Source organism: Rhinoraja longicauda, chromosome 11 (assembly GCF_053455715.1).
Source record: "Rhinoraja longicauda isolate Sanriku21f chromosome 11, sRhiLon1.1, whole genome shotgun sequence".
NCBI classification, from domain to species: Eukaryota; Metazoa; Chordata; class Chondrichthyes; order Rajiformes; family Arhynchobatidae; genus Rhinoraja; species Rhinoraja longicauda.
Genome location: NC_135963.1, coordinates 14,373,447 through 14,439,353, shown reverse-complemented (window position 1 = coordinate 14,439,353; position 65,907 = coordinate 14,373,447). Strand labels below are relative to the sequence as shown.

Genomic DNA, 65,907 nt, shown 5'->3' with positions numbered 1-65,907 from the left:
AGAGGAGAGAGAGAGAGAGAGAGAGAGAGAGAGAGAGAGAGAGAGAGAGAGAGAGAGAGAGAGAGAGAGAGAGAGGAAAGGGAGTGAGGCAGGAGCTGGCAAGTGAGGAAAAGGAGTGAGGCAGGAGCTGGCAAGTGAGACAATAGACAATAGGTGCAGGAGAAGGCCATTCGGCCCTTCGAGCCAGCACCGCCATTCAATGTGATCATGGCTGATCATTCTCAATCAGTACCCCGTTCCTGCCTTCTCCCCATACCCCCTGACTCCGCTATTCTTAAGAGCTCTATCTAGCTCTCCCTTGAATGTATTCAGAGAATTGGCCTCCACTGCCTTCTGAGGCAGAGAATTCCACAGATTCACAACTCTCTGACTGAAAAAGTTTTTCCTCATCTCTGTACTAAATGGCCTACCCCTTATTCTTAAACTGTGCCCCCTGGTTCTGGACTCCCCCAACATTGGGAACATGTTTCCTGCCTCTAATGTGTCCAACCCCTTAATAATCTTATACGTTTCGATAAGATCCCCTCTCATCCTTCTAAATTCCAGTGTATACAAGCCTAGTCGCTCCAGTCTTTCAACATAGAGGTTGATCATGGTAAGGAAGGGTTCTGAGGCACACAATCTCGCTCAAGCAACTTTGTCTCGTTTTAAGGACGTCTATGCCTAAAATATAGCATGCTCTCACAAAAACCCTCACCTACTACAATGCTCCCTCAACATCCTCTGCCCCTCTAACTTGCTCTCTCTTTATCTCTAGAGCACAACAATTTCAATGCATTCTCTCTATCACACACACCCTGTCTGTGGCAGTCCTTTTTACACTTTCTCTGTCACTTTCTTGCTGTCTATTGTATCCTATCACACACCCCTGTCTCTATCTCAATCAATTATAATCTCTATCGTTGCTCTCAGTCCAATTCTGAATATCACTGTCTATCGCACTCCTCGCTCCCTTCTGTATCTCTCCATCTCTATCACACGCTATATTTCTCACATGTGGGGTTGGGGTAGGGGTTGGAGAAGGGTGAGGATAATGACCGTGATGGCAACTTCAGTCTTTTCCGATACAGTCCTTTCCGATATCGCCACCACATCACAGGGAGTGGGAATGAACTTGACGCAAACCAACGGAGAGATTTTCCAAACATATTTTTAAAATTAGTCATTTATTGAAGTAGTAGTACAAACAGGTCTGTATCTCCCCAAGCTTTCAGCTCTCGTCACAGGTCTGAACTGTATCTCTCCCTCCCTGTGTCTGCCCCCTCTGTCTCTGCATCTCCAGATATAGCACCTAGTTCTTATGGCTCCTCCCAGTACGTTATGCCCATATATGTATTCATCTCACGACAGCCCCCAAGTGTCCAAAATAATACAGCAAGATATCTGGACAAAATAATATAATATGCTAAAACAGCCAGCACAAATACAAATGGCTCCTACACACCGGCCCCTAATTGTTTTACGTATACAACAAAACAATTACTAATAAACATTAAAAGGAGCTATAAAAACTTTACACATAATCAAAACAGGTATGCATCACTATATGTTGGCATCTAATGTACTTTAGTGATTCTTCAATCATTAAGGCCATCAGTCTTTGCTGTACTCAACTACTTCTGGTCCTGATAGTTCCTCTCTGCTGTCGTGGTCTCTTCTCAGGGGACCATAAATGACCAATCCTGGTAGGGTTTTCACAGCGTATGGTCCACCCCCTTGGCTGTAGACCAACTCCCAAGGTTCTAATACCTTAGAAGCATTTGTCTTGATGAGGAGGTCAGAGTCTATTTCAGGAATCTTGATATCCTTCAAGTAAGGCCATTGTTTCAGGTATTCTTGTCTGGGAATGTTTAGCTGAAAAACAGGCATGGTCTTATGTCAGATCCGATAGTTGAATAAAATCGTCTTTGTTCAGACTAGATATTTCCAAACCTGTGATAAGACGACTGGTCACAGGCTTCACTTGATTCATGGTACGCAGGAGAATTTTGGTCCTTTGTCCTGTAATGTTCAGCCTTCTCATCAAGCTTTCTGTGCAGAAGGTGGATGAACTTCCATGATCCAAAAATGTGTATGTTTGCTACACTGTGCTCCCCATGTGGCTCTTTACATGTACTGGTACAATGGAGAAGATGCAGGTTTCATCACTGGCCCCAATATGCCCACACATTTGAGATGGGAGAACAGTATCACTCGCAATTGGCTTTTCATTCTGTTCTGCATGTTCTGGTTTCTTTTCTTTGTCCTTTTGTTCAATATGAAGTATTTCAGGATGATTTTCTTTCCACACACCACAAGCCAAACGACTCTTGCAGTCTTTGCTCATGTGACCTATTTTCAAACATCCAAAACAGATTCCCTTCTCCTTTAAGAAGTCTATCCTTTATTTGTGCTCCTTCTTCTTGGTCTGTGAACACCGCCCCAATGTGTGACCACTTTTATAGACAATAGACAGTAGACAATAGATGCAGGAGTAGGCCATTCGCCCCCTCGAGCCAGCACCGCCATTCAATGTGATCATGGCTGATCATTCACAATCAGTACCCCCCAGTTCTGCCTTCTTCCCATACCCCCTGACTTCGCTATCTTTAAGAGCTCTATCTAGTTCTCTCTTGAAAGCATCCAGAGAATTGGCCTCCACGGCCTTCTGAGACAGAGAATTCCACAGATTTACAACTTTTGTTACAGAACAAACAAGAACCTTGTGGCTTGGTGGTAGGCACGTCTCTTTTCATTTCCTTTGTTGTCAGATTTTCTTGCACCTGTGTTTCTACGGGTTTTGCGGTTGTTGCAAAATTGCTTCCTCTTAGTTGCGGCCTTTCTCTTGCCTTAGCAAAAGTAGAGATTTTGACAGTTGAAACTGGCTTACCATCCTGGATGTTTCCAAAGAGTGGATCTGATAGTATCTTCACTTTTTAAAATCTTTTCAAGGACCAATTCCAAGCCTTTCAATTGTTCTTCTAGTCTCGTCTGTTCTTTCTTTCTTCTCAGTTGTTCTTCTTTTATTTTCAACTGTCTTCTCTTCTGTTCTTCTTCTTCTTCCTTAATCTCATGCTAATCTTCCAGGGCGGCAACCTATTTCATGATAGCAGAGAACGTTGAAGATGCACATGATGAAGAAAAAAAAACGTTTTTCCTTCACAGAATCCTTGCGGCTGAACATCAAATCTAACCACAGACATACTTGTACGTTGCGATCCCTTTAGGATGCATTGACGTAAAGCCGTATCTTCACAAGAATTCAAAACAAACTGATATCTTGCGATTCTCAAGGTCACTTCTTTAGTCTCAGCATTCCAATTACATCAGCCGTTTTCCAATACAGCTTCTGATATACAGCTTTTCCAATAAAGCTTACTGCTGTACTCACTTTTCCTGCGTATTGGCTTTCGAAGTTTCCAATCTCCGTTAGTCAGATTAGCGCAGGTAACGACCCTGTCCAGTCTGTGGGTTTTGGCGTCAGGAGTGAAATAAAACAATCCTTGTTCCGTCCAGTTGATTTACAAGCTCCAGTCACACTCAGGGCTAATTCCTACTTATAATGGCTCTTTAGAGGCAGTTCTTACTTTAATGTAATGGCAACTTCAGTCTTTTCCAATACAGTCCTTTCCGATATTGCCACCACATCACAGGGAGTGGGAGTGAACGACGCAAACCAACACAGAGATTTTCCAAACATATTTTCAGTTTAATTAGTTGTTTATTGAAGTAGTAGTTCAAACAGGTCTATCTCCCCAAGCTTTCAGCTCTTGTCGCAGGTCTGAACTGTATTTCTCCCTCCCTGTGACTCCAGATATAGCACCTAGTTCTGGCTCCTCCCAGTACGTTATGCCCATATATGTATTCATCTCACGACAGCCCCGAGTGTCCAAAATAATACAGCAAGATATCTGGACAAAATAATATAATATGCTAAAACAGCCAGCACAAACACAAATGGCTCCTACAGGACCAAGGCTGGAGGTGGTCAATGGAGAATACAAAGCGTTGTTGATGCTGGAATCTGATAAGGAATTAAGGTACAGGCGCAATGTAGAACCAGTGGGAATTATTGCACGTAGATGGGAACGGGGGTGTAGGGAAAATAGGGGACTTGGAGAGGGTAGTCAGCAGGAGGAGGAGAGGGTTGAGAAATCAGAAATGAACTAGTGAGGGGAGAGTAGAAAGAATGGTGTGCATGTGCAGACCTGGGTAGATGAGGGGGGATGTTATCTGAATTTGGAGAATTCAACGTTCCGCTGTTGGGTTGTAGGCTATCCAAGTGGAATAAGAGGTGATGTTGTTCTACTTTGCATGTTGTATCAGAGATGGTCCAAGTGAATTTGAAGGGTGAAAGTTGGTAATGAAGTTGAAACCAACAAATTTTGTAAGGTTGGAAGGCACCACCCGAATGCAATCTCGATGGAGTGGAGAATGAGTTGGGGAGTGGTACCAGGGTACGCATGGGACAGAGTATTTGACCTAGCCAACAAAAAGACAGGTATTGGTGTGGCTCATGTCAGTGCCTAGGGATACTCCTATGATTTGAAGAATCGAGAGATTTTCCCCCACCACCTTTCAGTCTGAAGGGTATCAACTCCCAGACATCACCCATTCCTTCTCTCCAGAGATGCTGCCTGTCCCGGTGAGTTACTCCAGCATTTTGTGTCTACCTTTAATGACAATATCTAATTCTCCCAACATATCCACCACTCCTAGAATATTACACACACGCACACATTATATATATATATATATATATATATTCTCCCTTAATTTTAGCAATGTGTAGATACATTCACTTAATGTTGCCTGTACCTGGCTATTCACACCAATCACCCTGACCCCTTCCTAGACTACCTTGGAACCATAAAAGATGCACTATTCAGTCTTGTCCTCCATTCCCTTTCCACCACCAGACCCCAAATATTCTCACCAGGTGAAACAGTAAGTCACATATTTTCAGTTTATTGTTCTGTATTTGTTACCCATGGTGTCATCCAGTCACAATATGGAAACAGGCCCATCTACACAACTCACCTATGCTGACCAAATTGCCTAATCTAGCTCGTCTCACTTGCCTGTTTCTGGCCCCATGTCCTGACAACTCACATATTCCTATTTATTCACAAAATGCTGGAGTAACTCAGCAGGTCAGGCAGCATCTCGGGAGAGAAGGAATGGGTGACGTTTCGGGTCGAGACCCTTCTTCAGACTGATGTCGGGGGTGGGACAAAGGAAGGATATAGGTGGAGACAGGAAGATAGAGGGAGATCTGGGAAGGAGGAGGGGAAGGGAGGGACAGAGGAGCTATCTGAAGTTGGAGAAGTCGACGTTCATACCACCGGGCCGCAAACTGCCCAGGCGAAATATGAGGTGCTGCTCCTCCAATTTCCGGCGGGCCTCACTATGGCACTGGAGGAGGCCCATGACAGAGAGGTCAGACTGGGAATGGAAGGGGGAGTTAAAGTGCTGGGCCACCGGGAGATCAGTTGCGTTAATGCGGACCGAGCGCAGGTGTTCAGCGAAGCGATCGCCGAGCCTGCGCTTGGTTTCGCCGATATAAATAAGTTGACATCTAGAGCAGCGGATGCAATAGATAAGGTTGGAGGAGGTGCAGGTGAACCTCTGTCTCACCTGGAAAGACTGTTTGGGTCCTTTGATGGAGTTGAGGGGGAGGTAAAGGGGCAGGTGTTGCATCTCGTGCGGTTGCAAAGGAAAGTGCCCGGGGTTGGGGTGGTTTGGGTAGGGAGGGACGAGTGGACCAGGGGGTTACGGAGGGAACGGTCTCTGCGGAACGCAGGGAGGGGATGGGAAGATATGGCCAGTGGTGGGGTCCCGTTGTAGGTGACGGAAATGTTGGTGGATGATATGTTGGATCCGCTGGCTGGTGGGGTGGAAGGTGAGAACGAGGGGGATCCTGTCCTTGTTGCGAGTGGGGGGAGGGGGAGCAAGAGCGGAGCTGCGGGATGTAGAAGAGACCCTAGTGAGAACCTCATCTATAATGGAGGAGGGGAAGCCCCGTTTTCTGAAGAACGAGGACATCTCGGAAGCCCTAGTCTGAAACACCTCATCCCTGGCGCAGATGCAGCATAGACGGAGGAATTGGGAGTAGGGGATAGACTTTTTGCAGGGGACCGGGTGGGAAGAAGTGTAGTCCAGATAGCTGTGCGAGTCGGTGGGCTTGTAGTAAATGTCCGTCACTAGTCTGTCTCCTGTGATGGAGATGGTGAGGTCCAGAAACGGGAGGGAGATGTCAGAGATAGTCCAGGTATATTTAAGGGCAGGATGGAAATTGGAGGTGAAGTGTATGAAGTCAGTGAGTTCTGCATGGGTGCAAGAGGTAGCACCAATGCAGTCGTCGATGTAGCGGAGGTAGAGTTCGGGGATGGGGCCAGTGTACGTCTGGAACAGGGATTGTTCGACGTACCCGACAAAGAGGCAGGCGTAGCTAGGGCCCATGCGAGTGCCCATAGCTACGCCTCTGGTTTGGAGGAAGTGGGAGGAGTCAAAGGAGAAGTTGTTGAGGGTAAGAACCAGCTCTGCTAGGCGGAGGAGAGTGTTGGTCGATGGGGATTGGCTGGTTCTACGGTCGAGGAAGAAACGGAGGGCTTCGAGACCATCCTTGTGGGGGATGGAGGTGTAGAGTGACTGGACATCCATGGTGAAAATGAGGGAGTGGGGGCCTGGGAACCGGAAGTTATCCAGGAGATGGAGAGCGTGTGAGGTGTCTTGGACGTAGGTGGGGAGGGATTTAACCAGGGGGGATAGGATGGAGTCGAGGTAGGTAGAGATAAGTTCGGTCGGGCATGAGCAGGCAGAGACAATGGGTCTGCCGGGACAGTTGTGTTTGTGGATTTTGGGTAGGAGGTAGAATCGGGCCGTGCGGGGCTGGGGAACTATGAGATTGGAGGCACTGAGGGGTAGATCGCCGGAGGTGATGAGGTCGGTGATGGTGCTGCTGATAAAGGTCTGGTGTTTATCGGTGGGGTCATGGTCCAGGGATAGGTAGGAAGAGGTGTCTGATAGTTGTCGTCTGGCCTCGGTGCGGTAGAGGTCAGCACGCCATACTACCACAGCCCCTCCCTTGTCAGCGGGTTTAATTATTAAGTCCGGGTTGTTGCGGAGTGAGTGGAGGGCTGCACGTTCAGGAGGGGAGAGGTTGGAGTTAGTCAGGGGAGTGGAAAATTTGAAGCGGCTGATGTCAAGGTGGAGGGGGTCCATTGGAGACGGGAGAAGGGGTCATCAGTGGGGGGTCGGGACTCCTTACCATGGAAAAAGGCTCACGGTCGGAGGCGGCGGAAGAAGAGCTTCACGTCATGGCGGACGCGGAACTCGTTGATGTGGGGGCGGAGGGGAACAAAGGTAAGGTCTCTGCTGAGGACCGACCGTTCGGTGTCTGAAAGGGGGAGGTCAGGGGGGATGGTGAACACCCGGCAATGGTGGGGGTTGGGGTCGGATGGAGGCAGGGGGGCAGGTGGAGGGGATGTATGGTGGGGGGGTGGTGGTGGGTTAGCTGGGCAGAGGGTGGCATGAGGACCGATGTGGGGAGTACTGGGGGTCACCTGGCTGGAGGGGGAAGGGGGAGACCCAGTGGAACCCCTGCTGCAGTTACCTGTAGTAGGGGGTGGGCAGTAGGACCCAGCAGTGCTGAGGGGCTCTGCCTGGTGGGGGCTGTGGGCCCAGCGCGGTGTGTGTGGGCCGGGTGGAGCTGTTGTTGGTCCCGGGAGCCGGGTACAGCGACGGCTGTGACCTGCTGCTGGGCGGTGGTGCGGCGCGGGTCAGCACGGTCGCTGGGGGAGGCCCGCGGGCACCTGGAGCCCGGGTAAGTGGCGGTGGGCTCGGTCAGCGGATGGCCGGGGAGGGCGTGGGCGGCGGTGAAGGGGTCGGGAAGGACGTGGGCGGCAGCGGTGAAGGGGTCGGGAAGGACGTGGGCGGCAGCGGCGGTGCAGAGGCCTCGCTCGTCGTCGGCAACGGCCCCGGGGAGGCGGTGGAGGTCGGCGGCGGCGGCAGCCTCAGGTAAGCCTCGGCAATCGGCGGCCCCGGGGAGGCGGTGGAGGTCGGCGGCAACGGCCCCGGGGAGGCGGTGGAGGTCGGCGGCAACGGCCCCGGGGAGGCGGTGGAGGTCGGCGGCAGCGGCCCCGGGGAGGCGGTGGAGGTCGGCGGCAGCGGCCCCGGGGAGGCGGTGGAGGTCGGCGGCAGCGGCCCCGGGGAGGCGGTGGAGGTCGGCGGCAGCGGCCCCGGGGAGGCGGTGGAGGTCGGCGGCAGCGGCCCCGGGGAGGCGGTGGAGGTCGGCGGCAGCGGCGGTGGAGGTCGGCGGCAGCGGCCCCGGGGAGGCGGTGGAGGTCGGCGGCAGCGGCCCCGGGGAGGCGGTGGAGGTCGGCGGCAACGGCCCCGGGGCGGCGGTGGAGGTCGGCGGCAGCGGCCCCGGGGAGGCGGTGGAGGTCGGCGGCAACGGCCCCGGGGAGGCGGTGGAGGTCGGCGGCAGCGGCCCCGGGGAGGCGGTGGAGGTCGGCGGCAGCGGCGGTGGAGGCTTCAGGGGGCCTCGGACATCGGCGGCAACGACCCCGCGGAGGCGGTGGAGGTCGGCGGTGGTCGCAGCGGACCCAGGAAGGCGGCGGAGGTCGGTGGTGACGGCCTCAGGTAGGCCTCGGCAGTCAGCGGCCCTGGGGAGGTGGTGGAGGTCGGCGGCGGCGGCCCCGGGGAGGCGGTGGGTGGTGACGGCCTCAGGTAGGTCTCGGCAGTCGGCGGCCCCGGGGAGGCGGTGAGCAGCGGTACTGCACCTGGTGGCAGTAATGGCGTCGCGAGCCTCTGCCTCGTGGTGTGCCGGCCGGCGGTGCGGAGTAGCGGGCCTGCGGGCGGTCGAGTCGCTGCCGAGGAGTGTCGGTGGAGGCATCCGTCTGGAGGCGGGTGAGTTTGCGAGCCTTGGTGGAGTCCAGGTAGGTGAAGAATCGAGTGTTGAGGGCGTGGATCCGGCGTAGGATGAAGTATAGTTGGGGCCCGTTGCAGGTGTGGGTTAGTGAGGCCCGGAGCTGTGGGAGAGTCAGAGAGAGGGCCTGCTGGTGCCTGCGCATCCCAGCCAGGGTACAACGCAGGGCACGGAAAGAAAACTGTTCAGAGAAGTGGCAGATGGTCTGTTGGAGACGGTAGTCCGGGTTGGGTCCGAATTGGGAGGTCTGGAAACGGAGCTGGAAACCACGAGGCAGAAGATGGAGGCGCAGGCAAGTCCCAAGGAAGCAGATGTGGCTGTGGTAGCGAGTCTGGGTCAAGATGTGGTCGTAGAGTAGGAGGGCAGGAGAAATCACAGAGGGGGAGCAGCGAGAGAGCATGTTGCTAAACTCTCGTCGAAGAGAGGAGGAGAACTTCTTCAAAGTGGACATACCTCGAAGAGAAATCGCAGTGGAGCAACCAGTAGTATAAGAAAATAACTGCAGATGCTGGTACAAATCGATTTATTCACAAAATGCTGGAGTAACTCAGCAGGTCGGGCAGCATCCTATGCCTTTTTGTGTACATGTCTGAGTGTCTTGAATGTCATGATTGTCCTTGACCCTACCACGTCATTTGGCAACTGGTTCCATTTACTCACCACCCTCTGAGTGAGAAAGTTGCCTCTCGTGTCCCTTTGAAATCTTTCTCCCTCTCACCTTAAACCTATGTCCTGGGGTTTTAGACTCTGGTGGCATCGATTGCGGACTAGGCAATTCGTACACAAAATACCTCCACTCATTCAGTATGCATAACCCTGACATTTCACTCACTTATAATTTTAATTCCCTTTTCCCCTCCTGATCCTTCTTGAGACTTGATAAAGGTATATAAAATTAGGAGAGGCATAGATAGGGTACTGTCAGAACCTCTCTCTCTCTCAGGGTGGAAATGCCCAACACTAGAGGGCATAACAAAAAGGCAAGATGGGGAAAGTTTAATGGGGAGTCAAGGTTTTTGCTACACAGAGTGGTGGGAGCCAGGAGCACATTGACTGGGGTGGTGGTGGAGGCTGATACAATAGTGGTGTTAAAGAGCTTTTTAGATAGGCAAATTGAAGTGCAAGGAATAGAGAGATATGGATCATGTACAGGCAGATGAGGTCAGTTCTTGACATCATGTTCGGTACAAACATTGTGGGCCGCAGGGCTCGTTCCTGTGCTGCATTCTCTGTTCTATATCCACACTAACCAGCAGGCACGCATCTATACTAATCCCATCATAATTCAGGGCCAACCATATTGCAGTGGGCCTGAGGCAATATACGATACGATACAATTTTATTTATCCCAGGAGGGAAATTGATCTGCCAACAGTCATAAAACACAAAATACATGAAATTAAAGTGATGAGGGGAAAGGATTGGGGACCAGGGGGAGGGGGGCAGGGGAGGAAGGGGGTTAGTCTACCCCATGACAGAAGAGGGAGGTGTTATAGTTTGATAGCCACAGGGAAGAAGGACCTCCTGTGGCCTTCTGTACTGCATCTTGGAGGAACCAGTCCGTGTTGAAGGCAGTCCTCAGGTTGACCAGTGTGTCATGGAGGTATGTCATATATTAGGTAGACTAGGTAAAGACAGATTTCCTTTACAAGTCAACATTAGTGAATCAAGGCAGTTTTTACCAACATGCCAGTGGATACAATTCCTGAAAGATTTATTAAATTAACTGAATTTAAATTCTCCCATTTCCCATGGTGTGATTGGATCACCCGTCCCAATCTTTAGAATAATAATCTAAAAACCTGACCAGTACCTAGTCATAGTTAAAGCTCATGGAAGCCTAAATTACTAACTGTTTTATTTTACTTGTCAGGTGCATCCTAAGGCTGCTGAATATATTCAACGTTTGCTGGCATTTCTGGCAATGTTTTGATTTTGTACTGTTGACAGGAATATAAAAACAAAAGGTTTTATTCAGCTTTATTTGTCAAATACACAATATTTCCAACGGAATATATCCAAAATTAAAACACAACCACCCTTGTCCAGGATACACTCAAACCCCTGTGGCATCCACTCAGCCCTAAAGTCCCCCAGTAAGCCAGCAGGGACTGTCCATGTTCACTCTTTCTCCAGGAACACATCCAGGCAAGGACATATCCTCAGAAGAAGGGCAGGGAGTGTGTAACCCAAAACGTCGCAGAGTTGTGTAATGCTTTGAGGCAAGTGTGTTTACTGTAAACATACCAAGTACCATTGCAACCCTGTGGCTGTTTTATAAACTGTATAATCGGGGTGAGTGTACAGGAAATTAATTGAGGAAAAACAATGCAGAATTTAATATTGAACCAAATAAATAACTAAAATAAAAGAACAGAAAATTTTGCAACTGGTATAAGTAAAACATAAGAGTAATGGGAAGGGAGCAATGAAGAATCAGCTAGCATTGCACTCAAATTCAGAGACTAACAAATTAAGCTCTTGTGCATCGATTGTTTAAAACATTACAAATGTTAATGAATAGGCTAGAGGAACTAAAGTTCTACATTTCCATAATCGTGGAGTGAATGCATGTTTTGTGCACCACTCTCAATGGGAACTCCTTGGAAGAGAAAATTAAGAGTTCCCTAATAATCATCAATAGATTCTGCACTTCAATATAGGTTTGGTAGAAGAGGGTGAAGAAAGAGAATGGCCCAAAATCTAAGTAAGGAAGCCATTGGTGACTGGCTTGATGCAGCAGGAATGGTGACATGTTTTGTGAGAAGAAAAGAAACATATTACCTTTTGTCAAAAATTAAAAGAATTTGCTAAGAGTTGCAACTAAGAAAAACAGAAGTAGGGGAGAAACAGGTTTGCCAATCTTATAAAGGAAGTAGATGATCTTTTCGAGATGGAGAAGTGGTTTCACTCAGGATGCTGCCGAGTTTTCATTTTTCAGACTTGCAGGTTGTATTTCTATTTCTCCAATTTCTGTTCCTGTATGTTGTTCCCTTAAATTGGGTCATTTAATTGCATTTTCTTTCTTTTAATTTTCATTTACTCCACTCTTTTATTATATTCTCATATTGTATATTTATAACCCGGGATGGCCGTGCATAACTTCCATCTCAATGGGCTCTATACTTGGCAGGCTGTCTCAATTGTTTCCACTCTTTCCTTTGCCCTTTTATTTCAAATGCAGATCAGTACCCAAAATCTGGTCTCTTATCTCCACACAAATCCTCAGCCACCAGCCAAGATGTATTGTGATCATCTCTACACCTCAGCACCAGAAGTAAAAGAAACAGTATCCCATCTTGCCATTCGAGCCGGTTGTGTCAATTTTGGGACAACCTTTTACTTTCACTGTTCACTCATAATAGGAGTGCACCAGGCAAAGAGTGGACACGAGATGTCAATTAAATCGCTTCACTATGTTAGCAATGTCTTGTACAAAGTATCTGCTAACGACATGTTCCAAATTATCAGCAATAGTCTGCCTATATAGTCTATATAATAAATCAGACCTACCTACACTGATCACAGCCTTGGTGCACATCAGTTTTAAGATGCATATTGCAATCACTGCAGTTTGATCAGTCTGCATTGTTTGGGGGATAAACACAATAAGCTGGAGTAACTCAGCGGGACAGGCAGCATCGCTGGAGAGAAGGAATGGGTGATGTTTCGGGTCGAGACCCTTCTTCAGTTTGAGGGATTGTTCCTTATAGCACAGGAACCAAGTTCCCTTCCTTCTGCTTCAGTGTTCTAGCTGCTGAGAGACGAGCCAACCACAGCAATAACATGGCAACTGCAAGCTGGGGCTACAACTGCCATTTTTATCGTTGGAAAATGGTTCTGACTGTCTACCTCATCAATGCCTCTCATAAATTTTAGTCAGAGAGTGAGGTCTACCTCATCAATACTTCTCATAACTCTTTAGTCAGAGGGTGGCAAATATGTGGAATTCTTTGCCACAGAAGGCTGTGGAGGTTAAGTCAGTGGATATTTTTAAGGAAGAGATAGATTTTTGATCATATATAAGAAAATAACTGCAGATGCTGGTACAAATCGATTTATTCACAAAATGCTGGAGTAACTCAGCAGGTCAGGCAGCATCTCGGGAGAGAAGGAATGGGTGACGTTTCGGGTTTTTAAAACCTTTAAAATGTGAATAACTTAAAAAATATAACACCAATTTAAATAAAACTACCATTTTTACCATTAAAGTGACGACAGTGAATAAGGTGGGCCTTAAAATGTCATGCTATCTGGTACAGTTTTGGCTGAAGTTCAGTCACAAACAAACAAACAAACAAACGAGAGTTTTATAAGAAGATACCTGCAGATGCTGGTACAAATCGAAGGTTTTTATTCACAAAATGTTGAAGTAACTCAGCAGGTCAGGCAGCATCTCGGGAGAGAAGGAATGGGTGACGTTTCGGGTCGAGACCCTTCTTCAGACTGATGTCAGGGGGGCGGGACAAAGGAAGGATATAGGTGGAGACAGGAAGATAGAGGGAGATCTGGGAAGGAGGAGGGGAAGGGAGGGACAGAGGAGCTATCTGAAGTTGGAGAAGTCGACGTTCATACCACCGGGCTGCAAACTGCCCAGGCGAAATATGAGGTGCTGCTCCTCCAATTTCCGGCGGGCCTCACTATGGCACTGGAGGAGGCCCATGACAGAGAGGTCAGACTGGGAATGGGAGGGGGAGTTAAAGTGCTAGGCCACCGGGAGATCAGTTTTGTTAATGCGGACCGAGTGCAGGTGTTCAGCGAAGCGATCACCGAGCCTGCGCTTGGTTTTGCCGATATAAATAAGTTGACATCTAGAGCAGCGGATGCAATAGATGAGGTTGGAGGAGGTGCAGGTGAACCTCTGTCTCACCTGGAAAGACTGTTTGGGTCCTTTGATGGAGTTGAGGGGGGAGGTAAAGGGACAGGTGTTGCATCTCGTGCGGTTGCAGGGGAAAGTGCCCGGGGTTGGGGTGGTTTGGGTAGGAAGGGACGAGTGGACCAGGGAGTTACGGAGGGAACGGTCTCTGCGGAACGCAGAGAGGGGAGGGGATGGGAAGATATGGCCAGTGGTGGGGTCCCGTTGTAGGTGACGGAAATGTTGGTGGATGATATGTTGGATCCGCTGGCTGGTGGGGTGGAAGGTGAGGACGAGGGGGATCCTGTCCTTGTTGCGAGTGGGGAGGGGGAGCAAGAGCGGAGCTGCGGGATGTGGAAGAGACCCTAGTGAGAGCCTCATCTATAATGGAGGAGGGGAAGCCCCGTTTTCTGAAGAACGAGGACATCTCGGAAGCCCTAGTGTGAAACAGCTCATCCCGGGCGCAGATACGGCGTAGAAGGAGGAATTGGGAGTAGGGGATAGACTTTTTGCAGGGGACCGGGTGGGAAGAAGTGTAGTCCAGATAGCTGTGCGAGTCGGTGGGTTTGTAGTAAATGTCCGTCACTAGTCTGTCTCCTGTGATGGAGATGGTGAGGTCCAGAAACGGGAGGGAGATGTCAGAGATAGTCCAGGTATATTTAAGGGCAGGATGGAAATTGGAGGTGAAGTGTATGAAGTCAGTGAGTTCTGCATGGGTGCAAGAGGTAGCACCAATGCAGTCGTCGATGTAGCGGAGGTAGAGTTCGGGGATGGGGCCAGTGTACGTCTGGAACAGGGATTGTTCGACGTACCCGACAAAGAGGCAGGCGTAGCTAGGGCCCATGCGAGTGCCCATAGATTCTTGATCAGTTCAGGTGTCAGAGGTTATGGGGGAAAGGCAGGAGAATGGGGTTAGGAGAGAGAGATAGATCAGCCATGATTGAATGGCGGAGTAGACTTGATGGGCCAAAGGGCCTAATTTTACTCCTATTCCAGTTGTCGTGATGCACATTGGCACCAATGATATAGGTACAAAATGGGATGAGGTCCTACAAGGTGAATTTAGGGAGCTAGGAGATAAACTTAAAAGTAGGACCTCAAAGGTAATAATCTCTGGATTACTACCAGTGCCACGTGCTAGTCAGAGTAGAAATAGGAGGATATTACAGATGAATACGTGGCTAGAAAAACGGTGCAAGGGGGAAGGATTCAAATTTCTAGGACATTGGAACCAGTTCTGGGGGAGGTGGGACCAGTTCAAACAGGACGGTCTGCACCTGGGCTGGAATGGAACCAATGTCCTTGGGGGAGTGTTTGCTAGTGCTGTCGGGGAGGATTTAAACTAATATGGCAGGGGGATGGGAACAAGAGCAGAGAGACAGAGGGGTATAAAGTGAGGGTAGGAACAATAGGTAGCAAGGTGAAAAGTAAAAGTGGCAGGCAGACAAATCCCGGGCAAAAATCAAAAAGGACCACTTTGCAACATAATTATATAAGGGGCAAGACTGTTATAAAAACAAGCCTGAAGGCTTTGTGTCTCAATGCAAGGAGTATTCGGAATAAGGTGGATGAATTAAATGTGGAAATTGTTGTTAATGGACTTAACAGTGCCCGGTGCGGCTCGGCCGCGGGGCCTTCCATCGCCCGGTACGGCCGCGGGACGGTTCAGCGCCAGGTGCGGCTCGGCCGCGGGGCCTTTCATCGCCCGGCGCGGCTCGGCCGCGGGACTTTACATCACCAGTGCGGCTCGGCCGCGGGGCCTTCCATCGCCCGGCACAGCGCGGCCGCGGGGCCTTCCATCGCCCGGCGCGGCTCGGCCGCGGGACCTAACACCGCGCGGCTCGGCCGCGGGACTTTACATCGCTGGTGCGGCTCGGCCGCGGGACTTTACATCGCTGGTGCGGCTCGGCCGCGGGGCCTTCCATCGCCCGGCGCGGCTCGGCCGCGGGACTTAGCTGCGCACGGTACGGCCTCGGGGCCTTCCATCACCCGGCTCGGCCGCGGGATGTTTCAGCGCCCGGGGCGGCTCGGCCGCGGGGACTTGGGCGTGGGGAAGAGAGCGGAAGTTTTGTTGCCTCCATCACAGTGAGGGGGTGTTTGGAGTCACTGTGATGGATGTTTGTGTTGGGGTTATGTGTCTTGTGTTTCTTTTTTTGTGTGTGACTGCTGGTAACGTAATTTCGCTCGATACCTCGGTACCGAATGACAAATAAAGGCTCTGTATTCTGTATGATGTAGTTGGGATTACGGAGACGTGGCTCCAGGGTGACCAGGGCTGGGAGCTCAACATCCAGGGATATTCTACATTCAGGCGGGATAGACAGAAAGGAAAAGGAGGTGGGGTAGCGTTGCTGGTTAGACAGGAGATTAACGCAATGGAAAGGAAGGACATTAGCTCGGAGGATGTGGAATCGCTATGGGTAGAGCTGCAAAACACTAAGTGGCAGAAAACGCTAGTGGGAGTTGTGTACAGGCCACCTAACAGCAGTAGTGAGGTTGGGGATGGCATCAAGCAGGAAATTAGAAATGCATGCACCAAAGGTGCAGCAGTTATAATGGGTGACTTCAATCTACATATAGATTGGGTGAACCAAACTGGCAGGGGTGCTGAGGAAGAGGATTTCTTGGAATGTTTGAGAGATGGTTTTCTAAACCAACATGTCGAGGAACCAACGAGAGAGCAGGCCATTCTAGACTGGGTATTGAGTAATGAGGAAGGGTTAGTTAGCAGTCTTGTTGTGCGAGGTCCCTTGGGCAAGAGTGATCATAATATGGTGGAGTTCTTCATTAGGATGGAGAGTGACAAAGTCAATACAGAAACAAGTGTTCTGAACTTAAAGAAAGGTAACTTTGAGGGTATGAGGCGTGAATTGTCCAAGATAGACTGGCAATTGATGCTTAAAGGGTTGACGGTGGACATGCAATGGAAGGCATTTAAAGGTCGCATGGATGAACTACAAGTGTTCATCCCAGTTTGGAAAAGAACAAACCAGGAAAGGTAGTGCATCCGTGGCTAACAAGGGAAATCAAGGATAGTATTAAAACAAACGATGAAGCATACAGATTAGCCAGAAAAAGTAGCATACCAGAGGACTGGGAGAAATTCAGAGTCCAGCAGAGGAGGACAAAGGGCTTAATTAGGAAAGGGAAAATAGATTATGAGGGAAAACTGGCAAGGAACATAAAAACTGACTGCAAAAGCTTTTATAGATATGTGAAGAGAAAAAGATTAGTTAAGACAAATGTAGGTCCCTTGCAGTCGGAAACAGGTGAATTGATCATAGGGAACAAGGAGATGGCAGACCAATTGAACTAATACTTTGGTTCTGTCTTCACTAAGGAAGACATAAACCGTCTGCCGGAAATAGCGGGGGACCGGGGGTCTAATGAGATGGAGGAACTGAGGGTTAGTCGGGAAGTGGTGTTAGGTAAATTAAATGGATTAAAGGCAGATAAATCCCCAGGGCTAGATAGGCTGCATCCCAGAGTGCTTAAGGAAGTAGCCTCAGAAATAGTGGATGCATTAATGATAATTTTTCAAAACTCCTTAGATTCTGGAGTAGTTCCTGAGGACTGGAGGGTAGCTAATGTAACACCACTTTTTAAAAAGGGAGGGAGAGAGAAAACGGGGAATTATAGACCAGTTAGCCTAACATCGGTAGTGGGGAAAATGCTAGAGTCAGTTATTAAAGATGTGATAGCATCACATTTGGAAAGTGGTGAAATCATCGGACAAAGTCAGCATGGATTTACAAAAGGCAAATCATGTCTGACGAATCTTATAGAATTTTTCGAGGATGTAACTAGTAGAGTGGATAAGGGAGAACCAGTCGATGTGTTACATCTGGACTTTCAGAAGGCCTTCGACAAGGTCCCACATAGGAGATTGGTGTACAAACTTAAAGCACACGGTATTGAGGGTTCAGTGTTGAGGTGGATAGAAAATTGGTTGGCGGACAGGAAGCAAAGAGTAGGAATAAACGGGTCCTTTTCGGAATGGCAGGCAGTGACTAGTGGGGTACCGCAAGGCTCAGAGCTGGGACCCCAGTTATTTACAGTGTATATTAATGATTTGGACAAGGGAATTGAATGCAACATCTCTAAGTTTGCGGATGACACGAAGCTGGGTGGCAGTGTTAGCTGCGAGGAGGATGCTAGGAGGCTGCAGAGTGACTTGGATAGATTAGGCGAGTGGGCAAATGCATGGCAGATGCAATATAATGTGGATAAATGTGAGGTTATCCACTTTGGCGGCAAGAACAGGAAAGCAGAGTATTACCTGAATGGTGAACGATTAGGAGAAGGGGAGATGCAACGTGACCTGGGTGTCATGGTGCACCTGTCATTGAAAGCAAGCGTGCAGGTGCAGCAGGCAGTGAAGAAAGCGAATGGTATGTTGGCATTCATAGCAAGAGGATTTGAGTTTAGGAGCAGGGAGGTTCTACTGCAGTTGTACAGGGCCTTGGTGAGACCGCACCTGGAGTATTGTGTGCAGTTTTGGGCTCCTAATCTGAGGAAAGACATTCTTGCCTTAGAGGGAGTACAGAGAAGGTTCACTAGATTGATCCCTGGGATGGCGGGACTTTCATATGAAGAAAGACTGGATAGACTAGGCTTGTACTCGCTGGAATTTAGAAGACTGAGGGGGGATCTTATAGAAACATATAAAATTCTTAAGGGGTTGGAGAGGCTAGATGTGGGAAGATTGTTCCCGATGTTGGGGGAGTCCAGAACCAGGGGTCACAGCTAAAGGATAAGGGGGAAGTCTTTTAGGACCGAGATGAGAAAACATTTCTTCACACAGAGAGTGGTGAGTCTGTGGAATTCTCTGCCACAGAAGGTAGTTGAGGCCAGTTCATTGGCTATATTTAAGAGGGAGTTAGATGTGGCCCTTTTTGCTAAAGGGATCAGGGGGTATGGAGAGAAGGCAGGTACAGGTTACTGAGCTGGATGATCAGCCATGATCATATTGAATGGTGGTGCAGGCTCGAAGGGCCGAATGGCATACTCCTGCACCTATTTTCTATGTTTCTATTCCTTATCTACATGTATATTATTAAAACTCATCTTGTATATTTGTGTGTTGTATTTGTTCTCAAAATACAGCCAACACGGCACAGGATAGCACGACAATTTTAGGCCCACCTTACCATTGTCCTGGGATTCAAATGTTTGCTATATTTTTAAAGTTTTTCACTTTTTAAACTTTAAAAACCACTTTAACCTTTAATAAATCAATTTTTCAGTTGCCCTGCACGTCAGCAGGGCCTGCCTCCGTTTTCAACGTCACATTGGAAGAAGGTCCACGCGCACGCAGTTTGGGCCCATTGATATAATACAGATGCCCCCAGACTTATGACACTTCGACTTTGCGATGGTGCAAATGGCAACTACCCGTAGCAGGCCGCAGATCGCTTCTGGCCACGTGATCTAATACAGATACTCCCCGACTTATGTTTTTTTAGTCTTTGCGATGGTGCAAATGGCAAGGGGGGGGGGAAGAGGGATGGTGAGTGGGGGGGAAGAGGGAGGGGGAGATAAGGGGTTTGAGGGGGGATGGAGTGGATGAGTAGGGGGGGGTGATGGGATGAGGGGGGGGTGAAGTGGGTGAGGAGATAAGGGGAGTTGGGGGATTGAGTGGGGGAGAGGGAGGGGGAGATAAGGGGTTTGAGGGGGGATGGAGTGGATGAGTAGGGGGGTGAGGGGATGAAGTGGGTGAGGGGGAGGGGATAAGGGGGGTTGTGGGGGGGATGGATTGGGTGAGGAGGGGGGGGGGGGGGGGTTGCACGGAGGGTTGCTGGGCCCGCAGGAGAGATTTGGACCCAACGGGTCTACGCCCATCTAGTGACCTTATATACTTCCATTAGGTCTCCCCTCAACCTCCGGGTATTCCTGGTAGAACAATCCAAGTATGTCCAACCTCTCCCTGTAGCCAGCCCACTGTATACTTTAATAGACTTCCTCACAGCAATCCTGGTGTCATCTGCAAACTTACTAACTAACCCATTTATGTCCAAGTCATTTATATCATCCTCTTGTTTTGCTGAAGCACCCTTCCTTAGATTATTCCATCTTGCCTTTGCAATTTGCTTTCTCAAATATGTTCATTTCTTGTAGCCTCTACTCTAATCCTCTTTACACTCACCCGAACATCTAGACTTCCAGATTTTTTTTTTAGCTAAAATTACGATCACTGAACAAGAACGCCCAGCAGCAAAGAGAATATCAAAAATAATCATACTTTGAGATAATCATAAAATAAATATAAAAACATTTTTAGTTATAGACAGTGAAAATAGCAAGGTAACCCGTTTGATATATTGTTTGATTTCAGCTATTAATTTCAGGCAGTCATCCTTCTGTTACCAACACTTTGGTGCAAAAGATACATAATCCAGTTACATGTTCCTGAGTAAACATTAATAATGAGTAGTCATTAATATTGAATGCAAAAGTGCCGATGGACTGTTACTGAATCATTCCATTGTAATACCCATCCTCCCAAGAAAGAGTGATTGCCCAACTAAAGACTCCAGGAGGCTTTGGTCATGTTAAAAGTATCTTCATAAACAAGGCCAAGCCTCTCACACTGCACAGATCACTGGTTAGGATGGTTTCAGGAGCTTCACTCTCCACCAAGTGAAGGGAAATTGGCGATTAAAAAACATTAAATATTTGCATCAAGTAATTTAGAGTATTCATTTACATTGTTTTAGCTTCATTAGACAGTGAACTACTAACCAACTCATCAGGGGCCGTGATATTACGTTGCCCACTTCCCCACCCCCATAATTAAATATTTTCATCTTCAAAGGTAAGCATTCATCAGCGAACTGTAGAATCTTGGTGGACTAATTATCTTTCTGCAACCAGAAACAATCCTTTGTACGAACAGCCATCAGCTTTAAAAAGTAAAGTTTTTGTTGGGACATAATTCGTGTGGAAGCCCTTATTTCATGTGATATGTTGATGATGAGCTGATGATCGAAAGGGATCCATCACCTTCTCCACTGCAAACGGATAAGTTATGTTTGTCCAATCCCCACTAAGATAGCTATCAGAAATGCCAAATTTCCACACAAGTACACACCGAATACGACCAACAAAGGGTACATCTGTAGATGACAAAAATGAAAACAATTATCAATTTTTCTGTAATCAGCTAGTTAGCAATTTGTTTTAAAAAATGGTATTGGTGGGCATTGTCAGGAATCACGGTCTAACAACTCTACTGTATCAATGTTAATTTTCAAAGGTTTCCAATTACTCATTTGCTCAGATGATGTGCTATATACTCATGCAACCAGGAAAAACCCACATTCATAGCTCCATCATTGTAGTCTGCCAATGTCACTTTAGCAAACCTTGTCACGTTGACCAAGTGGCGTCAGCACTTCTAGATAGGAAGGAGGTAAAACTGGGGAAGAAAAAGAGCTGCATGGTGGTGCAATGGTCGAGCTGTTGCCTCACAGCGCCAGAGCTGCTGCCTCACAGCGGCAGTGGTCCAGGTTCTATCCCCACTACGGGTGCTGTCTGTATGGATTTTGCACGTTCCACCTATGACCAGGTTCCTCCCACATTCCAAAGACATGCAGGTTTTTAGGTTAATTGGCTTCTGTAAATTGCCAAGAGCGTGTAGGCAGTGGGCCAAAGGGCCTGTTTCCACACTGTTTCTCTAAACCAAAAAGGTTCAAAACCCTGACCAGCAGCCAACAAGCCCTCTTGGAATTTAACAGTAGAACAGTACTCTTGTCCCACAATGACCATGCTGATCACAATGCCAAATTAAACTAATCTCCTTTGCTTAAAAAATCCAGCTCCCAACTAAATGTAACAAATGAATCTTCCTCAATGACTATAGGAAGGAACTGCAGATGCTGGTTTACACCGATGATAGACACAAAATGCTGGAGTAACTCAGCGGATCAGGCAGTGTCAATCTTCAATGACTACCTGATAGTGGAAATAGTTTTAAATGTTTTGAAAAACATTTAGATCTCCTCACCACCTCTTTATTCCAAATATAACAAGCCCATCTTTTTCAGTTTATTGACACCCCACATTCTTAAATAAATCTTTGATAAATGTCATCTATACCCTCTCCAAAATCTTCACTTTCCAAAGGTGGTGCCCAGAATTGGACACAAAAATCCATTTATAGTTACACAAACAATTTATAATAAAATGGATCATTACTTCCACAAATTTGTTATCTATTTGAGAGAAAGAAAAATGCTTTCAGTGAATTGCACATACCCACAGATCCGATCTTTAGGAATAGTCTCTGGTTTATATTTACCTCACCTCATTCTTCCCATCAATATAGCAACAAGTACATACCAAAATAGACTGCACTCCAATATTAGATAAATTGTCATGATGTTTGGCACAAACCTCTATTACATTATGAAAGATTGCTCAGATAACTTAATCTCAAATTAGGTAAGCACGTTGGTGCCAAGCATTTTTGGGGCATTTCCATACAAAAACGTTTCTATAACCTTCAATTGACCTAAGCCAGGTTTCAATCAGTTTATTATCTCCAAGACCAAATACCTCCCCTGCAGATTCCCATCCAACAATTACCAGGTCTGAATTTTAATTCTCAATGAAATACAAGACAAAGGCAGGAAATAGTTGAAAGAAATTACCGGTTTGTCTGTGCTGCAGTCTGTAGCAAAAAATAAAATAAAGATCCAGTTAGTTTGCACCATGTTTTCCCTGCATTCAATTATTAGTTGCAATACCTATGTGCCTTTGTAACCTGGAGCTTAATGTTCTTAAGACAGGGGAACTGATTGTAGACTTTAGGAGAGCTCCCCCTCCCCTCCCCCCACTCACCATCAATAACACCAGTCACATTTGTAGACTCATTTAAGTTCCTTGGAACCATCAAGAGAGAGCTGGATCGAGCTGTTAAGGATAGCGGAGTCAGGGGGTATGGGGAGAATGCAGCAACGGGGTACTGATTGAGAATGATCAGCCATGATCACATTGAATGGCGGTGCTGGCTCGAAGGGCCGAATGGCTTCCTCCTGCACCTATTGTCTATCTCCAAGGACCTTAAATGGGGGGGGCCACCATCAACTCCACAGTCAAAAAGGCCCAACAGAGGATGTACTTCCTGCGGCAGCTGAGGAATCACAATCTGCCACAGGCAATGATGGTCCAGTTCTATACTGCCATCGTAGAGTGTCCTCACCTTCTCCATCATGGTCTGGTTTGGCTCAGCCAGCAAGCACGACATCCAGAGGCTGCAACGAATCGTTCGATCAGCTGAGAAGGTTGTTGGCTGCAACCTTTCCCCCATTGACGAACTGTACACTGCAAGGGCCAGGAAGTGAGCGGGCAAGATCATCTGACCCCTCCAACCCTGGCCACAATCTCTTTGAAGCACTTCCCTCTGGAAGGCGACTCCGGACTGTCAAAGCAGCCACAGCCAGACATAAAAACAGCTTTTTTTCCCGCGAGTAGTAGCTCTACTCAATAACCAAAAGTCTAGTCTCTTTTTGCTCTGGTTTATTTCACTCACATGTTTAAACTGTAATGTTGTATTCTTAATGTTTTAATGTTTTATGCTTTATTCTTAAATGTTTACTGTAAGTTAGTGTTGTTACTTGCGAGCGGAGCACCAAGGCACATTCCTTGTATGTGTGCATACTTGGCCAATAAACTTATTCATTCGTGCAAATAAATAAATCCGGAACTTACCTTCCTTACCTTTTCGCCAAAATATGGAAAGCAGGATAAAAATAATATGGACAAGAAATTCCCATCCAACAAATTCACCCAAGACCTTTACTGGCCATTTATTAGGTGCCACATTTATCAGTAGAAGGCCAAGGAATAGTGTTGCCACTGGAAGAGAAATACAAGGATGTTGCATTTTTACCAAATAAGCCATTGCTTACGTTTGGAATTAAGCATTGACAGAACATGTTTCTATTAGAAGGATGAGAGGGGATCTTATAGAGACATATAAAATTATAAAAGGGCTGGACAAGCTAGATGCAGGAAAAATGTTCCCAAAGTTGGGAGAGTCCAGAACCAGGGGCCACAGTCTTAGAATAAAGGGGAGGCCATTTAAAACTGAGGTGAGAAGGAACTTTTTCACCCAGAGAGTTGTGAATTTGTGGAATTCTCTGCCACAGAGGGCAGTGGAGGCCAAGTCACTGGAAGAATTTAAGAGTTAGATAGAGCTCAGGGGGCTTTGGAATCAGAGGATATGGGGAGAAGTTGGGCACAGTTTACTGATTGTGGACGATCAGCCATGATCACAATGAATGGCGGTGCTGGCTGGAAGGGCTGAATGGCCTCCTCTTGCACTTATTTTCTATGTTTCTGATAAAATTTCTCACCATTCACTGATAAAACACCAGCAGAAATCAAATTCACATTGCCACTTATCCAAGCAATCCACCCCCCACATCTTTTGACAAAATAATTGTAGCCGATTGGGAGGGTTTTATTCCCTCCTTATATTAAATAGATGGTCTCAAACATGCATGTGGAATAATTGACTCCTGCTAATGAAAGCACTAACCCATCTATCACAGCTACTTAAAGGGAGTAGGACACTCATACTCAATGGCCTGAGCAATGAGGGCAAGCATAAAATATGCCCACTTTCACACTCTACTTGTGTTGTTACTTTCAGAGAGCTACATATTTGGACCCAATCTCTGTACATCAATGCTGTTAAGGCTCCTGTATACTTTTCCCCACACAATTGACCTCCCAAAGTGTAACACCTGACACGTGCTCAGATTAACTCCATCTGCCATTTCTCCGTTCACAGATCTCCAGTTAGCATAATACCCTGCCACCATTACACTATTTTCTGTGGCTAAGCCAGTTCAGAATTCAAACTACCAGGTCACCATGGATCCCCTGAATTTTAAGGGACCTTGTCAATAGCTTACTTCAGTCCATTTAGGCAACATCCACTGCCCTACCTTCAATGACATTTATCACCTGCTCAAAAAAACTCAATCAATCTTGTAAGACACGAGTCTTACTTATGAATCCTCAGGGGTCTCGCCACTGGCTAGAGGCTGTAGATCTCTGTCAAAGCACCACCAATCTGCACCCTTGCCTCAATAACCTGGGATAGATCCCATCATTTATCTGCCTTAATGTTGTTCATTACCACCTGTTGATCTCAAAAAAAGAAACTAGCATAAACCATGATCACATTGAATGGTGGTGCTGGCTCGAAGGGCCGAATGGCCTACTCCTGCACCTATTGTCTATTGTCATATTAGTATACCCACAATGATATCACTATCCTCCACATCCTTGTCCATGGTCTACATATGATGAAAGCATACAAAAAACATGATAAAACCGAAAATCTGAGTGTATGAAGATAACATTTGAAGAGTCTCATTTCAGTCCTTAAAGTTTGACTATTCATATTTTGCACGTTAAACAGTAATGTACCTGCAAGAGCCTTGATTACATGAGCCATTATAGTATGGAAATATTTGAATATCCACCGCCTATAAAAATAACAAAAACGTTAATCATATTGTTATCATGATAAATACATTTGGATAAAAAGTTCAGGTGTAAAAAAGTTGCATTGTTATGTTCAATTGGTGATGGTTATCGTGCCCTCAGTGGACTGAAAGTCTTGTTTCCATGCTTCTTTATCAATAACCCCAACACTGAATTTCAGAATTGCAAGGGCACTGCAGGATTTTCAAAATTAAAAAAGGTTTTGTTTACTAGCTACAAGCTTAATTTTGTTACTGCATACTAAAAATACTAACAACATTGTTTGATAGAGTAATATTGCACAAGTGTCAATGAAAGTGATCGATTGCAATGGCCGCCCATGGTTAATGCAGCTGCTGTGTTCTTAAGAGACAATAGCATGTGATTACAGAGGTACAGTTGCTGCCTCAGTGCCAGAGACTCTGGTTTGATCTTGACCTCTGGTGCTGTCTGTGTGGAGTTCACCCGTTCTTCCTGTGACCTTGTGGGTTTCCTCCAGGTGCTGCGGTTTCCTCCCACACTCCAAAGACGTGCGCTCTGTAGGTTAATTGGACTGTAAATTGCCCCTAGTGTGTGGGGAGTAGATGAGAAAGTGGGATAACAGAATTGGTGTGAACGGGTAATCGATGGTCGGCATGAACTCAGTGGACCAAAAGGCCCGTTTCCATGCTGTATCTTTCACTCAATCATTTACTGCGGTGAGACGACATGGAAACTCTTCCCCCAGTGACCCCGAAGACTGCTATTTCTCCTAGCCAATTTCCAACAAAACTTTTAAATGGTTCTCTTGTCCCTGATCAAAATCATATTATAATCAACTAGATGCAGGTAATACAAAGAGTGTTGCCCAATACATCACCCGCGTCATATTCAATTCGTATTGTGGAAACGAGCGTTATAGCAGAACTATCCACATGTGTACGGAATCAAACCTTTGTGCGATGTGACTCAAGTTACTTCCAGGAAAAATTCAAAAGCCAGCACAAATAAAAATTATAGAAAAGCCAGCAGGAGAAATTTTGAATTTACAAATAATTAATTTTAGATTGAAATTACGCTTTGACCAATGCATATTTGAATGAGCACTGTTGACAAAGTATTTGGATTAACCAGCTCAGAAATAATTCTGGGGAATACATTTCTTCTAACCACAACATAAACACCTTTGTATGCGATCTCAGTCACAGGAATACTGTACGTGCCTGAACACAAGGTGTCTGGCGAATATCAAAACACGAAAAGCAACCACATTTACATTTCTAAATGGAGGCCAAATATTGAAAAGGCAACTAAACATAGTTACAGAAACCACAGAATATTTCTCACACCTTCCAGAAATTCAGCAAGTTGATGACATGTTTAATAATCGGGCAATGCATTGTGCATCAACAACATTAAAAGGGGTATCGGGTAATGGGGACAAGGCAGGAGAATGGGGTTAGGAGGGAGAGATAGATGAGCCATGATTGAATGTCAGAGTAGACTTGATGGGGCAAATGGCCTAATTCTGCTCCTATCACTTATGACCTCAGAATTAAAGGGCACTCTTTTAGAAAGGAGGTGAGGAGGAACTTCTTTAGTCAGAGGGTAGTTAATCAGTGGAACTCATTGCCACAGAGGGCTGTGGAGGCTAAGTCGGTGGATATTTTTAAGGCAGAGATAGACAAATTCTTGATTAGAACCGGTGTCAAGGGTTATGGGGAGAAGGCAGGAAAATTGGATTAGGAGGCAGAGATCAGCCACAATTGAATGGCAGAATAGACTCGATGGGCCGAATGGCCTAATTCTATGAATTTATGGAACGCTTCCTTTCAAAATGGTGGAAATGCACATCTCCTTATATTTTTAAGGCAGAGATAGACAAATTCTTGATTAGAACCGGTGTCAAGGGTTATGGGGAGAAGGCAAGAAAATTGGATTAGGAGGCAGAGATCAGCCACAATTGAATGGCAGAATAGACTCGATGGGCCGAATGGCCTAATTCTATGAATTTATGGAACGCTTCCTTTCAAAATGGTGGAAATGCACATCTCCTTAGACAAACTGAACATTATGATTACCTGAATTAAATTGCCTGGTCTTTGTTTAAATAGTTAACTGATAGCTCAAGAATGTTTACTGACAGAACAAACCCAGGTTTCAAACCCAAAAAAAATCCCCGATTTCAAGAGCTGCTAAAATGCTGTCGAACCTACCTCTTGTGATCTGGAGAAGGACGAAAGATGGCAACAAAAGGTTGGATTAGTGCAAGTCCCATTACAATACATCCCAACACAGGGTGTGCCCCTGCACTCCATAAAAGGAAAAAAGAATTAAAATGCAGCATTTCACAAATACAAGAATGGTAGAATTTATAATCTAAAGTGAATTAAGTTGATTGATTTATTTAATGAAAATACATTAAATATTTTCCACCAGCAAGCCAAAATGGAAATCATTTTGCTAGAAATATCAATTGTTGATCTTTCCTCAATCCTTTCTCTCCTTTTGGTACGCGACTACTTTATTATCCACTTACTACCCAGCCTTAAACTTCAGGTACTCCAACACTGGTCACAGGTTAACCTTGGTGTTGGTCTTTTAAAGACCATTCCAGAGTTCACACATTATTCCCAGGGGACTCCCAGAAGAAAAACAATCAGGTCCTACAATAACAAGGCCTTTCCAACTCAGAACCACATTTTGAGTCAGAAATAAATTACCCCCACCACCCCCAAAACAGGAGTTGTAGTGAATCAAGGTAGTGGTTCTCTACCACCTTTGTGGACAATAATGTTGGTACCTCTAGTGACGTCCACATCCCAAAACTAAATAAAAGGCAAGCATTGGAAGGACAAGTCAGTAAGCCAACTCCTCAGAACTAGAAGTGAAAAATAGGTACATTCCTGGAAATGCCAAAATGACGTGAAAACCTAGTGCTTCCGGCAGCTCCAATTAAAAGAGAAACAGAGTTAACATTGCTGTTCATGGACTCTTCAGGGGATGACGGGTCATGAATTGAAACATCATCTCCAAGATTCTGGATCCCTGGGGTGGCACAGTGGTACAATGGTAGAGTAACTCAATCTTCACTGTACCTTCATTGGTACATGTGACAATAAATTGAATCTTGAATCTTGAGTTGTTGCGTTACAGCTCCAGAAACTCGGGTTCAATCCTGACTACAGATGCTGTCAGTACGGAGTTTGTATTTTCCCCTGGTGACCTGCGTGGGTTTTCGGGGGGGGGGGGGGGGGGGGGGACAAAGAAAGGATATAGGTGGAGACAGAACTGTCTTCCTGTCTCCACCTTTCTTTCTTTGTCCCGCCCCCCCCGACATCAGTCTGAAGGGTCTCGACCCGAAACGTCACCCATTCCTTCTCTCCAAGATGCTGCCTGACTGCTGAGTTACTCCAGCATTTTGTGAGACTACATGACCACCCTTTGTTACCTCAGTGTTTGAAATCAGGCAGAAGTTTCCTCTCTTCTGTCCATCCCCTTGACTGCAGTGCATCATCCAGAAGGCTCAAACTCTGGGGAGAGGGACTAGAGAAATCTCCGGAAGACATTCACACGGCAATCAATCCCTCTGAGAAACTCCCACCAGGTTCCGACCAACTGTGGATAACCTGGCGCAGTCTCAACAGACTCGGGGAGGAGCAAATCGAACGTGCTGAAGTGGGGATATACTGAAGATGCGGCAGACTGCGAGTGTGGACGGGGCCTCCAGACTATGGAACATCTCCTGGGCTGTGACATGCTGCATGACACACGCACTGTAAAGGATCTTGCAGAGGCCAACGACGTGGCACTAAAATTTGCTCGCTATTGGCAAACAGTTGTGTGATGACACGAAATAATAATAATAATTTGATTTGTGCCAAAATATTATCCAAAAGGGATTATTATATGCTTTAAAATGATTAAATAATAGAAACAATTTTAACTCATTTCAAAAAAACAACTTACATAACTCCAACCTTTCACTTGGACGAATACCAGCACAAAGCCAATTATTGTCAATACAACAGTCAGCATCATCAGGGGAAAATGCAACTAATTAAACAAAGAAAACCTTTATCAATTTTACATGAAAACTATGCTACTAATACAAGATCACACAACAGCATGCAAGAGGACAGATTTGTTATAATTAATAAAACATTGGCAAAATACAGATCAGACAGCAGTTGCAGAAAGGCAAGAGTTAACCCTAAGTTTCTGATCTTTCATTGGAAACAAAAGTCAATTATTACTAACTCTTACACCTGGCACTGCTAGAGACTCGGGTTCAATCCTGACTACAGATGCTGTCAGTATGTTATAACAGAATGTTATAACAGGATGTTATTTCCATACATTTGGGTTTTATCACGCTCCTCATAAATGCAAAATGCCAACTTAGAATATATAATTCCATGCAATTAATTAACACAAAATTATGTTTAAGCTACCAATAAAAACTCACTGACTATGTACACAAAAGTTTACATCTATTTCTCTTTAAATAGATATTTCCCAATGCACATAGCAGTGCAGACTAATCAGGAAGGCTTTTCCCAATGGAGTGGAAATACTTTCCAATAAAAAGAATTCCCTCAGTTACTGTAAACAGCCTCTCTAATAATGCAAGGTATCTCACTAAACTTGTTTTTTCATTTTTGAAATATCCGTCTAACTGCCTAAGTGTTCAGTTTATTTTTATGGTTCAGGTAGACCAAATCCACCCAAATATTTAGCACCTCAAAAAGTAGATCTGAAAAAAAATAATCAAATTTTCAATTGGAAAGATTAAAATCAGGCCCCCTTTGGGTTATGGAGCAGATCTTCATAGGGTGGCGCAGCGGTAGAGTTGCTGCCGAACAGCGTCGGAAACCCTGGTTCGATCCTGTCTGTACGGAGTTTGTACGTTCTCCCCGTGACTGAATGGGTTTTCTCCGAGATCTTCTGTTTCCTCCCACATGCCAAAGACGTACAGGTTTGTAGGTTAATTGGCTCGGTTAAAGTGTAAGTTGTCCATAGTGTACGTAAGATAGTGTTAATGTGCGGGGGGAGGCACTGGTCGGCATGGATTCGATGGGCTGAAGGGCCTGTTTCTGCGCTGTATCTCTAAACTAAACACTAAACTGGAGGTTATAGAAAAAGGTACAATGTTCATCGTTGTTCTAAACAAGGTTGCGTGCAAGTACCGCACACAAAAAATCATATTTATATGTTGTTTCATTTTGAGCTGTGTGCTGGACAGAGACATTTAATTTTATTGTACATCTATTGATTGGATTTCCACAGAGCTGGTTTAACCTGCTGAGTATTTCTAGCATTTTGTATTTTTATTTACTGTTCAGAATCAACAGCATTTTGCTTTTCTTTATTAACTTCAGAAACAAAAATTTCCCAACCTTCAAGGTGACAAAAAAATAAAACCTCCCAAAAATATCTGGTCAAAGTGATTAAAAAAAAATCTGAACATTTTTTGCAACTGAGCAATAATGAAATGGAAAATATAGCCCAGCAAAATATAGATTTGGATTTCAGATTACAAATGCTAATCGTACCTGAAACCACCAGGCTTTGCCCAAAAGTTTGCTTTCACCTCCAATACATTTCAAATACTGAGCAATCATCATGCCAATGCTCGCAGTTGTCATCCACGCGATTAACATCAGTGCACCTTCAAATACAAAAAAATTGAAAGGCTTTATTATAGTTGTATACCATTTGATGCTATTATATCCCATTACCAAAATGGGGATTTTCAATCTGAAGAAGGGTCCCTACCCAAAACATTACCTATCCATTTTCTCCAGAGATGTTGCCTGACCCGCTGATGTGACTCCAGCATTTGCGTCTATCGAGGGATTTTCAATACTCATTGGACAGTTTCATCAATACCTTTCTAAGGAGAGAAGGCTGGTGTGCCCTCTTGACCAAACGTTATAATGGCAAGAAAGTAGTTCCTGTGGGTATCGCCCAAGATACGTGCCAAAGATATATAACAAGTGTAGTCCTCCAGATCATCTGGCAGAGAATTGAAAGTCGGAATATCCCCATGAAAATTCTTTCAGTTTCCAAGCGTGTTAGAAACTTGTAAGTAACAAAAATGCTAGCAACTTCATTGGAATCATAAAGCACAGAAGCTGGCCTTCCAACTCATCAAGTCCATACAGACTACCAGGCACCTGTTCACAATCCAATACTAAACCCATTCTATCCTCCCCACATTCTCATCGACTTTGACTCCTGGGAGTAGTTTGTTTAGTTTAGTTTAGAGATACAATGTGGAAACAGGCCCTTCGGCCCACTGAGTCCTCGGTGACCAGTGCACCCGTACACTCGCATTATCCTACACACTGGGGACAATTTACAATTTCTACCGAAGCCAATTAATCCACACACCTGTACATTTTTGGAGTGTGGGAGGGAACAGGAGTCCCCGGAGAAAACCCACATGGTCACAGAGAGAACGTACAAACTCCGTACAGAAAGCACCCGCAATCAGGATCGAACCCGGGTCTCTGGCACTGCAAGGCAACAACTCTACTGCTGCTCCACTGTGCTGCCCATTTGCAATGGGTGATTTACTGTCTCCCGTTTCAAGTCAATTGTTTGATCTGTTGTCACCAGAGGCCAGAATGGGCAAGGATTACAGATTGCTTCCTAACAATCCTGGAAGTTTCATGGACACGTCACTGAGAAACTGTCAGAAAGTGATGAAATTAATCAGCTATTACTTCTCTTACCATGTGCCTTGATGAGGACAGGCCTGCCGCTGCTCCCAGAGACCAACTGTACAACACCTACATTTACTTTTTCCGAGGATATAAATGGATTTCTTTGATGCTGGTTTATTGCCCCTGAAATATGAAACGGGTTTAAATGCAGGGTAGAAACAGACAATACATAAAAATTGTAAGGGTGTCAAGATCAGTAACATCCTTTGCACTGCCAACTACCTTCAGCAACCAACATTATCAAGGATGACTCCCACCCTGGTGATTCTCTCTTCTCCCCACTCCCAAAGATACAAAAGCTTGAAAGGACATCTTCTTCGCTGCTGTTCGCAGATGGTTGAATGGATATCTCATAAACCCAGGGCATATTCCCAATTTGCTTCGTTGCAACCCTTGCATTTGCTTTAAGCTACACTTTCTCTGTAGCTGTAACATTATATTCTGCACGGTTTCAGTTTAGTTTAATTTATTGTCACATGCAACAAGGTACCGTGAAAAGCTTTTGATGCGGGCTAACTAGTCCATCTTTTTGCACTACTTATTGTAGTGATGAATGGTTTGTACTCATGTACGGTATGATTTGTCTGGATAGCATACAAGCAGTTTTTCTCTACAACTCGGCATGTGTGACAATGATAATCCAATGCAACATTTCTCTGCCATTTAGGATACTGAACTAATCCATTTTCTTCAGCCCACAGTCTTGGCTGAATTTCATTCCTTTCTGTGCCACATGCCTATCTTGGAGTGCAATCTCCTGTGCTTTACACAGACTTTACACTCTCACTTGCATACCAATTAGAAAAAGGCATGTTTACACCTTGAATCCTATTTGTCCAGTATCCCCATCACCGGGTCTGTCTGCTGACTTCCCCCATTTCAATCAAGGAATGATCCAAAATCTTCTCCCATTAATCGTCATAGCTGAATTTGTCTGGACCAGCTCACTCACTAAAAGTTTTCTTGCCCTTCCCGCCCAAGCCTTTCCTCAGATAATGCACAACTTCAACAAATATTTGATCAGGATTCAAACTTCCAAACTTCATTTATCCTTCTCGCGCGACTACATACTTCCATCTGTGCAGTCCTACAATCTTTTGTCTTTGTCATCCTCTGACTGCGCAACTGTATTTTAGGATCCAATCTTCTCCAGAAGCCTTTTCACTAGTTTCCAAAGCTGCATCCGACACGACCTCTGCTCCCCTGATCCAACTGTGCTATGTATTTGCCATCTTTATCAAGGGATAAACATTGGCTAATTTTTTTCTTTTTTTAGAGATACAGCGTGGAAACAGGCCCTTCAGCTCATTGAGTCCGCACCCACCGGTGATCCCCGCGCACACACCTATGGACGAATTATAATGATACCAAGCCAATTAACAAAAATCCTGTACGTCTGGAGCGTGGGTGAAAACTGGAGAACCCGGAGAAAACCCACACAGCTCACGGACAGAACGTACAAACAAGCACCCATAGTCAGGAATGAGCCCAGGTCCCTGGCACTGTAAGGCAGCAACTCTACCACTGCGCCATCCTGATAAACTAAGGAGAGCTACACAGTCAGACAGTGTTGCCTAAAATGAGTTGTTCGACCAAAGCCAAAACTGCTCTTTCAGACAAATGCAAGTATGTCTTGGTCAATATTTATTCCTAAGAGTTATTTGCTCATTATCACATACTCAGTATTTTGCAGATCTCAATGCAGCACTCACCATTAGCTGAAGACCCAAAAGCAAAAAATAAGTAGTGCAGGTCGTAGGCAGCTCTTTGGCCTGTTGAAATATTGTTCCTTGTGACAAATGAGCATTGAATAATTCCATCGTTATTCACCACAGTTATATCATCAACTTGACCCTGTAAAATAAATCAGCATTTTAAACAATATAGAACGAATAATGTCTCTATGCTTTACATGATCCATCCCTTGACCATAATTGGGTTAATCTCAAACAGATGTGCCAATGTGAATGCATTATCATAATTGGGCAGGCAAGAGGAAAATAAGTCTTTTGAAAGAGGGGCAAGAGATAATGCACTGCTTGCTAACTCTTTCCCATCAAGCTCAGCTCCCCCAATGACCTTCCTCCAAAGTCTCACTGTAGGAGCCATTTTGCAGTTATTTGTTATTTTTACTTATTGATATTATTACCTTGCATTCTGCTGTAGTTTGGACACTATAAGAGTCAATGCAAAGCTTACGTAGGGGCTGGGCGGAGCCAGAGTACGGGCAGTTGGGTACGTGCGGGCAGAGTGTGTGAGCTGGGAGGTGCTGACAGAGGGTCAGCTAGAAGCTCCGCCAAAAGATTGATCAGCCATGATGTAATCGCCTGTAAGTTTTATTAACTAGAAGATTAATACAAACTGTGTCGAAGTTATATCTGGCAATTCGTAACGATCGCATAGACTGTGGTAAGATATGGAATTTTACCTAGCAATTAATAACCTGTCGATGACAAGAGATATGCCAATATGCTTATTGCACCTTCAAATAAAGAAGACTAACTATTAAACGTCTGGGAGGATCTCTGTTATTAGTTGTTCGAGTTATTACGCTTATCGCTGACTCGGTCTATGCAAGTGGCAGCTTGGGAGCTAATTGAGATAGACGAGAAGCTGGCCGCTACACTCACCAACACCATTTCCATTTAATGTCCCCAGTTGTAATTATACTTATGGTTAACTTACATGGTGGTAATTATGTTTCCGTCCTGGCAGGCTTAAACATCTACCGCCACTTCCTTTCCATATCTGCTCAAAATGAACCATCTGAAAAATGTCACCTATCCATGCTCTCCAGAGATGCTACCCGACCTACTGAGTTACTCCATCACCTGGTGTCCTTTTTTGGATTGGGCCAATTGCTCAACTTAAGTGACATCAATCCTCCGCCCTTCCCCATCCAGTCGAGCCTGCTCAGCTGGATCTACTGGATGCCCCGTTTCATCATCCGTCTGCTTCCTGGCAAGATTCGTACATCAGACCAGAAAGGTATTTCTGGGACTTGCAGAAACCTCTAATATTCCCCAGAATTTCTTGCTTCTCTTGGCTTGAAAATAATACTGCACACTTCATGGTATTCAATTCATTGGACACAACTCAATATTTATCCTTCAAATAGCTTCTGAAGGTCACTCAGCTGTTACTCCCATTCACAAACTAGGCCATGATCTGATGCCTCACACCCAGACACCAAGGGCTGGTGGGTCTATAACTATGGATTCCCTCCCATTATCACTGCCCTCTGATCCCAATGTTCAATTTTCCTGAGATGACTGTCTATAATTGCAAGGGTAGATTGGTGTACAATGACAGTTTGCTTTGGAGATGGCTTGTGGGGAGAGGGGTCAGAATGAGAGGCTGTTCCCTTTGGATGAAAGGTGCAGGACTTGAGGTTATAGACCAAAAAGAGAGGAAAATTAAGGTGAGGAAAACCATTTTTTTTTAAAACACAGCCACAATGGCAGCTGTGGTGGAGGAAGGTTCCAACATGTCTTCAAAAGGGTCAGAGTCACACAGCCTTCATTGCCTTGGCAATTCAAGTGCTTGTCTAGGCACTTATCAGTGACTTTACTTCCACCACTCTCTCCAGCAGTATATTCCCAGCATACTCCTTGCTGGGTGAAAAAGATTCCCATCAGATCATATCTAAATCTCTTGCTCCTTACCCCCAAAGGCATGTTCATTCACCTCTGATCAGGTGAAATGTTCCCTGTTGTATATAACCCATCTAATATTCCTCAAGAACATCCCCCTCATAACCCCCTCTACTTCAGAGAAAAGATTATAGTCTTCTACTCTCTCCTCATAACTGAAATGCTCTATCCCAGTAAACATCCTCTACATCCCCTCTAGTGCTTTGACATCTTGGATAAATATATGGTGAAATATGTGAAAGGCTGTGGAGAAGAGGCACTGGGGTAGAGAGAGATAATTACACTGATGGGGAAACTGGCATGGATACAATGGGCCAAATGGCCTCCATGTACTGCAATTATTCCACATAGATAGAGCTCTTAAGGATAGCGGAGTCAGGGGGTATGGGGAGAAGGCAGGAACGGGGTACTGATTGAGAATGATCAGCCATGATCACATTGAATGGCGGTGCTGGCTCGAAGGGCTGAATGGCCTACTCCTGCACCTATTGTCTATTGTCTATGACTGGAATTACCAATGCAAGTTTTCCAGCTATTTCCCCAATAATTATGACTATTTTCGCAGATGTGACCCAATCACTTCTTGTCAATAGTCAATAGTCGTTTATTTGTTACATACACATAAATGTGTAGTAAAATGAAACATTACCCGCAGTTGAACAATAAGACCAATAAGATTAATCAATAAAAATGCAATAACACATACAATCACAACTAACACCAAACAAAAAGAAACATCCATCACAGTGAGTCTCCTCCAGTCCCTCCTCACTGTGATGGAAGGCCAAAATGTCTTTTTCTCTTCCCTGCCGTCTTGTCCCGCGGTCAGGCTGTTGGAGTTGCCACGTCGGGGCGGTCGGGGCTCCCGATATTGAAGCCCCCGCTGGGCGGTGAAAGGTCAACGGCCTATTTCAGGCCGCGCCGGATGGTGAAAGGTCCGCGACGGGCCGACCCAAGCCCCGCGATTCGGGGCGGGCAAAGACGCTGCCGCTGCCGGAGCTCCCGATGTCGGCCCCCATCCAGGGGCCTGCGGGCTTCCGACGTCCACGCGGCCCGCGCCAGAGCCTCCGGAGACGAGTCGCAGCCGCGCCCGCAGCATCCGCAGGCAGCCAGCGCCGCAGGTGGTGAGTCCGCGCCGCGGGCTCTGCGAACCAGAGCCCCAGGTGTTCCCAGGTGAATGGCCGGTGGTAGGCCGCAACGGGAACGGAGACACGACACAGAACAAAGGTCACGTCTCCGTTCTGGAGAGAGAATGTTACAGTTCCCGTTCCCTCCCACCCCACTCCCCCCAAACATAACATACAAAACTACATCATATTAAACTACAATTCAGACAAAAACAACAAAAAACACAAAAGACAGACGGACTGCAGGCAAGCCGCAGCTGCGACGGCAGCGCTGGCTCCTCCTTCCATCACGAAGGCAGTGCAGCCAATGGACATCTGCTCCAATATCACCTTGGTTTCAAATTCTTTTTTTGAAAAAGGCCCCAGATTTATTGCAGGACTCATCGGGGGAAAAACACCATAAATAAGAGGGGAAAAATATTATGCAGGAAAGGTTCTGATGACAGCAATCTTTAACCTGCTGCCACAAACTAAGAAAACGGAATACAAATGCACCAACAAAAAAAAAAGTGCAATCTACTAGAATTTACACCTCATCCTGCACGCGGATCCAGATTATTGTATTGCACAGTACAATACAATATATCTTTATTGTCATTGTACAGGGGTACAACGAGATTGGGAATGCGCCTCCCATACGATGCAAAATACAAGTTTAGAGAGAGCGTATTCCTGGAATAGAGATCAAACCTACAGAATTTTCGCTATAGAACAAAAGTACTCTTCCTCAACGCTCCATTGTAATTTAACAGTGGGTATTTACACATGATCCATTCATGTACAAAGTAAGAATGGTTACCAGCGGCTCATTACGAGGACGCAATTTCCCTGTGGAATAGGCACGTTGAACTTGTATTCTTCCATTGCCGTCTGTGCCACAAATGTATATATCATCATTGCCCTAGAAAGAAAATGGTGTTATAGTAATTGATAACATACGTTGCTCTTAATATTTTGGTGTTAGTCATTCCAATTCCGGTCAAGCATATCCAATATAATCACTGGGAATTACGAACAGGTTCAAAATAGCAATTCAACATCACAGAAATAAGTCGTTCATGTTGAAACCAGCGCCACATCTTATCGGGTTCAAGATTACATTTTAAAAAACTTTGTTACCTTACCCTCCCACGTAAAATTAGCATTTTAAAAAAATCCAACTTTGTTGGATATTTTCACTTCTTCCATTGGTAATTGCAGAAAACGGGCTATTCTGCATTTGACCATTAGCAGATGGACACACCGTCAGTCATACATTTAGATCCCATTAAAAATGTCCTTTCCACGTCACCCATATCAACATTTTCCCCATATGGAATAGCCACTGGAAATTTCCTAGGCAGTAAGTTAGCAAATGAAGTGCCTGGCAATGTATGTTGGCAGGAACCACTTCAAACAACCGTAAGTAACACCAGGCTAATTTTCCCCAAAGTTACTAGTTTTTCCAATACATCTTCCAGGATTGCTTACCATTGTTTGGTCATCAGAGAAACCAATGGCGATGTAGCCGCTTGCCATTCCACTCATTTCGAAACGCAATCCTTGGTTATTTAGTGGGGTGGAAGACATGAAGAAACAGTTTTGATCCGTAGCTGGATTGCATCCTGCAGGATCACTAAAGCAAAATTTAGTATTCCCACATCCATCATTCGAGATCTGGAACCAAACAAAAGTGGTTAATACCTGGTAGTTCCAAGAGCTTTATACATCATTTTCCGCTCCCTGACCCAATACTAGCCCCTTACTGTGCACTGGCATTTAGATACTTACTCCAATTTTACGTTTAAGATTCATGGGCAGTGCTGAGGACAGTTTTGCAATCTCTTGAAAGTTTTAGGGATTCACAATGCAGAATTTCCCCCATTAACAAGCAAACAAAAAATTATGTGTTATGCGTAAAAATGCAAGAAGTGTTTAAATTGACAAGAAATCCTTCAGATATTTTCCCCAACACAAAGCACTGATAGCTGAAGAGACTATTTTAAATAAAGGTTTAAAAAAAAAAAAAAAAGGATATAAAAGGATTTTGACTTATGCGGCTAGTTTGTGAAGGTGCATTTGGAAAAGGCACATAAATGGACATCATGGTGAAGCCACACCAGCATGGAACAAATACTTCTTTAGCCTCGTGCGGCTGTGTATTTTGGTTATTTCAATGCGCACTGAGAAGGTCAACCGACAGAGGAGCAAAATGGCCTCCACTTACTGCATCCACATTCGAGTCCGCAGCAGACATTGAGGCGGTGGAAATCTGCGGAGCCACAGTGAAGCCAGAGGCAGGTCCTTGGATGATCGAGGATGTCACTCCTGTCCAGAATGTTGGCATTCTTTGCACAAAAGTAGCTCTGTACATGGACAATTAAAAAATGGTTAAGCTGATACAACTGCATTTAAATAGGTTGTTAAAGAAATACCCACCACAAGAATAAATAACTATCGATGCAGTCAAGATTTCCGCTCTTATTGGGGGGGGGGGGGGGGAGGGCAATGAACAATGCCTGGGCTCACAAGGGGCCAACATTGTCAAAGGGTGCAGTAATCAGTCCGATGCATGACCACCAAGAGATCAGCTCTTGAAGACAGATCAATGGCGCAGCCCTACCGCTGTGCCACTGTGTCATGGATCACCAAGATCTGCTTTTATTGACTAAAGAGACACTCTTCCCGTAGAGACGGTTAGTACAAGGATGGTCATGGTATGCATCTAAACCTCCTTCTTCTTCTTCTTAGGCCCCCTCGGTCATGGCTGTCCTAGTTGGCTGCTTGCTCCACACCTCGGCTAGAGCAGCGTCGCTTGTGGCTGAAGAGACCAATGCGGGAGTGACAGTCTCTCGCAAAGGTCACATTTGTGTGTGGTCTCTGGTCTGTTGAAGTTGCTGCGCTCCTTTCTGCGTGCCCGCTTGTCTGCCGCTGCGTTCATCAGTTTCTCTTCCCCCGTTTTGAGATGTTGGTTCAAATCTCTCTTGCACACATCCTTGTAACGGAGCTGGGGGCGGCCGATGGTTCTCCTCCCAGATGTTAGCTCTCCATAGAGGATGTCTTTTGGAATACGGCCATCCTGCATGTGGTGGACATGGCCCAGCCACCGCAGCCTGCACTGCCTGAGTAGAGTGTACATACTGGGAAGGCCAGCGCGAGACAGAATCTCGGCGTTGGACACTCTGTCTTGCCAGGATATACCCAGGATACGGCGGATGCTTCTAAGGTGGAAGGTGTTGAGTCTTCTCTCCAGTCTGGCATATGTAGTCCATGTCTCACTGCCGTACAGCAGTGTGCTTTGACACAGGCGTTGTAGACTGCTATCTTTGTCTTCACTGTCAACTTTGGATTGGTCCACACTCGAGTTGTGAGGCGAGCGAGAGTTGTAGCTGCCTTCCCGATCCTCTTGTCAATCTCTGTGTCCAAGGAGAGGTTGTCGGTGATGGTGGAGCCGATGTACGTGAACTGATGGAAGGCATCGAGTTCGTAGTCGTCGATGGTGAAGACAGGTGGTGCCTCTGTATCCTGTCTCAGGACTTTCGTCTTCTTAGACAATAGGTGCAGGAGGAGGCCATTCAGCCCTTCGAGCCAGCACCGCCATTCAATGTGATCATGGCTGATCATTCTCAATCAGTACCCCGTTCCTGCCTTCTCCCCATACCCCTTGACTCCGCTATCCTTAAGAGCTCTATCTAGCTCTTATTGAAGAGGGGGGATCTTATTGAAACATATAAGATAATTAGGGGATTGGACACATTAGAGGCAGGAAACATGTTCCCAATGTTGGGGGAAGTCCAGAACAAGGGGCCACAGTTTAAGAATAAGGGGTAGGCCATTTAGAACGGAGATGAGGAAGAACTTTTTCAGTCAGAGAGTGGTGAAGGTGTGGAATTCTCTGCCTCAGAAGGCAGTGGAGGCCAGTTCGTTGGATGCTTTCAAGAGAGAGCTGGATAGAGCTCTTAAGGATAGCGGAGTGAGGGGGTATGGGGAGAAGGCAGGAACGGGGTTTGAAGGTTTGAAGGTTCTAAAAGGCCTACCCCTTATTCATAAACTGTGGCCCCTTGTTCTGGACTCCCCCAACATTGGGAACATGTTTCCTGCCTCTAACGTGTCCAACCCCTTAATAATCTTCAGGCTGATGGTCAGTCCAAAGACCTTACAAGCCCGATAGAAGCGGTCCATCAGTGATTGTAGTTCCTGCTGGGTGTGGGACATAACTGCTGCGTCATCGGCGAACAACATGGTATACATCCAAACCATGCCGGCAAAAAACAGATCTGAACCGGGGGCGGCACAGTGGTAGAGCTGCTGCCTACAGCACCAGAGACCCTGATTCGATCGATTGTACGTACTCCCTGTGGGTTTTCCAATTTCCTCCCCCATTTCAAAGATGTGCAGATATGTAGATTAATTGGCTTCTGTAAATAGCCCCGATGTGCAGGATGCAAAACTGGGATAACCTAGAACTAACGTACGGGTGATTATTGGTTGATGCGGACTCGATGGGCTCGCTTCCACAGTGTATCATACAACTAAACACTAAACCAAACCCTCCACAAAACTCAAATCCTCAGTTGGTCTGCAACTAGGAAAGATTCACAAATGGGAAGAACAGTGGATAAGTGTTGCAAGCTGGGAAACAGAATAGTTTGTTTTGGGGAAAAGAAATTTAGGAGGAAACAAAAGAAAATAAATAACAAAATAAAATTACCTGAATGTAATGTTGCCCACATTTGATGCAATCCAGTTGACGATAATCTGTGCTTTATTAACTGCTGATGTGTGACTTACGGCAGAATTCTTTGGAAAAAAAGTTTTTGCATGAATCACTAATGCCAATAAAAGGTTAGAGATGAACTAAGATTTTCAGTTTTGTCATTTATGTCTTTCCGATGATGAAATGACATTTGATGATTACAGAAATCAAGATTTGAAGTTTTCGATGTGTATTGAAATTCAAGAATCCATTTCTAACAATTTTTGTCAAAATGAAAACATCGGTAGGGACGATAAGATCTTCCTTTTTAAAGCTGAATTCTAAATCAAGATTACAAGGTAATGCAAGTGCGTAATTTTTCTCCAAAATATAAACTGACCTTTAGCAACTGGATTCAAACTTACGACTGTGATACAGCAAAATTCTTTTTGGAATTACTTTCATGTGTTACCTTCATATAACTTGTGCCAAGAGTGACATAAGCCTGTTATCTTTATGTTCCTAGTCTTAAGAAGATAATCTTAATCTAAAACCTGTGCCCTCTGGTCAAAGAGATTTGTGTCATTGGGGAATTCTTACCATCTATGGCTTCTAATTTTGTACAACTAGCAGGTCTCCCAGTCCTCCACCTTTCTAACTCCAATGCCCTGTTCATTGAAAAATCCACGTGTAAAATATTCATTTAAGACCTTGTTCACATCCTCTGACTCCATGCACAGTAGACTCGTCCCACAGTCACTATGTTCATGATAACAGCCAAGGAGCTTAAAGAGTAGAGGGCAATTGGAAAATGGAAGGCACTGTCTGAATGGGTGCTGGAGGTAGGTACTCAAACAACACTTAAGTATCTGGACAAATGCTTGAATTGCCAAGGCCATAGTAGTCTACAAACCAAGTGCCAGTAAATGGGACTCTTATAATTAGATATTTAATGGCGAGCCAAAGGACCCCATTGTTTGCTTTGTAACAAAATAATGAAAAGAGCCAAGGGTGGGTACCAAAACCGTAGGTAATTAAGAGTCACCCAGCTTTTTTCCCTTACAGCCCATTTTCTCGTCCACCCAGAGGTCAGTGCCAAATGGGAAATGAGAATTAATTGAATTTTAGTATTGCTAAAAGCTGTGTCTACATTTCATGCTGTGACACCTCTAGGGCAGACCAGAGGAGAAGTGGGAATAGGTCAGTAAACACTGCTAATAAGAGCTGACACAATGACAAACAAATGTATTAAATTCAAATTCAACAATCTTCAGTTATTTATTTCAATAAGCAGCATTGAATAAGACACAACGTATGACTTAAATATCTTCCATTACAGCAATGAGATGTTATGCTTTACCGAGACAATGTGCCTCCTGTGCACAGTATTGTAACAGAATATAAAAATCACACTTATTTACTATTGGTAAAAGTTTCAGAATACCATTAGATGTAATAACTTACTCTGTAGGTAGTCCCACGAACAGTACAGTCAAGGAGTTGAACTCGAGCATCTGTTGTGCTGCTGAAAGTGCCAAGTGGTATAGTGGAAGACTGAGCACCTCGAGCTTCCAGCAAAAATCCTCCAAAGGATGGACCCTGACTGCGACCCAGTGTCACTGAAGCAAATAGGCAGAATTCAGCATGAATCATTTGAAGTTATATGCTCCAATTATTTCAGATAGGTACTAGATTTCAACAAGAAAGCCACAAAGACACAAACCTCTAGGAACTAGACGATAAAATTAGAGGGCACAGGCCTAAAGTGAGGAGAGAGATTTAAGAGGGAATTCAGGAGCAAGATTGTTTTCCATTCAGAGGATAGTCCACATCTGCAATGAATCACTAGAGGAAGTTGTACAGGCAGTACAATTACCACTTTTAAAAGACATTTGGATAGATATAGGGACAGGAAGAGTTTAGTGGGTCACGCACCAAATAGGAGAAACTCAGAAAAGCAATTGGATTGCCATGGATCCCCCCCCCCCTTGAGATTGAATTACTCCACAGCTCCTCCCTGAAGACAGGTCGGTTTTGGTGCCAACCATACATATTGGGGGGGGGGGGGGGGGGTTTAAAAAGCAGACTACTTTACCAATTCACAACATAAACAATGTTGGTCAAGCAGTGCAAGTAGAGAGATAAATAATTAACGTTTCAAAGTAATAAAAATAATTGTTCAGAACTAAGAAAGCAAACAAGTTATAACATGTAGAGAAAGGAAAGTGACTGTGATAAGCTGGAGGGGGCATGGTTTTTAATTTTAGAATCTCTAGCATCTGCTCTTAGCTTTTTGAAAATGGAATTGGTAATGCAAGGCATTGCCATCTTGCAGGTTTCACTGAACAAACATTCAGTTTAGGTTTATTATTGTCACGTATACTAAGTACAGTGAAAAGCTTTTGATTGTGTGCTATCCAATCAAGTCAGATAATACTACACTTGAATGCAATCAAGCTGTGCAGAAGCACAAAAGGTGGAATGAAGAGAAAGATACAGTTCTCCACATTGATGGCATAACAGTTCCAGAGAAAAGTCCAATGACCACATGAAGTAGATTGGAGATTCGGGACAGTACCCTAGCTTATAGAGGGAACATTCAGAAGTCTTATAACAGAGGGGATGAAGTCTTTCCCCGAGTCTGGCAGTACCCGCTTTCAAGCTTCCATATCTTCTGCCTGACGGGAGCATGGAGGAGGAATGATCAAGTTGGAAAAGGTTCTTAACTATGTTGCTGCTTTCCTGAGGCAGCATGAAGTGCAGATGGAGGCAATGGTGGGGAGACTGTTATGCGATGATGGATTGAACAACATCATCAACTCTCTGCACTTTCTTGCGATTTTGGGCAATGGTGTTCACAAAAAAACATGCAACTCAACAGTATGCTTTCTACAGTGTGTCGATAGAAGTTTGTAAGAATCACTGGAGGCATGCTGAATTTCCTTAATCTCCTGAGGAAGTACAGGCATTGACCTCGATGAACAAACCAGACAAGATTCACTAACAGCGAAGATAGACAAAGAGCTGGAGTAACTCAGCGGGTCAGGCAGCATCTCTGGAGAAAAGGAAGACGTTTTTGGATCGAGACGATGATCAAGGAAAGGTGGAGCCCCCAATGGACCATTGCTGGCAGTGGGGAAGGTGATAACGAGTGATAAAAACAGTGAAAGGCGGGAGAGGGGGAGAGAGAGAGAGGGAGAGGGGGAGAGGGAGGGAGAGAGAGGGGGGGAGGGGGAGAGAGAGGGAGGGAGGGGGAGAGAGAGGGAGGGAGGGGGAGAGGGGGAGAGAGAGAGGGAGGGAGGGGGAGAGAGGGAGGGAGGGGGAGAGAGAGAGGGAGGGAGGGGGAGAGAGAGAGGGAGGGGGAGAGGGGGAGAGAGGGAGGGAGGGGGAGAGAGGGAGGGAGGGGGAGAGAGGGAGGGAGGGGGAGAGAGAGGGAGGGAGGGGGAGAGAGAGGGAGAGGGGGAGAGAGAGGGGGAGAGAGAAAGAGGGGGAGAGAGGGGGAGAGGGAGGGGGAGAGGGGGAGGGAGAGGGAGGGAGGGAGAGGGAGGGAGGGGGAGGGAGAGAGAGGGAGGGGGAGAGGGAGAGGGAGGGAGAGGGGGAGAGGGAGAGGGGGAGGGGGAGAGGGAGGGGGGGGAGAGGGAGGGAGGGGAGGGGGAGGGAGAGGAGGGGGAGGGAGAGGGAAGGAGGGAGGGGGGAGAGGGGAGAGGGAGGGAGGGGGGAGAGGGAGGGGGGAGAGGGAGGGAGGGGGGAGAGGGAGGGAGGGAGGGAGGGGGGAGAGGGAGGGAGGGAGGGAGGGGGGGGAGGGAGGGAGGGAGGGGGGAGAGGGAGGGAGGGAGGGGGAGAGGGAGGGAGGGAGGGGGAGAGGGAGGGAGGGAGGGGGAGAGGGAGGGAGGAGGGAGGGGGGAGGGAGGAGGGAGGGAGAGGGAGGGGGAGAGAGAGGGAGGGGGAGAGAGAGGGAGGGGGAGAGAGAGGGAGGGGGAGAGAGGGAGGGGGGGAGAGAGGGAGGGGGGAGAAAGGGAGATGGAGGGGGGGAGAGAGGGAGGGGGGGAGAGAGGGAGGGGAGAGGGAGGGGGGAGGGAGGGGGGGAGAGAGGGAGGGGGGGAGAGAGGGAGGGGGAGAGAGGGAGGGGGAGAGAGAGGGAGGGGGGAGAGAGAGGGAGGGAGGGGGAGAGGGAGGGAGGGGGAGAGGGAGGGAGGGAGGGAGAGGGAGGGAGGGAGGGAGAGGGGGGAGAGAGAGAGTGGGGAGAGAGAGGTGGGCGAGGGAGGGGGGGAGAGAGGGAGGGGGAGAGAGAGGGAGGGGGAGGGAGAGGGAGGGGGAGGGAGAGGGAGGGAGGGGGAGAGGGAGGGAGGGGGAGAGGGAGGGAGGGGGAGAGGGAGGGAGGGGGAGAGGGAGGGAGAGGGAGGGGGGGAGAGGGGGGAGAGAGTGAGGGGAGAGAGAGAGGGGGAGAGAGAGGGGGAGAGAGAGGGGGGGAGAGAGAGGGGGGAGGGAGAGGGGGGAGGGAGAGGGGGGGAGGGAAAGGGGGAGAGGGAGAGGGAGAGAAAAGGCAAAATATTTGTACTTCTGATGAAACAAAAAAAATGTTCATTTATAACAAAAAACGGATCAAGTTTACAATTAAATGGTGCGTACTGCACAAGTTTCAGCAGCAGTTTTTGAGAACTTCATTAAAGCGTACCTTGGATGACATCCCCTGGATTAAAGGTGGTGGCATTTGCAGTGACTGTATATGGAGCAGGAGATGATTGTGCATCGGGCCCATGGCCGGGCAACATAGATTCACACACCTGGCTAACTCGCCCACTACTAAATCCCAAAACATCCACCAGGAAAGTGGCTGTAAAGAAAGCCACCACAAAACAAGTCTGGCCCTTCATCTGTTAAACAAAAATAAAACACAGTTAGTTTGTTCCAAAATGCCAAACATACATGCCCAGACTCAAGTCACTTCAGCCATTATTGAATCCCAAGATCTAAAACTCTGGCCAATTGAAATCTTAACACCATCCACTTAAAAGCCATTCTTCAGGTGACAAAATAATTAAATTGACAACAAAATTAGAAGCCAAAAAAACGAATTCTCTTTAGACTTTCCAAGCCGAAGTCTATGTTATTTGAGCCAATAAAGCATGAACTGGCATATAATAAGATTCCAGTTGCCAACAACTAAATGGTATTACTTTTACTAATTTATCACGGGGGAAATCTAGGCCAGAGCACTGGGAAAACATCTTGTTGTCCACAGTGAGATAGAGAAGAAACCAAATGGAGAGTAACAAGGGAAAAGAGGAATGAGATGTGCATTTGCACTTTACCTTGTTTCCTTTCTATCCCCCCTCCCTTTGTTGTTTTCGCTTTGATTTATATATTTTATAGCAATCGATATAGAAGTGGCATTCTTAATCTCGTTGTACTTGTACAATGACAATAAAGATATTGTATTGTAAGATGTGTAGAATAAAAGTGACATCCGTCTGATTGAATTGCACGGAGCTGAGAAGGTCAACAGGTAAAGGACGAGAAATAAGCTAAATACAGGCAGACAATACTAGTGCAGCATAGGGAAAGGGTGACATTTCAGATATTCATTGCATCAATCATGAGAAAAACTTCATGAGTCTACCACAGCAGCAGGATCAGAGGTTGAACTGTCAAGTCAACTTTATTATCATATGTACACGAATAATGAGGTGTTGGTACAATGAAAACCTTGCTTGTAACAGCTTCAATGGCACAGGCTTAGACAATGCACACACCATAAATTATACAAGACAGTAACTGACACTCTGTCTCCCCTAGCCAGCACTTCGTAATCCTCTTCACCCATGCTCATCAGTCCATCTGTAGGCAGGAAGAAGATGAACAGACAAATGGTCACACTTTCCAAAGTGTAGGCATGGAATGAAGCAGTGCGAGTCTCTGTTGGTAGTCGAGCAGCGGTTGAGCGTGTTGGGTCCTCTGGTGTTGAGATGAGATGTTGATTGGAGCTAGGCAGAGGCATCAAGCTGGCCTGATTGACACCCCCCCCCGTGATGATAGGAAGGCATCAGGGTACATTGTTGCATGCTTGTGGATCATGACGCTCAATTCCTCGGGTGCTAACCTGACATCTGCCCGAGGTGAGATGTAAACTGTGGTAAATCTGACGGCAGAGAACTTTCTCAGTAGATAGAATGGTTGGTCACCACAGATGTTCCAAGTCGGGCAAGCAGAAATGCCACAAGAAACCCACTTTGGGTGTTTCATGAAGCAGACATCTTTTCATGATGTCACTGTCAAGTCCACACGGTGGATTGAGAAACCTTTGGGCTGGAGTGCAGCGTCTGGAGAGTTGGGGTGAGCCACCAAATATCAATAATACAACATTACTTCTTGAAAATAATACCTCTGAAATAATTCAGTCAACCCAGAAGGTAAGCATGCAGGTACAGCACGCAGTGAAGAAAGCAAATGACATGTTGGTCTTCTTAGTGAGAGGATTTGAGAAAAGGAGCAAGGAGGTCCGACTGCAGTTGTACAGGGCCCTGGTGAGACCACACCTGGAGCATTGTGTGCAGTTTTGGTCTCCTAATTTGAGGAAGGACATTCATTCTACTGAGTGAGTGCAGCCGAGATGGTGTGACGGGAAGAGTGCTGAAGGAATGTGCAGACCAATTATCTGAGGTCTTCACAAAAATCTTCAACCTGTCCCTTTTAAAATCCACCATCCCCCCCTGCCTGAAGTCCGCCACAATCATCCCACTGCCGAAAAAGTCTGTCATCAGCGGCCTTAACGACTACCATCCGGTAGCTCTCACACCGGTCATCACAAAGTGCTTCGAGAGGCTGGTTCTGCAGCACATCAAAGCCAGCCTCCCACCCACCTTTGACCCATACCAGTTTGCCTACAGAGCAAATAGGTCTACAGGGGATGCCATTGCCACTGCTCTTCACACTGCACTGACCCACCTTGAACACCAGGGGAGCTATGTGAGGATGCTTTTCCTAGACTTCAGCTCTGCCTTTAACACAGTCATCCCGAGCAGCCTGGTCACCAAACTTTCTGACCTTGGATTTTCCCAAACCATCTGCCAATGGATCAAGGACTTCCTGACCAACCGCCCCCAGACCGTCTCCTCCACCATTACACTGAGCACCGGCTCACCACAGGGCTGTGTGTTGAGCCCCATCCTTTACTCCCTCTACACTCACGACTGCGCCCCCACCCATCCCACCAACACCATCATCAAGTTCGCGGATGACACGACTGTGGTTGGACTCATCTCAGGAGGAGATGAGACAGCCTACAGGGATGAAATCCAAAGGTTGGCAGCATGGTGTTCAGTGAACAATCTTGACCTGAACTCCTCCAAAACAAAGGAACTTATAATAGACTACAGGAAAACCAGTGCAGAACACGACCCACTCTACATCAATGGGGTCTGTGTGGAAAGGGTACCCGCTTTCAGGTTCCTGGGTACGCACATCGCAGAGCATCTTACCTGGTCTACCAACACCATTACCACAGTGAAGAAGGCACAGCAGAGACTCCACTTCCTGAGGATCCTCAGGAAGACCAACCTGCAGGAGAAGCTCATGATGTCCTTCTATCGCTGCTCCATCGAGAGTGTGCTGGCATACTGTATAACCACATGGTATGCCAGCTGCTCAGAAAAGGACAGGAAGGCCCTTCAGAGGGTCATCACGACGGCCCAGAAGATCATCGGCTGCTCACTGCCCTCCCTGGAGCACCTGTTCAGCCTACGCTGCCTCAGTAGAGCAGGAAAAATAATAAAAGACCCATCCCACCCCGGCCACCGTCTGTTTGTTCTTCTGCCCTCTGGTCGACGTTTCAGGTCGATCAAATCCCGAACAAACAGACTCAAGAACAGTTTTTACCCCAGGGCCATACGAGAACTGAACACTACTTTCTGCAATAGGTCACACTGTTAAAACTTTTGTATTTAATATATTGGTATTTATTTGTTTTGCATTTATTGTATATATGTTTTTTACGCACCGTCAGGATTGCTATTTTTTAAATTTCGTTGCACTTGTTGCAATGACAATAAATGAATATTATTATTATTATTATTATTATTAAATATAACTGAGCTATGACCGAAAGAAGCCTAATGAAGGACAGGGCTGGAAGCTTAATGTTCCTGGTTACAAGCTTTCCATGATAATCACTGATGTGAGATGTGATCATGTGTTCATGAAATGAAGCATTATTTTAGTTTAGTTTAGTTTAGACATACAGCGCGGAATTAGACCCTACACCCCACCGAGTCCACGCCGAACAGCGATCCTCGCACACGAGTGCCATCCTGCACACACTAGGGACAATTTACAATGTTACCAAGCCAATTAGCCTATAAACTTGTACGTCTTTGGAGTGTGGGAGGAGACCAGAGCACCTGGAGAAAACACACGAAGGTCATGGGGAGAACGTACAAACTCCACACAGACAGCAGCCGTAATCAGGATCGAACGTCAGTCTCTGGCGCTGTGAGGCAGCAACTCTAACATCATTGCACGGGCTGAATGAAGGGATCATCTTCCCACTTCCCCAAAAACAGGACCTCAAAAACTGTTGAGGATAGACCATGGATCTGCAAACAATCTAAACGTGATGGAAAAGCAACATTCTGACAAATGCAAGCATAATAGTGGGGATCTCAAATACTCCATTGTTAACAGAGATGTAGACTGTGTAAGAGGGGTAGAGAGCTCAGTATTTTGATGCATGAGGGGTATGGGGAGAAGGCGGGAACGGGGTACTGATTGTGAATGATCAGCCATGATCACATTGAATGGCGGTGCTGGCTCGAAGGGCCGAATGGCCTTACTCCTGCACCTATTGTCTATTGAGAACTCGTCTAGCCAACATGTAGCAAGCCCACTAACAAAATCCATGGCTGATCTATCTCTCCCACCTAACCTCATTCTCCTGCCTTCTCCCTATAACCTCTGACAACTGTATTAATCAAGAATCTATCTATCTCTGCGACAGTTCCCTGGATGGAGTTGAGAGCGAGATGTGGGGACAGGCGTTTCATCTCCTGTGGTTGCAGAGGATGGGCCTGGGGGGGGGGGTAAGGATGAATATGAATAAATCAGGGAGTTGCTGAGAGATTAATCTTCGGAGAAAGCAGAGAGTGGTTCGGTGGGGCTGGTGGAAGGTATGACTGGTGGTGTAGCCGGCAATAGACAATAGGTGCAGTAGTAGGCCATTCGGCCCTTCGAGCCAGCACCACCATTCAATGTGATCATGGCTGATCATTCTCAATCAGTACCCCGTTCCTGCCTTCTCCCCATAACCCCTGACTCCGCTATCCTTAAGAGCTCTATCCAGCTCTCTCAAATGTGGACAACTGTGCCGGCAAAAGAGATCAGCGGGGACATTATGGGCTGAAGAACCCGTTTCTGTGTTGTACAATTCTGACTCTGTGGCATCCTTTCCAGGGATTGAACAAAGGATGATTTTGTTCCACTGAGGGAGTGGTTGGAATGTGGAATGTACTGGGCGAAGAGTAAGTTTGGAGTATCTCTCTGACGACATTGATGAAGCACGTTAACAAGCACTTGTTTTGCCGAGTCATGAAGGCCTGTAAGTTGGGTCAATGTTTAGTTTAGTCTAGTTTAGTTTATTCTCCCGTGCACCGGGATACAGTGAAAAGCTTTTGTTGCGTGCTAACCAGTCAGCGGAAAGACAATACACGATTACAATCGAGCCGTCCGCAGTGTACAGATACATGATAAAGGGAATGACATGAATAACGTTTAGTGTAAGATAAAGTCCAGTAGAGTCTGATTAACGGTAGGCCGAGGGTCTCCAATTAGGTAGATAGTAACTCAGGACTGCTCTCCAGTTGCTCGTAGGAAGGTTCAGTTGCCTGATAACAACTGGGAAGAAACTGTCCCTGAATCTGGAGGTGTGCATTATCTCGCTTCAATACCTCTTGCCTGATGTGTGAGGGGAGAAGAGGGAGCAACCAGATGCGACGTCCTTGATTATGCTGGTCGTGGCAATGTGAGGTGTCATTGGAGTCAATGGAAGGGAGGTTGGTTTGTGTGATGGTCTGGGCTGCGTCCACAATTCTCTGCAATTCCTTGCGGTCTCGGATGGAGCTCTTCCCAAACCGTGCTGTGGTGAATTCTGATAAAATGCTTTCTACGGCATTGGTGCTGGTAGCTACATCAGGTAGCCTGGGCCTATTTTTGTGCTGTACAACTCTCACACCATGCAAGAGCCAAGTTAGATGGCAGCAATATACATAATCATCACAGGAAGAACATTTAGGAGCAGTGGCGGAATAATAAGGAGGCAGAGTGTGCAGCCTGAGCGCCAGAGACCTGGGTTCGATCCTGACCACGTATGCTGTCTATGTGGAGTTTGTACGTTCTCTCTGTGACTGCATATGATTTCTCCAGGTGCTCTGGTTTCCTCCCAAACCCAAAGCTGTGTGGGGCTATAGATAAAATTGTTCTTAATGTGTAGGGAGTGGAGGAGTGGATGAGGATGTGGGATAACAGAACTAGTGTGAATGGGTGATTGATGGTCAGTGTGGACACTGCGCCAAAGGGCCTGTTTTCATGCTGTATCACCAAACTAAACTAAATTTAAATTCAGTTTGAAGAAGGGTCTCGACCCAAAACGTCGCCGATTCCTTTTCTCCAGAGATGCTGTCTGACCCACTGAGTTACTCCAGCTTTTTGTGTCTAATTTTAAATTTAGTTCTGCGATAGTGATTGTGAAATAGTGGGGTTATGAATGAATGAATGAATGAATGAATGAATGAATGAATAAGTTTATTGGCCAAGTATGCATATACAAGGAATGTGCCTTGGTGTCACAAATGATAACAAACATACGGTTAACAATTAAGAATAAAGCATAAACACATCAAAACAATAAGGATACAACATTACAGTCTAAACATGTGGGTGAAAATAAATCAGAGCAAAAAAGAGACCACAGACTTTGGTTGTTGAGTAGAACTATCACGTGGGGAAAAAAGCTGTTTTTATGTCTGGCTGTGGCTGCTTTGACAGTCCGGAGTCGCCTTCCAGAGGGAAGTGCTTCAAAGAGTTTGTGGCCAGGGTGAGAGGGGTCAGAGGTGATCTTGCCCGCTCGCTTCCTGGCTCTTGCAGTGTACAATGTGTATGAGTGGGATTTTTAAGGAGAAACGATGATAAGCTCTTCTTTAAAAAGGAAGGAACAGTTCCATATTAAAGGGCTCATTTGTGAATGTTGTGAACACCGGTCTCATAACAGAATGATTTGTAGTCAGGACCCCAGCTGGAAGTGAAACCGACAGAGTGGGAGGAGGTGGATTGTGTCTGAGGCTATAAAGGCAGGTATGGAGTTTGGGAGAAACAAAAGATCGACACAAAAAGCTGGTGTAACTCCGCGGGACAGGCAGCATATCTGGAGAGGAGTGGGTGACATTTTGGGTCGAGACCCTTCTTCTGGAGGAACAAAGGTGGAGATGATCACATGTTTTTAGAATAAAGGAATCCACTTGATCATAATGGTGGTGAATCCGTGGAATTGATCACACATGATAAAGTACAATTGTTGTTCACTCTCTCTGTAAACAAACACAGCATGTGCCATTTTTAAGCTGTTGCTCCTTTGGCATAAGAGTTACCAGAATTCAGAAAATAAGGGCAGGATGGTGGCGCAGCCACAGAGTTGCTGCCTTACAGCGCCAGAGACCCAGGTTTGATCCTGACGAGGGATGCTGTCAATAGACAATAGGTGCAGGAGTAGGCCATCCGGCCCTTTTTCCTGCCTAATGTGGATTTCCTCCAGTTCCTCCGTCACCCTAGGATCTCTGGCCACTAGAACATCTGGGAGATTGTTTGGATCCTCCTCAGTGAAGACAGATCCAAAGTACCGGTTCAACTCTTCTGCCATTTCCTTGTTCCCCATAATAAATTCCCCTGCTTGTCTTCAAGGGACCCACATTTGCCTTGACTATTTTTTTCCTCTTCACATACCTATAAAAGCTTTTACTATCCTCCTTTATATTATTGGCTAGTTTACCCTCGTACCTCATCTTTTCTCCCCGTTCTTTACTCAGAGGGTGGTGGCTGTATGGAATGGGCTTCCGGTGGAAGTGGTGGAGGCTGGCTCGATTTTATTATTTAAGAGTAAATTGGATAGGTATATGGATAAGAGGGGATTAGAGGGTTATGGTCTGAGTGCAGGTAGATGAGACTAGGTCAGGGAGAATGGTCGGCGTGGACTGGTAGGGCCGGACAGGCCTGTTTCCATGCTGTAGTTGTTATATGTTATTGTTGTTATATGTATTGCCTTTTTAGTTATCTTCTGTTGCTCTTTAAAAGAGTCCCAATCTTCTGGCTTCCCACTCTTCTTTGCTATGTTATACTTCTTCCCTTTTATTTTTATGTTGTCCTTGACTTCCCTTGTCAGCCACGGGTGCCTCTTACTCCCCTTAGAATCTTTCCTCCTCTTTGGGATAAATTGATCCTGCAACTTCTGCATTATTCCCAGGAATACCTGCCATTGTTGTTCCAGTCTTCCCTGCTAGGGCTTCCTTCCAGTCAATTTTGGCCAACTCCTGCCTCATGCCTCTGTAATCCCCTTTGCCATACTGTAATACGGACACCTCCGATTTTCCCTTCTCCCTCTCCATTTGTAGAGTAAAACTTATCATATTGTGGTCACTGCCTCCTAATGGCTCATTTACCTCGAGTCCCCTTATCAGGTCAGGTTCATTACATAACACTAAATCCAGAATTGCCTTCTCCCTGGTAGGCTCCAGTACAAGCTGTTCTAAGAATCCATCTCGGAGGCACTCCACAAACTCTCTTTCCTGGGGTCCATTACCAACCTGATTTTCCCAGTCTACCTGCATGTTGAAATCTCCCATGACCACCATAGCATTACATTTGTGACATGCCAATTTTAGCTCCTGATTCAACTTGCACCCTATGTCGAGGCTACTGTTTGGGGGCCTGTAGATGACTCCCATTAGGGTCTTTTTACCCTTACAATTCCTCATCTCTATCCATACTGATTCTACATCTCCTGATTCTATGTCACTCCTTGCAAGGGAGTGAATATCATTCCTTACCAACAGAGCTACCCCGCCCCCTCTCCCCACCTGCCTGTTTTTTCTGTACGTTGTGTACCCCTGAATATTCAGCTCCCAGCCCTGGTCCTCTTGTAGCCATGTCTCAGTGATTCCCACAACATCATACTTGCCAATGTCTAACTGAGCCTCAAGCTCATCCACTTTATTTCTTATACTTCGCGTATTTAAATACAACACTTTAACTTCGGTATTTACCTCCCCTCTCACACTGGTCACAATTGGCCCTGACCTTACTCTCATATCCCTTCTAGAACTTCCCTTCCCGTTCATACGAGAGTCCTTTACAGTTTCTCCTGTATTCGCTTCCCCTTTAACTCCATCTCCATATTCCCAATTTGTCAACCCCTCCCCCCACCACTACTTAGTTTAAAGCCACGCTCGTAGCACTAGCAAACCTGCCTGCCAGAATGTTGGTCCCCCTGCTGTTAAGGTGTAACCCGTCCCTTTTGTACAGGTCACCCCTACCCCAGAAGAGATCCCAGTGGTCCAGAAATCTAAATCCCTGCTCCCTGCACCAGCCCCTCAGCCATACATTCATATCCCCGATCTCTCTGTTCCTGCCCTCACCAGCACGAGGTACAGGTAGCAGTCCAGAGATAACCACCCTCGACGTCCTACTTCTCAGTCTTCTTCCCAACTCACTAAACTCACGCTGCAGTATCTCCTTCCTCTTCCTCCCGACGTCGTTTGTGCCCACGTGCACAACTACTTCCGGTTGATCACCTTCCCTCGCTAGGATGTTCTGAAGCCGCTCCGTGATGTCTTGAACCCTGGCACCAGGGATGAAAAAGACCATCCTCGACTCCCGCCTGTCGCCACAGAATCTCCTGTCCGTACCTCGGACAATGGAGTCACCGACTACTATGGCTCTTCCTGACTTCGGTCTCCCCGGTCGAGTTTCCTTGCCTGGGATAGAACCGCCAATGCGACTGCCGCTCAGACTGGAAGCGTCTTCCGCTCCAACAGTTCCCAATAGGGTGTACCTGTTTGCAATAGGCACAGCCACCAGGGTCTCCTGTAGTCCACGTTCGCTCCCCCCTGAAATGGTCTCCCACCTTCGCTCGACCTGGACCCTTGGCGTGACAGCCTCACAGTAGGTCCTGTCCAGGAAACTCTCGCATTCCCGGATGGCCCTGAGGTCAACCAGCTGCTTTTCCAACTCTGCCACACGTCCAGTCAGGAGCTTGCAGGTGTAGCTCCCAGAAGCTCCAGTGTCCCTACCTTCCCACATCCTGCAGGAAACACACTGCACCAACTTGTGCGCCATTACTTTGGTGTCGAAAACAATTCCGGCTCAAAAAACAAGCGTAACCTCCTCACCTCAGCCTCCTCGCCGAAGACTCGCAGCCAAAGACTCGCACTTTTCTCACAGGGCACTTAGACTCGCAGCCAAAGACTCGCACTTTTCTCACAGGGCACTTAGACTCGCAGCCAAAGACTCGCACTTTTCTCACAGGGCACTTAGACTCGCAGCCAAAGACTCGCACTTTTCTCACAGGGCACTTCCCTCAACAGGGCTGCACCCCTTGTGCAAGCCTTGCTTATATCAGTCACTAAATTACTTAAATGGCCAATTTACCAATCGCCTGCTTTAATTGATCAACCAATCTCACCACTCTGCTGCCTTCCTGACCAGCTTGGAGTTATGCGCTCTTTTTAAACTGCCTTTTCCACTGCAATTGCCACTTACTTTTCTTCTCAGCCAACGGGCGTCCTTGCTCTGCTCCCGGACTTTTTAAACTGTCTGTACGGAGTTTGTCCTTTCTCCCCGAGACCTGCATAGGCTTTCTCCGGGATCTCAGGTTTCCTTCCACACTCCAAAGACATGCAGTTTAGTAGGATAATTGGCATGGTATTATTGTAAATTGTCCCTAGTGTCTGTAGGATAGTGTTAGTGTCTGGGGATTACTGGTCGACACGGACTCGGTGGGCCGAAGGGCCTGTTTCTCCACTGCATCTCTAAACTAAACTAAAGTAAACTAACTTTATTTCTGACATCTCAGAAAGCATGAAAAGACAAATGGAATAAAAGACAAGCTGGAAATGCGTGGAAGATCAGATATCAAAACAGGAAGTTTCAGTTTGTCAGAACCAAATATTCAAATGACCCCTTCCCAGATCTCCCTCTATCTGCCTGACTCCACCTATATCCTTCCTTTGTCCCGCCCCCCTGACATCAGTCTGAAGAAGGGTCTCGACCCGAAACATTACCCATTCCTTCTCTCTTGAGATGCTGCCTGACCTGCTGAGTTACTCCAACATTTTGTGAATAAAATTCTTACAGAACCAAAAATTAGGTGCGTTGATTAAGTTAGTCAAATCCAGTCAAGTTCGACAAGACGTTTGACATGAAGTTAGGAACCAAAGGGGAAGTAAGATACTAGATTTTCCAGTTAGGGAGGATGTGAATGCGTTGAATGAATTGCAATATTCAATATTGAACAAGAACGCCCAGCAGCAAAGAGAATATCAAAAATAATCATACTTTGAGATAATCATAAAATAAATATATAAACATTTTTAGTTATAGACAGTGAAAATAACAAGGTAACCCGTTTGATATATTGTTTGATTTCAGCTATTAATTTCAGGCAGTCATCCTTCTGTTACCAACACTTTGGTGCAAAAGATACACGATCCAGTTACATGTTCCTGAGTAAACATTAATAATGAGTAGTCATTAATATTGAATACAAAAGTGCCGATGGACTGTTACTGAATCATTCCATTGTAATACCCATCCTCCCAAGAAAGAGTGATTGCCCAACTAAAGACTCCAGGAGGCTTTGGTCATGTTAAAAGTATCTTCATAAACAAGGCCAAGCCTCTCACACTGCACAGATCACTGGTTAGGATGGTTTCATGAGCTTCACTCTCCACCAAGTGAAGGGAAATTGGCGATTAAAAAACATTAAATATTTACATCAAGTAATTTAGAGTATTAATTTACATTGTTTTAGCTTCATTAGACAGTGAACTACTAACCAACTCATCAGGGGCCGTGATATTACGTTGCCCACCCCCCCCCCTTGTCATTTCTGCTGGTCATTTTGTTGGAACTTGTTTCAGGAACTTTTACACCAGTTCCTCCCATGGAATCACCACCACCTTGTAGAAACATCACATTTAAAATGCAAATAGATGTAATAATTGCTTACGATTCTTTGCAACACATGGAATATGCAACAACAAAAAAACATGGGTGGTTTACTGAAGCCCATAATTAAATATTTTCATCTTCAAAGGTAAGCATTCATCAGCGAAATGTAGAATCTTGGTGGACAAATTATCTTTCTGCAACCAGAAACAATCCTTTGTACGAACAGCCATCAGCTTTAAAAAGTAAAGTTTTTGTTGGGACATAATTCGTGTGGAAGCCCTTATTTCATGTGATATGTTGATGATGAGCTGATGATCGAAAGGGATCCATCACCTTCTCCACTGCAAACGGATAACTTATGTTTGTCCAATCCCCACTAAGATAGCTATCAGAAATGCCAAATTTCCACACAAGTACACACCGAATACGACCAACAAAGGGTACATCTGTAGATGACAAAAATGAAAACAATTAACAATTTTTCTGTAATCAGCTAGTTAGCAATTTGTTTTAAAAAATGGTATTGGTGGGCATTGTCAGGAATCACGGTCTAACAATTCTACTGTATCAATGTTAATTTTCAAAGGTTTCCAATTACTCATTTGCTCAGATGATGTGCTATATACTCATGCAACCAGGAAAAACCCACATTCATAGCTCCATCATTGTAGTCTGCCAATGTCACTTTAGCAAACCTTGTCACGTTGACCAAGTGGCGTCAGCACTTCTAGATAGGAAGGAGGTAAAACTGGGGAAGTAAAAGAGCTGCATGGTGGTGCAACGGTCGAGCTGTTGCCTCACAGCGCCAGAGCTGCTGCCTCACAGCGGCAGTGGTCCAGGTTCTATCCCCACTACGGGTGCTGTCTGTATGGATTTTGCACGTTCCACCTATGACCAGGTTTCCACCCACATTCCAAAGACATGCAGGTTTTTAGGTTAATTGGCTTCTGTAAATTGCCAAGAGCGTGTAGGCAGTGGGCCAAAGGGCCTGTTTCCACGCTGTTTCTCTAAACCAAAAAGGTTCAAAACCCTGACCAGCAGCCAACAAGCCCTCTTGGAATTTAACAGTAGAACAGTACTCTTGTCCCACAATGACCATGCTGATCACAATGCCAAATTAAACTAATCTCCTTTGCTTAAAAAATCCAGCTCCCAACTAAATGTAACAAATGAATCTTCCTCAATGACTATAGGAAGGAACTGCAGATGCTGGTTTACACCGATGATAGACACAAAATGCTGGAGTAACTCAGCGGATCAGGCAGTGTCAATCTTCAATGACTACCTGATAGTGGAAATAGTTTTAAATGTTTTGAAAAACATTTAGATCTCCTCACCACCTCTTTATTCCAAATATAACAAGCCCATCTTTTTCAGTTTATTGACACCCCACATTCTTAAATAAATCTTTGATAAATGTCATCTATACCCTCTCTAAAATCTTCACTTTCCAAAGGTGGTGCCCAGAATTGGACACAAAAATCCAATTATAGTCACACAAACAATTTATAATAAAATGGATCATTACTTCCACAAATTTGTTATCTATTTGAGAGAAAGAAAAATGCTTTCAGTGAATTGCACATACCCACAGATCCGATCTTTAGGAATAGTCTCTGGTTTATATTTACCTCACCTCATTCTTCCCATCAATATAGCAACAAGTACATACCAAAATAGACTGCACTCCAATATTAGATAAATTGTCATGATGTTTGGCACAAACCTCTATTACATTATGAAAGATTGCTCAGATAACTTAATCTCAAATTAGGTAAGCGCGTTGGTGCCAAGCATTTTGGGGGCATTTCCATACAAAAAAGTTTCTATAACCTTCAATTGGCCTAAGCCAGGTTTCAATCAGTTTATTATCTCCAAGACCAAATACCTCCCCTGCAGATTCCCATCCAACAATTACCAGGTCTGAATTTTAATTCTCAATGAAATACAAGACAAAGGCAGGAAATAGTTGAAAGAAATTACCGGTTTGTCTGTGCTGCAGTCTGTAGCAAAAAATAAAATAAAGATCCAGTTAGTTTGCACCATGTTTTCCCTGCATTCAATTATTAGTTGCAATACCTATATGCCTTTGTAACCTGGAGCTTAATGTTCTTAAGACAGGGGAACTGATTGTAGACTTTAGGAGAGCTCCCCCTCCCCTCCCCCCACTCACCATCAATAACACCAGTCACATTTGTAGGCTTATTTAAGTTCCTTGGAACCATCAAGAGAGAGCTGGATCGAGCTCTTAAGGATAGCGGAGTCAGGGGGTATGGGGAGAATGCAGTAACGGGGTACTGATTGAGAATGATCAGTCATGATCACATTGAATGGCGGTGCTGGCTCGAAGGGCCGAATGGCCTCCTCCTGCACCTATTGTCTATTGTCTATCTCCAAGGACCTTAAATGGGGGGGCCACCATCAACTCCACAGTCAAAAAGGCCCAACAGAGGATGTACTTCCTGCGGCAGCTGAGGAATCACAATCTGCCACAGGCAATGATGGTCCAGTTCTATACTGCCATCGTAGAGTGTCCTCACCTTCTCCATCATGGTCTGGTTTGGCTCAGCCAGCAAGCACGACATCCAGAGGCTGCAACGAATCGTTCGATCAGCTGAGAAGGTTGTTGGCTGCAACCTTTCCCCATTGACGAACTGTACACTGCAAGGGCCAGGAAGCGAGCGGGCAAGATCATCTCTGACCCCTCTCACCATGGCCACAATCTCTTTGAAGCACTTCCCTCTGGAAGGCGACTCCGGACTGTCAAAGCAGCCACAGCCAGACATAAAAACAGCTTTTTTTTCCCGCGAGTAGTAGCTCTACTCAATAACCAAAAGTCTGTAGTCTCTTTTTGCTCTGGTTTATTTCACTCACATGTTTAAACTGTAATGTTGTATTCTTAATGTTTTATGCTTTATTCTTAATTGTTTACTGTAAGTTAGTGTTGTTACTTGCGAGCGGAGCACCAAGGCACATTCCTTGTATGTGTGCATACTTGGCCAATAAACTTATTCATTCGTGCAAATAAATAAATCCGGAACTTACCTTCCTTACCTTTTCGCCAAAATATGGAAAGCAGGATAAGAATAATATGGACAAGAAATTCCCATCCAACAAATCCACCCAAGACCTTTACTGGCCATTTATCAGGTGCCACATTTATCAGTAGAAGGCCAAGGAATAGTGTTGCCACTGGAAGAGAAATACAAGGATGTTGCATTTTTACCAAATAAGCCATTGCTTACGTTTGGAATTAAGCATTGACAGAACATGTTTCTATTAGAAGGATGAGAGGGGATCTTATAGAGACATATAAAATTATAAAAGGACTGGACAAGCTAGATGCAGGAAAAATGTTCCCAAAGTCCAGAACCAGGGGCCACAGTCTTGGAATAAAGGGGAGGCCATTTAAAACTGAGGTGAGAAGGAACTTTTTCACCCAGAGAGTTGTGAATTTGTGGAATTCTCTGCCACAGAGGGCAGTGGAGGCCAAGTCACTGGAAGAATTTAAGAGTTAGATAGAGCTCAGGGGGCTTTGGAATCAGAGGATATGGGGAGAAGTTGGGCACAGTTTACTGATTGTGGACGATCAGCCATGATCACAATGAATGGCGGTGCTGGCTGGAAGGGCTGAATGGCCTCCTCTTGCACTTATTTTCTATGTTTCTGATAAAATGTCTCATCATTCACTGATAAAACACCAGCAGAAATCAAATTCACATTGCCACTTATCCAAGCAATCCACCCCCCACATCTTTTGACAAAATAATTGTAGCCGATTGGGAGGGTTTTATTCCCTTCTTATATTAAATAGATGGTCTCAAACATGCATGTGGAATAATTGACTCCTGCTAATGAAAGCACTAACCCATCTATCACAGCTACTTAAAGGGAGTAGGACACTCATACTCAATGGCCTGAGCAATGAGGGCAAGAATAAAATATGCCCACTTTCACACTCTACTTGTGTTGTTACTTTCAGAGAGCTACATATTTGGACCCAATCTCTGTACATCAATGCTGTTAAGGCTCCTGTATACTTTCCCCACACAATTGACCTCCCAAAGTGTAACACCTGACACGTGCTCAGATTAACTCCATCTGCCATTTCTCCATTCACAGATCTCCAGTTAGCATAATACCCTGCCACCATTACACTATTTTCTGTGGCTAAGCCAGTTCAGAATTCAAACTACCAGGTCACCATGGATCCCCTGAATTTTAAGGGACCTTGGCAATAGCTTACTTCAGTCCTTTTAGGCAACATCCACTGCCCTACATCACCTGCTCAAAAAAACTCAATCAATCTTGTAAGACACGAGTCTTACTTATGAATCCTCAGGGGTCTCGCCACTGGCTAGAGGCTGTAGATCTCTATCAAAGCACCACCAATCTGCACCCTTGCCTCAATAACCTGGGATAGATCCCATCATTTATCTGCCTTAATGTTGTTCATTACCACCTGTTGATCTCAAAAAAAGAAACTAGCATAAACCATGATCACATTGAATGGTGGTGCTGGCTCGAATGGCCTACTCCTGCACCTATTGTCTATTGTCATATTAGTATACCCACAATGATATCACTATCCTCCACATCCTTGTCCATGGTCTACATATGATGAAAGCATACAAAAAACATGATAAAACCAAAAATCTGAGTGTATGAAGATAACATTTGAAGAGTCTCATTTCAGTCCTTAAAGTTTGACTATTCATATTTTGCATGTTAAACAGTAATGTACCTGCAAGAGCCTTGATTACATGAGCCATTATAGTATGGAAATATTTGAATATCCACCGCCTATAAAAATAACAAAAACGTTAATCATATTGTTATCATGATAAATACATTTGGATACAAAGTTCAGGTGTAAAAAAGTTGCATTGTTATGTTCAATTGGTGATGGTTATCGTGCCCTCAGTGGACTGAAAGTCTTGTTTCCATGCTTCTTTATCAATAACCCCAACACTGAATTTCAGACTTGCAAGGGCAAAGTTATTTCACTGCAGGATTTTCAAAATTAAAAAAGGTTTTGTTTACTAGCTACAAGCTTAATTTTGTTACTGCATACTAAAAATACTAACAACATTGTTTGATAGAGTAATATTGCACAAGTGTCAATGAAAGTGATCGATTGCAATGGCCGCCCACGGTTAATGCAGCTGCTGTGTTCTTAAGAGACAATAGCATGTGATTACAGAGGTACAGTTGCTGCCTCAGTGCCAGAGACTCTGGTTTGATCTTGACCTCTGGTGCTGTCTGTGTGGAGTTCACCCGTTCTTCCTGTGACCTTGTGGGTTTCCTCCAGGTGCTGCGGTTTCCTCCCACACTCCAAAGACGTGCGCTCTGTAGGTTAATTGGACTGTAAATTGCCCCTAGTGTGTGGGGAGTGGATGAGAAAGTGGGATAACAGAATTGGTGTGAACGGGTAATTGATGGTCGGCATGAACTCAGTGGACCAAAAGGCCCGTTTCCATGCTGTATCTTTCACTCAATCATTTACTGCGGTGAGACGACATGGAAACTCTTCCCCCAGTGACCCCGAAGACTGCTATTTCTAGCCAATTTCCAACAAAACTTTTAAATGGTTCTCTTGTCCCTGATCAAAATCATATTATAATCAACTAGATGCAGGTAATACAAAGAGTGTTGCCCAATACATCACTCGCGTCATATTCAATTCGTATTGTGGAAACGAACGTTATAGCAGAACTATCCACATATGTACGGAATCAAACCTTTGTGCGATGTGACTCAAGTTACTTCCAGGAAAAATTCAAAAGCCAGCACAAATAAAAATTATAGAAAAGCCAGCAGGAGAAATTTTGAATTTATAAATAATTAATTTTAGATTGAAATTACGCTTTGACCAATGCATATTTGAATGAGCACTGTTGACAAAGTATTTGGATTAACTAGCTCAGAAATAATTCTGGGGAATACATTTCTTCTAATCACAACATAAACACCTTTGTATGCGATCTCAGTCACAGGAATACTGTACCTGCCTGAACACAAGGTGTCTGGCGAATATCAAAACACGAAAAGCAACCACATTTACATTTCTAAATGGAGGCCAAATATTGAAAAGGCAACTAAAAATAGTTACAGAAACCACAGAATATTTCTCACACCTTCCTGAAATTCAGCAAGTTGATGACATGTTTAATAATCGGGCAATGCATTGTGCATCAACAACATTAAAAGGGGTATCAGGGGTAATGGGGACAAGGCAGGAGAATGGGGTTAGGAGGGAGAGATAGATAAGCCATGATTGAATGTCAGGGCAATGACTTGATGGGGCAAATGGCCTAATTCTGCTCCTATCACTTATGACCTCAGAATGAAAGGGCACTCTTTTAGAAAGGAGGTGAGGAGGAACTTCTTTAGTCAGAGGGTAGTTAATCAGTGGAACTCATCGCCACAGAGGGCTGTGGAGGCCAAGTCGGTGGATATTTTTAAGGCAGAGATAGACAAATTCTTGATTAGGTCAAGGGTTATGGGGAGAAGGCAGGAAAATTGGATTAGGAGGCAGAGATCAGCCACAATTGAATGGCAGAATAGACTCGATGGGCCGAATGGCCTAATTCTATGAATTTATGGAACGCTTCCTTTCAAAATGGTGGAAATGCACATCTCCTTATATTTTTAAGGCAGAGATAGACAAATTCTTGATTAGAACCGGTGTCAAGGGTTATGGGGAGAAGGCAAGAAAATTGGATTAGGAGGCAGAGATCAGCCACAATTGAATGGCAGAATAGACTCGATGGGCCGAATGGCCTAATTCTATGAATTTATGGAACGCTTCCTTTCAAAATGGTGGAAATGCACATCTCCTTAGACAAACTGAACATTATGATTACCTGAATTAAATTGCCTTGTCTTTGTTTAAATAGTTAACTGATAGGTCAAGAATGTTTACTGACAGAACAAACCCAGGTTTCAAACCAAAAAAAAATCCCCGATTTCAAGAGCTGCTAAAATGCTGTCGAACCTACCTCTTGTGATCTGGAGAAGGACGAAAGATGGCAACAAAAGGTTGGATTAGTGTAAGTCCCATTACAATACATCCCAACACAGGGTGTGCCCCTGCACTCTATAAAAGGAAAAAAGCATTAAAATGCAGCATTTCACAAATACAAGAATGGTAGAATTTATAATCTAAAGTGAATTAAGTTGATTGATTTATTTAATGAAAATACATTAAATATTTTCCACCAGCAAGCCAAAATGGAAATCATTTTGCTAGAAATATCAATTGTTGATCTTTCCTCAATCCTTTCTCTCCTTTTGGTACGCGACTACTTTATTATCCACTTACTACCCAGCCTTAAACTTCAGGTACTCCAACACTGGTCACAGGTTAACCTTGGTGTTGGTCTTTTAAAGACCATTCCAGAGTTCACACATTATTCCCAGGGGACTCCCAGAAGAAAAACAATCAGGTCCTACAATAACAAGGCCTTTCCAACTCAGAACCACATTTCCAGTCAGAAATAAATTACCCCCACCACCCCCAAAACAGGAGTTGTAGTGAATCAAGGTAGTGGTTCTCTACCACCTTTGTGGACAATAATGTTGGTACCTCTAGTGACGTCCACATCCCAAAACTAAATAAAAGGCAAGCATTGGAAGGACAAGTCAGTAAGCCAACTCCTCAGAACTAGAAGTGAAAAATAGGTACATTCCTGGAAATGCCAAAATGCCGTGAAAACCTAGTGCTTCCGGCAGCTCCAATTAAAAGAGAAACAGAGTTAACATTGCTGTTCATGGACTCTTCAGGGGATGACGGGTCATGAATTGAAACATCATCTCCAAGATTCTGGATCCCTGGGGTGGCACAGTGGTACAATGGTAGAGTAACTCAAACTTCACTGTACCTTCATTGGTACATGTGACAATAAATTGAATCTTGAATCTTGAGTTGCTGCGTTACAGCTCCAGAAACTCGGGTTCAATCCTGACTACAGATGCTGTCAGTACGGAGTTTGTATTTTCCCCTGGTGACCTGCGTGGGTTTTCGGGGGGGGGTGGCGGGACAAAGAAAGGATATAGGTGGAGACAGAACTGTCTTCCTGTCTCCACCTTTCTTTCTTTGTCCCGCGCCCCCCCCGACATCAGTCTGAAGGGTCTCGACCCGAAACGTCACCCATTCCTTCTCTCCAAGATGCTGCCTGACTGCTGAGTTACTCCAGCATTTTGTGAGACTCTACATGACCACCCTTTGTTACCTCAGCGTTTGAAATCAGGCAGAAGTTTCCTCTCTTCTGT

At 45.5% G+C, this 65,907-nt stretch overlaps 2 protein-coding genes across 2 annotated transcripts in view; both read right to left on the bottom strand.

Annotated features, from left to right (window-relative positions):
- Positions 1-20,788: 20,788 nt before the first annotated feature.
- LOC144598041 (putative ferric-chelate reductase 1) lies at positions 20,789-46,301 on the bottom strand. The gene is made up of 16 exons (XM_078407916.1): positions 46,103-46,301; positions 42,892-43,046; positions 41,443-41,531; positions 38,959-39,097; positions 38,223-38,408; positions 37,552-37,653; positions 33,685-33,826; positions 31,982-32,095; positions 30,797-30,912; positions 29,211-29,297; positions 28,045-28,046; positions 27,458-27,553; positions 25,206-25,264; positions 23,484-23,621; positions 22,415-22,434; positions 20,789-20,878 (listed from the first exon to the last, which is right to left on the bottom strand). The coding sequence occupies exons 1-16, from the start codon at positions 46,299-46,301 to the stop codon at positions 20,789-20,791; spliced, it is 1,734 nt and encodes a 577-aa protein (XP_078264042.1).
- Positions 46,302-57,073: 10,772 nt separating this feature from the next.
- LOC144598208 (putative ferric-chelate reductase 1) overlaps positions 57,074-65,907 on the bottom strand; it is a 22,580-nt gene continuing 13,746 nt past the window's right edge. The window contains exons 10-14 of the mRNA XM_078408094.1: positions 64,635-64,732; positions 62,378-62,436; positions 60,679-60,825; positions 59,617-59,636; positions 57,074-58,079 (exon numbers count right to left, since the gene is read on the bottom strand). Of these exons, the coding sequence (XP_078264220.1) occupies positions 57,990-58,079; positions 59,617-59,636; positions 60,679-60,825; positions 62,378-62,436; positions 64,635-64,732 (414 nt within the window). The 3' untranslated portion in view covers positions 57,074-57,989. The remainder of the gene's footprint in view (positions 58,080-59,616; positions 59,637-60,678; positions 60,826-62,377; positions 62,437-64,634; positions 64,733-65,907) is intronic.

What these genes read in the sequence shown, in the direction of transcription:
- LOC144598041 (XM_078407916.1), bottom strand. Translation starts at nt 46,301, where the DNA reads ATGAAGGGCCAGACTTGTTTTGTGGTGGCTTTCTTTACAGCCACTTTC. An exon ending in TCTCTGATGACCAAACAATG is followed by an intron (nt 37,654 to 38,222) that starts GTAAGCAATCCT and finishes TTTTCTTTCTAG; the next exon opens with GGCAATGATGATATATACAT. An exon ending in TGTAATCAAGGCTCTTGCAG is followed by an intron (nt 23,622 to 25,205) that starts GTACATTACTGT and finishes TTTCTCTTCCAG; the next exon opens with TGGCAACACTATTCCTTGGC.